We start from the raw sequence: 72,089 nt of genomic DNA on the forward strand, positions 1-72,089 counted from the left end.
ACAGGCAACACAAAACAATTTCCAGTCACTGTTGGTTATAACAGTGATTTTTGTAATCATATGAGACGTGTTTGTAACCTTGGTGCAAAAGTTTGGTACATGATTTAGAAGAGTTGAACAAAATCCTATTGTAATTTCTCTTGGTGGTTTTGAAAAAAAAAACAAAAACAGAAAAGAAAAAATATTCAGTTTTGTTTTTGTTTGCACTCTCTCAACTTCCTTCATTTAATCATTGATCTCGAATCTCTGTTGCATTCACAGTATCAAGAAGATATAGTTTATTATCCAAAGTTTTGATTAAATGCGAACCAGTCAATTGCACTAGCTTACGTATGAAGCGAAAGGTCGGTTTTGATTTTTTAGGTTACTCTGTACTTTTGGCCGCTCTGACAATCAGATAAAAGTACCCTTAATAAATAAACGGAACCGCAACTTAAGAACCAAAAACAGCCGAGCTAATTAATATCTAGTATTATCCTAGCAACATAAATCTATACAAACATGTGCAGTTTTAAATGACAGCATCAAATATCTCTAAATATGTGCCTACTGCATTTTACTGCATGGTTCATTTACGGAACTTAAAAGAGAACTACTTTAAGTTATTTACCTTTAATCGGTATACACATGGAAAAATAAATGTGCAGATATATGTTACTGTGTTTCGCTGAACATTTTAATGTTGCCACATGCGATATGACATATACGTGATACTGATATAATCTAACTGACCAGTGCCGTACACGCTTCTTTATACACAATTTCATAATTCATAAAGGTAAGATTTGAAACTATTCTGTTGATGTTTTTTGAATGTAGGGAGTTGATATGGTACAGTAGATACAGTAATTCTCACTACTTTTCACCTGTTTAAACACAGGTAAATATTACATGATACAGTACAGATAATAATAAGTTATTTAATTTTATTTACAAACAACCATGCTATCGTGAAACCAGTCTTCCATTTAAATGATAAATTGACTGTTAATTACATCATCCATCGGTTAATGGTACCATATTAACGCTCTCAATTCATTGTTCTTATTTCTATTCTTAAACATTTGAAACGATTTCTTTAAACAATAGACTAGTCTGTATTGTTCATTCTGTAAAAATAAAAAAAACACATTATTCTCATAAGGGATAATTATTTTACGATTAAATTAAATTTGCTTGGCAAACATTTTTGTCTCATTTACGATTTCTTACTCAAGTGTTTTTTTTTTCTATCGCATTGTTTCATTATTTACAATAGGAGCGAGTGTCCGGCTATGAAATCCGTACATGACAAAGACGGAATTGATAATAGTCCCAATAGCAGTATTTGTAGCGGTTATCCTTTGTCTATTATCTGTCTTATTTTTCTACTGGATCCAATCAAAATGGGGAGCATGGAGTACCAATGACCCAGACAACAATCAAGGTATCTTTACAGATAATTGATAACAATATAATATCATATATGTCAATTTTTCTTAAAAGAGAATAACTATTTATTGATGTTGCGAACGTATCGTACAAAATTTACACGTAATATCTGTTCATCGGTATATACACAATGATTTTCTCTCTTTTGCCACATAAATAACTATTTAGGTTAAGTTTGTAAGTTATGCCAATAAACGAAAGTTCTGGTAAATCTCTAGGAGGGGATGGCGTCTTAGAGTTTGAAAGTCAAATACTTTGTAGCAGGTGACATAGATTTGTACAATTTTTTTTACATCAAGACAAAACATTTTAAACAAATATGTGAGATCTTAGTACTTTGAATATATGCTGCATGTCATGTCGTGTTTAAACTGAAAAGTATACTGAAATATCATACAATCTACCAACCGCGCATAATAATTCTACAAAAAGATAAAAAAAATCAACCAAAAAATAACTCAGCACAAGGTTAAATTACAACTTCCTTATACAAAAGATTTCATATAATAAAAGAAGAAATTGGAATAAATACATTGCGTGTAAAACAGTGTGTAAAGTTGAATCAGAAACGAATGGTGCTAAGGCGATTTGTGTACCCGAATTTGTATTAAAAATGTAATTCCGTCAAAAATGTAAAGCAAAGCTGTCGAAAGCAAAAGCTAGACAACAAGAAAAAGAAAAATGAACAAAGAAAACCAAACAAAAGACAAAAACGACCACAAAATGTACGGTGTCATACAATGAAATGAACTGGTAAATGTTTTTTATTATAGTGACCGCCTTATGTTATTTGTTTTTATAGTTTGTATTGCTTAACAGGGCATTTGCAACACGTGTTTACGACAGGCGACGACAACCTGCCACCTGAGTTGCCACCAGCATACTCAGATCTATCCATTCGATTGCCACCATCGTACAGTCAAGCTTGTCGTATAATTGGATACCACCGGTCACAGAATCATATAGATGATACCCAGTCGACTAGAGCACAGGAAAGGCAGTCAGCCATGTCCATTGATAATCAGTCTCGCCAATCTATGGAGTCAATAGCAGAAACAAGCCTAAGATCCATAGATAATTATATAAATCTTGATGTAAACAGATAGGCATTTCCTCTAAATCTAGAACTATGGATATTATTTGACTTTCAATCAGTTGTTTACTTCGATGAAACAGGCAAAATGAATACGATATATTAAAAAAACACTAAGAAGATGAAACATCCTTTTGTCAATAGAATCCAGAGTACAGGATATCACCGTAGGAAAAAAGCTTGCAGTGAAGAAAGTATGGAAGAGCAATCAAGGGAACCAAAGTTATAGGGTAGTCAAAAGAATGTAACACAGGGACAAAGACCAGATATGTAAAACAGACATACACAACAAAGAACATAAAATAACTAAAATCATACATACAAAGTAACAAAAGCAAATGAGCAACTCGGACTCCACTAAGAATTGGGAGCATGGACCAGGTGCACCGGTAGGCTAAGCGTCCTCTGCTTTTCTAAAAATACCCGCCGAGTTGCTCATAAAAAGTCAAGTCCGGGGTCGACGAAAGAGGAAAGGAAAAATATGACACGTTGAACAAATCAGTTTTCCTGGCGCAGATGGATACACGGTAACGATCCACGAGTTCTTGATGACGATCATAATACTTCTGTAATGATGACTTCAATCTTGTAGCAACATACCCCTGTTCCATAAAAAGCTTATTTGTTAGAATTCTAGAGCGATACAAAAATTCTGTGTAGTTTCGGCAAGCTCTGGCATAACGTTTGAGTTTTCTTGGAAAGTTTGAAATAAATCTTGAATAGTTTTGATACGTGAATTAGTATCAAGATATTGTATCAAATCTATAATAAACAGCTACAACGCTTAAATTGAAATAAGATAATAAAAATAAAAGTGAGAACAACATTAAAAAGAAATGAAATTATCAAACTGATCAAACGTGAAATCTAGAGAGATCTTGTCTTAACCATGAGACAGAAACTTCATATCAATCATTCCAAATCGATGACAACCATAATTATTTATAGTGCTGATACTAATATAAGTAGAATATGCTAGTACCTCTGTCATTTAAATTTTTTTGCGAAAAAAATACTAACATCTACCGGATCTACATAACTCCACCTAACGTATTTATTAAATTACATCACAACAATGTATTAGTTTGAATTAGGCATATAAACCGAGGCTCATGTGGTAGGCATTTATTATCAACTGAGTACGTTTTGACATTTTCACATTTAGCAGATACTTGTTGAATTATTATTCAAACAGTAATTATGAACTATTTGCTTTGTGTGTCTCGGTGTTTGCACTTTGATACCCTGAAAGTTCATCTTTGAACTTAGTGTCATATAGCCCGCATATGATCGGGTTAGCGATATGGTTAAAAAAAAAACAAAACGAGCAAGAAATGTCCATGTCGCCGCGTCCAACTTTGACACATTAATGAATGAAAAGTCTTCTATCGTATATGAAAGAATTAAGATCGCCAAAGATGGAATATATGACAGCACATATACCAATACAATCACGAACAACATGACTGTGATCCGTTTCTTTATAAATCTATGCCCAGATGTTTGATTTTTGTTTTTCATCTTCACATATATTATGTTAGACATTTCTTCTTTCTCAACCTTATTATCATCGGTGTTTAATTTTTCAGACTTTCTTACTTCGTCGTTTCTCTTTTGTTCTGAGAAAACATTTTCTTCAAGTTTGTTCATTTTGTCGGCATCGTTAGTTTTATTATCGTCTGTTCTGCTGTTATTTGGTTCAATATCTTTTGACGTTGTTTCAAAATTGTTTTGTGAGTGATCGTTCTTCCTTTTGGTCATCTTAATTTCAAATCCAGACAATACAGTATTTAAACGTCTCATTATATGTACAAATAATGCTGTTGTAACAATAACATTACCAAGAGTAATTAGAGTCAATAATCCACAATATATATTAACCATAGAAGAATTAGAAATGGAAAACCTACAAATAAGGGTCCGCACGATGTGATTCATAAATAATTGTTCGGTGTATTGCACTCCTGAAATCAGAAAGATTGGGCAAGAATATATAAAGGTAAATATTATAACGACAAAGAATAAAACAAGCCGTCCAATCAACAATTGCTAACAATAGCAAAAAGTATCTTTCTCCTCTGTCTTAAATACAAAACCAGTATACAAAAATGACGACGGAATTGCCTAGCATACCTACTATGGCACCAATCAAACTTAAGATTGTGCTGCTCATAAGTTTATCGTTAAATCTGCTATTTAGTAACTCTTCGTAATATGACATATTCTCCATCTTGCTATTTATGCAATAAATAATCTTGACCTTCTTAGGTATTCAGTCCTAATGCTGCTGATGAAAAGTTATTCTTTTGATACACGTGTATAGCATAGCACAATTCTCAACATTTGTATGATTGATATTTTTGAATTTAAGCGATATGTATTTCGGTTGTTCAATGTATGTAACTCTTTGTACTATACTGCAGAAATAAAGACTTATATTTATAAAGGTCCATCAATCGTTCTGTAAAACAACAGGAAGCAAAACCAACATAAAAAAACGGTTTTTATAAAGGGCATAATAACAAGTAGTCATACTTCGTATAATAATATCATATAATAAAAATTAAACAATACAAAGATGGAACAAATACCAGTGGTATGACAAAAAACTTCCTTGATTGGGCTCACCTATTAGATATCAGAGGCATAACAATAATTGGTCCTTCAATCCATAGAATTGTAAATTATATTTGAAGAAAATATATGCGCATATATGACCTACTTGGCTAATTATCATATACAATAACCTGACCTCGAAGTATGTCCATATAATAATGTTTAATATGAATGTTCAGTATAAGTGAAATTCGAAATTTTCATCTACATGTAGATATCTGCCTATCTTTGATGAATGAAGAAATTCATACAAGCTTTCTATCATTTCATGCATCTAAATTAAAGGTCATCGTAGATGATATGCTTCATAAATTGACAAATAGACAGTCTAGTTGAAACTTGTATTTTTTATACTAGTATTTTGATATTACTTAGTCAAATCGATTCTTTCGTTGCAAATGAAAGAGCGATTGGTGTTCAGTTAAAGTACAGGTACAAGAGAAACGTTTTATATCCAATACACATGGGTTTTAATCATAAAAAAAGCGTCAAAAAGAAAAGTCCTCGGAATAATTACTTGATAACATTCAATTAAGGACCGACAAAAATTAACATATACAAAATTAAATTCCTAAATACCCTAAAATCCTAAATAATCCTAAATATTTATATATTGCGACAATATTCGTCTGCTAGGATTTTTTACAGCTTATTCGAGAAAGAACGGTTTTATAATATATGTGCAGCTTAGACATTACGAGTTGTATATGATCTGTCTCAACCCTCTGGAACGATTAAAAGACTTAATGTAAAAATAAAGTATGCAGTAGTTGAGGAAAATTAGTTGGTCATTTTTTAAGCTTTTATTTGGTCGAAGGAGTAATCAAAGAAACCAAGATTCTAGAGGAAATCAAAATATGTAATCCAGGGACAAAGACCAGACATGAAAACAGACACACACATACATACTAAGTAACAAAAGCAAATATGAGCAACTCGGACTCCACTAAAAACTGGGAGCATGGACCAGGAGCACCGGAAGGGTAAGCGTCCTCTGCTTTTCTAGTAACACCCGCCGAGTTGCTCATAAAAAGTCAAGTCCAGGGTAAACGAAAGAGGAAAGGAAAACTATGACACGTTAAACAAAGCCGTTCTGGTAGTTTAGATGGATACGCCGAAACAATCCACGAGTTCATGATGACGATCATAAAACTTCTGTAGTGATGTCTTCAATCTTTTAACAACATAACCATGTTTCAAAAGCCTATTTGTAAGACGTCTAGCTCGGTACAACAAGTCTGCGTAGTTACGGCGAGCTCTGTCATAACGAATGAGATGTGATATGAAATCTCAATACCATATTAAGGAAGATAACTCTGTAACGCTGAAATACAAAAGAGGCTATTAGATTTTCGATGTAAATTTTCTCCTAAGTACAGACAGATCGGAATGAACTACTATACTTTTTATTATGCAGACCCATAAAATAACATAATATCAAAAATAAAAAATGAAGCCTTTTTGGGGTGTATCACATATTACAGAATTTGAATTATTCCTACAAAGACTGCTTCATAATTCGTGTTTTGGTTCACCTTTAGGGAAGTATAATGCGTCTAGTGTAGCGGAGATTAAAGCCTCTAAACTGCCAAGACTCCTCCGATGCCTCCTGATGGCAATACATATCAATTTGGATCCAGCATGTTGGGCAGAATTGCAGGGAATATCGGAGAAACAAGGGTGCTAGAGCTACTGTTAAGACCCAATACCGTGTGGACATGACTAGCACTCATAGGTTGTGGCCATGCCTAGCACTCATAGGTTGTGGACATGCCTAGCACTCATAGGTTGTGGACATGCCTAGCACTCATAGGTTGTGGATTGAAAAGCCGGCCAGATGATGGTTGTTACCTTTGGCAGGTAACTGACCTAGGAGAAAGAAAAAAACTGAAGAGAGGGGTTTCATAAACTGTGAATTGCAACCATTCTATAGGAAGTAAACTTTGAAGACAAATCCTTGGTCCACCTGGTTGAAGATTAAGCCAGGGGTAATCTCTCCTCATAAAACTGTATTGATTACGTAAACAAGGACAAGTAATAATTCATCTATTCTCGAGACATCAGGATACTAACAGAATCATACATGTGTTAATGTTGTTAGCGAAATCCAACAGCTCGCTAGCAGCACGAAGAGTATACTGAATACGAGAACTAAACTAATAAGCTTCGCGAATGTCCGTATCATATATGAGACAGAAAAGCAGGCTCAAATTTTAAAAGAGATAATGAAGGTCAATCTACGCATGTTAGTAATTAGTGAGTGCAGGAGAAAATATATCGAAAAAAATACAAATACAGGCAAGACAATTATATTCTCTGAGAGAATAGATGGACAACATCATGAATATGAAGCAATCATTTCATGTGAATCAGCTGCTAAGTCACTGGTAGACCGAAAATCCAGTGAATGAAATGATAATTAGAGCAAGCCTCAACTCCAAACCAGTGAACACTTCAATCTCCAACAAATGACATAGAATATGATGTTAAAGATTATTTCAATGAGGCAGCTTGACTAGGAAAGATTTCTAAGTTTAATATGACCATCATTATAGGCGAATTAAATACAAAAGTGGGAAACAACAGCTTAAGTTATGAATGAGTAATCATAGATGTGACAGAATGAAAACATCAACTGTATGGTCCGAAGGGAACATCATGAAATGCCAAAGACAGGTATCTAACCAACTATTATAACTAGAGAGGTTGCACATCATTATCAATACCAAGTTAGATCTACAGTAAGATAATTGTTTATAGGATTAAATCAGCAGTTGACAGCAAATTAAAAGAAGGAGTACTTCAGAAAAGGAAAGAGCAGCAGTTGCCAGGTCTTTATACTCAGAAACATAGAGTAGGAGAGGCAATTAACTATTAATGTCATAGATTTTGAGAAGTTTTGACAGAGAGAAAGCGTATGGAAGATCTTAAGACACTATGGAAACCATTTAATATAGTCGAACTTCACTCGCTCGAACTCGGATGGCTCGAACACCCGGGATTTCTCGAACACAATTCAAAGTACCAAATTTTCTCCTATATAATCAATATAAACTTGGACTTCTCGAACTTGGATTTCTCGAACTTGGATTTCTCGAACACTCGAACTGACTAGTCGGTCCGTTCGGTAATAAATCTTAGAGAATAACCCTCACTAACTCGAACTCGTCAGCAATTTCGTCAGCTTAGCTTTAGGTAATAAAAGGTGTGAAAAACTAAAACCCTAACATTAATCAGTGTCATTTTAATTAATTACAGGTAACATTTAAGCCATCACTAATTAGGTAGTTTTGATCTTTAACATAACTGATTGAAGTTCGAGAATGTTCCGAAGTCGATATGATAAAAGCATGAAAGAAAATCGGATGAAAACAAATTATTGACCAAGGAACTCGAACTATGAACGTTTTTAAAAGCGAACACAGCATTTTTAATGTCCACAAATCAACATAATCTCCCGAAAGCGAATGAAAAAGATCCACGAACTAACACAAATTCGTATGAAGTAGTTAATTTCTAACGATAAAGTCAAACTCGGACCAGCACCGAAAAAAATCCGGAATTATACGAACTTCAATTTCTCGAACTCCCGATAACTCAAACGCATTTCAATGGTCCCTTGGAGTTCGAGCTACCGAGGTTTGACTGTATCAGAGGTTAACTTTCTACGATGATTTTTAAATGCACAGTAGGCAAAGCATCAGAAATAAACCTTCTTTGTGAAATCTAGAGACACCCAAGGTTGTCTAATTTAGCCCTTTTTTTTACTACAAATGTAAACTTGTGGGAACCTTTCAAGCCAATATAACAATAGCATAAATGTGATGAATTTATTTGACAAAAATCCAAGACGGGAAAGGAGTCATGGTCATCGTCACTATACGTCATCTAACTTGCATGATGTCTCCATAGATGGTATCCTTCCTTTCATACAAAAACCTCTTGGACTTCATCACATTAGAACCAAACTTTATTCTATACCTCTCACTCTACTACACCCCCTCTACAAAACAAGTCTTGACACTCCTGTTTCTGACCCCACCTCATCATTATACAGACTTGTTGCCATCATTTTGGATATTGGTTTCCACAGACTCTTTAAACCAGTGAAAAGTCAAGATGAAGAAAAACGATCATTTCTTCCACTACCGTTTGTCAACAAAGGTATAGATGCAATTAATTTGGCTAACATCCTCCATCACAAAAACGTTACCAACAAAATTCCCCCATATTTCAAAGATAAATCCATACCAATTATTTCATATTCCTATACTTCACCCATTGCATCCAAAATTTTCAATTATAAAAGGCTATTGCAGACCTCCAGATCGAGGATTTCAAGGCTAAACCACCTGACTGTTCTCTCCATTCAAATATGGTCCTTCTTGTCACGTCATTACGGAAGATTTAACCATTATCAAAAACGAATCTCTGCGTAATATCCTTTCTAAAGGTCCCAAGTATCGTGAACCACGCTCCATGAATTGGAATTATAACTTTAATGTTCTTATGGATGTCGTCGAGGACTATGCAAGAAAATGGATAAAACGAGAACAAGATGACATTGATTCTCTGTCATAGTGTTTAAAGGCCGTGAGGTCTTTACTTTGAAACGAATGAAAGTATTAAGTAGATCAATGAGTGCCAAGGCTAAACCCCGATGTAGCAAAAACATTGTCTACTATACATGACAAATATGTTGTCGTACCAGCAGACAAAGTCCAAAACAACATTGCTTTTATCTGCAAAACGTTCTACATCCAATGTTTATAATCAGAGGTAAACGTAGAACATAATAGCAGTGATAAGACCTATACTGCTACCACACTCTCCAAAGAAGAGATTGTGGAAAACCATAAATCTGTGCTATCCACTTTTGGTCTCTTTACCAAGGACGATGATTGTGATTTACCGTATATGTACTGGATTCCTAAATTCCTAAGAATCCATACAAACAAGGTTTCATAGCTGGATCTGCAAAATGTACCACCAAACCTCTTTCAAAACTTTTAACTTCTATACTCACAACTGTCAAAGAGGGTCTGCAGTCTTACCACAACACTTGTTACTCCCGTAGTGGTATTAATTCAATGTGGATCCTGAAAAATTCGAAAGATCTTTTGGAGACAATCAGTTCAAGACTATTATCTGAATATAATAGCATTAAAACCTATGATTTTTCAACACTGAATACTTCTATTACCCATACGCAGTTAAAATCCCGACTTAAAAACATTATACATCGTTGTTTTTTTTTCAAAAAAGATGGTACACCTAGATACAAATATATAGTTCTTGGTAGCGATTCCTCATACTTTGTAAGAAATAATTCCAAATCATCTTCCAAGTATACAGAGGAAGATGTTTACAAAATGCTGGAATTTTTAATCGACAACATATTTGTCCAGTGTGGTGGACGTGTTTTTCAACAAGCGGTCGGCATTCCAATGGGAACAAATTGTGTTCCTTTACTTGCTGACTTATTCCTTCATTCTTATAAGGCTGACTTTATAGCTGATCTGATCAGAAAGAAAAAATATCGTTTGGCTAGATCCTGTAATCTCAGTTTCCGCTATATAGATGACGTATTATCTTTAAACAATCCTAAATTCGGGGATTTGATACATCGCATACCCAAAAGAACTTGAGATAAAGGATAGTACAGACACTGTGAAGTCAGCCTCATATTTTGACCTACACTTAGAAATCGATGGTAAAAGAAAACTATTGACCAAACTTTACGACAAACGTGATGACTTTTCATTCAGAATTGTCAACTTTCCTTTCATCTGTGGCAACATCCCTTCAACACCTGCGTATGGAGTGTTCATATCACAACTCATACGTTATGCCAGAGCTTGCCGAAACTACGCAGACTTTTTGTATGGCGCTAGAACTCTAACAAATAGGCTTCTGGAACAGGGTTATGTTGCTACAAGATTAAAGTTTTATGGTCGTCATCATGAACTCGTGGATCGTTATGGTGTATCCATCTGCACCATGAAAACTGATTTATTCAACGGGTCATGGTTTTCCTTTCCTCGTTTGTCTACCCGGACTTGACTTTTTATGAGAAACTCGGCGGGTGTTTCTAGAAAAGCAGAGAACGCTTACCCTACCGGTGCACCTGGTCCATGCTCCCAGTTTTTAGTGGAGTCCGAGTTGCTTATTTGCTTTTGTTACTTTGTATGTATGATTTTAGTTACTTTATGTTCTTTGTTGTGTATGTCTGTTTTCCATGTCTGGTCTTTGTCCCTGGATTACATTCTTTTGATTACCGCTATAACCTTGGTTCCCTTGATTACTCTTTGATAATGCGATCAACCCTTCAACACAGGCAGCATGTGGACATTTTTTCTTTAAATCTGAAAGATCGTTCCTACACAGATGTTCTTGCATTACTATCCATCTTGAAACAAAATGCAGGACAAGACATGTAGCACAATGAAAGCAAGATCAGGATGAACATCAACATGTAGAAAACTGTTAAATCACTGAATATGAAATATAGAAAAGGAATACAGTTAGGTAGTTAAAGCCTGAAAAATACAAGATCTTTCGCATATCTTGAAAGCATTGTATCAAAAGTTGTGGTGCAGAAGAAGACATCAGGGCAGGATTGGGGAAAGTGAGAGCTCCAGAGCGTCTGGGATTCCCACAGCATAGATAGGGAAACCAAGATCAAAATATACAACAGATGCGTCCTATCAGTAATGTTGAATGGAGCCGACTTTTGAAGGATGATCGAGAGACATTAGCAAACTATCAAGTTGTCATAACTGAAGCCTTAGAAAGATCTTGAGGATATTCTGGCCTGCAAAATAACAATTAACCATTTGTACGAAAGCATTAATTCCTCAGACATGCGCACCATACATAAGAAATATCGCTGGCGATTGATTGGACATGTTCTGAGGAAACCAACAACCACAGTGTCTCTCAGGTTGACATCAGAAGGTAAACGAAATCAATATCGCCCCAAGACCAAATGGAGCCGAACCGCTGATGCGGAAGTAAAAGATATGGGAAAGGCATGGAGTGAGCTATTTAAGAAATCAAAGGACAGAGAAAAGTGCCCTCGGGTGCAACAATATCTAATGTCTAAGTAGGTAGGTAAATCTTAATTCATCTCAAAGTTTTCAAATGTTTTTTTTTAACTCTTAACTTTAATTTTAAATGGTTTTTATTGCCAATTGTCATAAATATAAGACAATCATGATATCGTTTCCATTGTGTATATGATTGCTTTATAATGTTTGTTTGTATACTTTGTCCACTCACCAGATGCGAGGACTGAATGCACAATACTAGGGCATTTTATTGTGTGGCAATAGCGATGGCCAAAGAAAAGTGCGCATGATATTTTTTTTATAGCCTATTAAGAAAAATGTGTTTTCTTTGGATTGTACACCGTGCATACTATGTCTAAACTCCATTGTGAAAGGCAATGGTATCTATCACAGAGAATACAGTTCTTAATAATTCTCTGTTAATTGAATAGATCAAATACATACATGCTATATTGTCATTTCCTGCGATTATTTCTTGCATAAATTACTAATTGTGATAAACATTTTGTGTATATTTTTTCTTAACATGTACATTGTGCATCTACAAACTGTTGTCTTAATATAGGATATAAACGACAATGACTTTTCCTGAAATATTCTCTTTTTATTCAATAATGTATTAATATCAATAGAAACATTCCCCATATCAGTGAAAAAGGGGGAAAAAAGAAAAAAATTACGTCAAAGAAGTGAACTCATTTACATGTATGGAAGATGTAGAGAGTACTCGCGTGATGCAAACTGGGGATTGAAAAGATACAAAAATAGGTATAGATTGAAACACTTTCTATATTTCATGTTTTTACAATATCTGGAGCTCACATTTAAATATGAATGTACGGTTTAGCTTAAAATTGCATTATTCAGCATATCAAATTAATTTTTAACAGTTACATCCTCGTGCTTTGGCTACACATATACAAAAAGATAAAATTAAAATATAAGAATAAAAAGAGATACAAGTCGTTCGATAGATGCGTACATCCTGCTTAAATTTCAAGAGACAATCACTTGATAGTTATTTCCTTTAAGATATTTTTGGATTCAGATATTGTAGGAAAATAAAAGTCGAAGAAGATAAAACTTCTTTTTTTCATATTTTATAGTCTGTAGATAACCCACTCATGGGCTACTAGCAGATAGAACTTCTGAAAGTTAATATATTTTGATACTTATTCGAATTCAAATGGGTATGTTCTATCTCACGTAAAAATGTCTATGGGGAAATAACTGTATTTTACAACTTTTTACTGAAAACCTTACGGTGAAATTTTGTATTATTTTAATTTTATACTAGTTATACAGATAAAAAAGAAAACAATTATCATGGTTAAAATAAAATACACTTCCATAAGCCTTTTGTCATTCATTTCTTCTTATTCAATGAAACATGATTGTATTATTTTTTCTTTGAGCTACAGACGTTATATAAAATGTGTGAGAAAGAAATGCAAATATCTGATGACGTGAAATAGAGAACATGTACCCACCATATTCATTCTGATAAAAATGATTCCGGATGAGATCCCTCATATTTACATTTAGAAACTAAAAGCAATTTTAATTAAAACTCATAAAAACTGTCCATAACCAAGTATGTAAGTTAAAAAATTCCCAAATAGACATGTACAATATTCTCATCACAGTACTAGCACCACGATTATACTAAAAAATGCAAGTGGAAATCCGTTGCAAGTTATGAAATTATTCCAAATGGATTGTCAATATAGTTTATTACAGATAAAACACTATGTACAACCCATTTTGACATTTAGTGGTAAATAAAAGAACGGAATATGATAATTAACGATATATTCATTCTGCAAAAATAAAAATCACTAAAACTAAAATTTACTGAAAATATTACCTCTGAATATGCCGTAGTATGACAAACTAAAAATAATTATTATTCTATGGCATCATATCTTTTTTCTACATTATATAATCTGGTTAATTACGACAAAGATATTTTAAGCAATCAAACCGGTATATTGATATGGCAAAATGGGTATTATCATTTTTTGTCAAACTCAGGCACTAATTTTAACATGGAATGTATAGACAAAACGAACAGTTGAAATATAAAAGTAATAACAACTAAATATATGACCATTAACAAATAATAAATCTTATCAGTAAAACGTGCTTATATCTGCACAATCACAATTACTTCAAAAGTAAGATTTTCGTCTTAGTCATGATAAAATCAAATACAACTTTAAGAAGCCGACTCTATATTGCTCTAGTTGTCGCTAAAGTTAAGTTGGCTTGCATGAAAGTATGCTTGATTGGTTTTTAACAGACCGGAAAAAAGATAAAAATAGTTGGTCCCACTTAACTAAAGTTATCCATTCTTAGATTTAGTATTCACTACAAAAACATTAGTAATTATAAAGAAGAATATTCAAAATATTCAAAATGACAAGAAATTTAAACATTCCAAGCAAATTAAACTGAAATTGTGATCTCTGACTGCTACTTCAAAGTAATGAAAATTTATTTATTTAAACGATTCAATTAACTTTTTAATTGAAAAAAAAACGATAATATAAACAAAGAGTCAAAGTTTTTTTTCCACATAAACAAAATATGAAAATTAAAGGATTTTAGTTTGTCATCAGTGATCTTTCACGACATGTTTTATTGGAAAAAAAAGTTCCATGCTTTCCTAAGTATTGCTGTCATACTTAAGGTGCCATTATGTCAAAGCCAGGTCATAAATATATTAAATATTTATTAACAGCAACATTTCTCGTGTTAGTATCACATATTAAACAATGTATAATTTTAACGAAAAAATGAGTGTTTTTTTTTATGAGAAACCTTATTTATAAAAGCACATTCTAGTATCCACATATGTCAGCAAAGAACACGACATATACAACACAAACGTATTCTAGTATGATATAACGAACAGCACAAAACATAAATTATAACAAATTTTATCTAATAAATATCCCGGATGACGTGAAACCTACGTTACCAGGTCTACCATTTAACATGGAAAAGATTTTAAGTACTGCTCCACTTAGGAATCAGGCAATTTGATAAAAGTAAAACTATAACTTGCTCAATTAAACCTTGACATGTAGAATCTAATAATACGACGTAATATATGTTCTGATTACCATTTCTGAAGCGCCGGGTTTTATCATTTCCTTAAGACTTAGCTTCAATAATTAGGAAAGCCGAAATCCGATTTGCTGATAAGAAGTCGTTTGAACAGAGAGTAAAATTGAGGAGAGTTTGTATACATGCAGTGACTGAATGGAACAATCAGTAGTTCTAACTTCATCACAGTAGTATCGTGTTATCAAATTTGCACGTAGTTGCAGTCAGTGTGGCTAATTTACACGGATTTTATGCAACAGTATCATTTACATTTTGAACTCAGAACTGAAAATAGTGGTAAGGAAAATGCTTTGTCAATTTATCTCATTTAAAGCGGAATAGTACTTAAGAAATGAAAGGCGTTCATGTCAATAAACCTTGAGTATCCTATAGCCTTATTTAAACTAATGTTGGTGTTGTGTTGCTTTTATCAGTTTTTTTAAAGAATGTAATTGAATGCAATCGAATTTAAAAGCAGTTCACTCGACAGCTGATAAAGGGTCTCACTTTAAGACAGGAATGTCCGTCATGTTACATTTTTCTTTTTACTGTATTTTTCAAAGGGAATCTCGAATTGACATACCCCAATTCAATCAGGGAAACCTTGCATTGACATACCTAAATTCAATGAAGGACACCTCAGTCAGTAACTCTCTTCACTGACCTGTACGGTGGGTTTGAGTAAGTGCTCGTTTAGTCAGGGTTAAATTACATTGCGCTTTCAACAGCTATATCTACGTTTAAGCATACAATAAATTGGTTCAGAAGGCATTCCTGGTTTATAAATAAAACAGTTCTTTATAATTATATACAAAACTAGCTTATTTCGATTTCAGACTGTATTTAATGGGGACAAATCTATAATTATTCAGCGTTCAGTTCAACATAACAATTGTTTGATAGTATATGTGAGAAAAATTCTTATAAACTCTACTCAGGCATCTTCATTGTTACCTGTTACTATTAATTAAATCATAGTGTTTCCTTCAAATTAAAGGGCATGCTACTTATATTGTATTCAGAACATCATCTAATCTACATTTGTGTTGAGCAGTGTAGCGAATAGACTCGTCACATTTTGAGACGTTGTGTGTGTGTGGATGTATGTATATATATATATATATACAACGTCTCAGAATGTGACGACTCTATTCGCTACACTGCTCCACCGGATCAAATTGTTACAGGGAAGATAACGTAAACTTATAGAATTCCCAACGATGTTAGAACTGTCAAATTTGCGATGCAAATTTTTGGTCGTTCCCTCCGCGGGACTCGAACTCGTACCGCTGTGACATCTATGGCAACACCGCCTGCACTAAGTCCAGCGCCCTAGACCACTCGGCCAGCTAGGCTATATAAAAATATAGCTTTCGCTGGCCGGGTCATTCCTCCTCGTAGGATTAATCTAGGGCTGTAACTTAGTACACGATGTATGGTAGTACGGGACAGTTCATCTAGGTGTTATTATGTAGGATAGAGGATCAAATTAATGATGCATGTCACAACAAATCAATATTATACAACGTCTCAGAATGTGACGACTCTATTCGCTACACTGCTCCATATATATATATATATTCTGCGTAAAACATCTAAGTGTGAAAACAAACTCATTAATTTTAGACATATAAAAACAATTATCCTATCTGGAGTATAAAAATTATCACAATCATCATACAAATGGTATCACAGTGCAATTAGAAAATGAATTTATGAATTCTAAGGATGTTCGCTAGTCATATTTTTGTATGATCTTTCGGACTCCTCTGGTTTTATCTATTTAATAGCATAAATATTTTCCCAGTGACCCCCACTTTTCTTTTCATAACTTTATTACATAAAACATTAAATATTATTTGGAATTTTTTATGAAATCCTTGTTATTTCTTCACTATCAAATGGATAAAACCTGTTAAGTCAAAGCCTGTGGAAAATCTAGAGAAATCCTGTTAAAATCCTTGTTATTCTTAAATCGAACAGCGAACAGCCTTAAAGGAGTAACATTTTAAAACAGAAATTTTCAATCAATTAAAATATTTAACAAGTGCTACACATAGGAAATATTTCAAAATTTTAATCACAACACAGCGATTAATAATAAGGAAGTGTACTAACACAATAATGATACGATAACTCGTAATTCGTAATTCATGGTTTTGAAAATTATCACAACAGTATATATGTAAGCGGCATTCACTGATCATATTACATCTAGGTTTGTCAATGTCAAATGTGACAATAAGTTCTACAATATAAAAACCTCTGTCACTTTGCATAAAGAAGTTTTAGGAGTTTTCAATATCAATATGCAACATGTACCTCATGTGTACAACAACAAAAAACTTTTGTCATATAATTTACCATTGTGAAAAAAAATTGTAGATATATTGACGCAGAATAAAAATTTAAAGGTGTACAACACAAATCCTGCAACTTTCATCGGTGCTGCACACAAATTTGGACAAAAATGACATGCAAATAATGGGACAAAACAATACTGAACAGTTTCTCTGAGGCTGGTTACAACATCTTTCATTACGTTGATATGTGTAATCGGCTGTGGTCAGTCTGGAAGTTTACACTGTGAGCACGCCAATCCATGCGCATGTTTTTCTATCTGTAAAGTAGTCTGGTGAAAGTCATATTTTTTTCTTAGCATCCGATTTGCTTTTTCTAAAACATCTTGGTGTTCATCGTTGGAACCTAAAATCATATGGTAAACATGGAGACAGATGCACAGCAATATACCTTAATTTCATCATGTAAATTAAATCAAACCATATGTTTGACGTTCTGCATAGTCATATTTAGTGATGCATGTATTAAATACATACATTTTTTTCATTTTGCTAAAGCAATGATAAAAAAACAGCCAATAATAACAATTACGTGTACATCCACATCATGTCTGCAAGGCTTGTTTCCTTTACCTGTCTAAAATATGTTTCATGTTTTACAAACAAAGAAAAACTTAACATGACATGAGTGTGTCAAGTAAAAATCCAGGATGCGATTGAACTAAAATGTAGAGAAACAAAGATGTGCGCATATTATTGAATATGAATAAAAGTAAGATTTATAGGTTTTACTGACACAAGATTAAACCGTATTTTTTCAATAGTTTATGACGTCATAAAATCCCAAGGACGCTGATTGGAGATACAATGGAAGTTATGAGGATCTTCATTAAGAACTGTTTTAAGTCACTTGACCAAAGAGCCTAGACGGCAGACCTTCATAATGTGACTCGACCTATACTATATCTTCGATAACATTGTTTCGGTTGAAAAGAATTGGTCGAGCGACAGTCTATTATCCGTAAACTAAAAATGTAAATGACCAACAGACAGACAGACGGACATAAGAATAACTATGTACCCGGTGTTGTCGTGTGTGGTATGAAACAATAGTGTGTTTTTAATTGCATTAGCAATTGTTATGTCACATTTGTCACTAATTTAACTCAGAACAATCAAACACAAAAAATGGAGTGGATATACATGTACAGCATTTCGAAGTCTGCAATATAAATAGGATTGAAATTTTTGACAAACCAAAGTAGCCCTATCAATTGTTCCATTCGGGCACTATATTTAGGATCTAACAACACTCTATTTTACTTACCGTTCTGATGACCCTTTCTGAACAGACAATCGAATTACATCTTTTATGATTTTGAAAGCATTATTCAAAAGAAAAAACCCGATAATTCTGATAAGGTCATCTGAACAGAAAGTAGAATGGAGTGTTATAACCTTCTACATGCACAGCAATTGAGAGGCATAATTTTAATTAAATTGATACAAAAGATGCTAACAGGGATCCTTCTACAAAACAATGGTTGGTTTATAAAAATGATAACAGACAAGAAATATCGTCAAATGCAAGCAAAAGTACATATAGAAAACTATACTAAAAACCGGGTGAACCCAAGAAGAATGGTAAAGGATATTCATCCTCATATGACTAAAAGTCAATAAAACCTTTTATGTATATTGCATCAATATCATAAAGTATTCATGTTGCCTTTCGTCCCGTTCATAATGTCACGGAAACTTACAATATGTGTTGTTTAAAAATATCTTGTGAACAAAAATTAATATCCGTTGTTATACATATAATGTATATTTTCATAACGAGTAATATTTTTCACATTATTGACAGTCCAGCTTAGCTTTAGCAAATTAAGATGTTTCGTGAAAAATAATAAACATGTAACATCTGGTCAGTAATAACGTGAATAATAATAATAATAATAAACTTAATAAGCAAACATATTTATTTAGTTTTATATTTTCTTATTAATTCTACTACTTTAGCTTCTAAGTATTAATGATTGTTTATGTGTCTAGACTTAGGTAATTGACCATTGCCTTAAATGATTGACCGATATATCTAGACCTACACAGAAAAAAAGACATACACAGTTCTATTTGATTAAACAACTCTTTCACATTTAATTTTTGTTTTTATATTTGGAAAAAAATGATTACCGAACTAAACAAATCAAATACATAGTAAAAACTTGAATCTGATACGAATAACAGATTTCAGTGTTAAAATACGTTTTGAAGGATCGATTTAACAATTGTCGGCATTTGTATATATGACGTCATGCATTACATGTAATCAAGTGTCAAGTGTTCTTAGATAACAATATGCTCCTTTTTAAAGGCATGGCCGTTAAGAGATTTCTTCCAAAGTAATATTGCTTTAAGTTAGTAATTCCGTTTATATATATATATATATATATAACGTCTCAGAATGTGACGACTCTATTCTCTACACTGCTCCATCGGATCAAATTGGTGCAGGGAAGATATATAAACGTATAGAAAGGTCTGAAAAATTCCCAACGATGCTAAAACTCTCAAATTTGCGATGCAAATTTTTTGTCGTTCCCTCCGCGGGACTCGAACTCGTACTGCTGTGACATCTATGGCAACACCGCCTGCACGAAGTCCAGCGCCCTAGACCACTCGGCCAGCAAAGCTATATTAAAATATAGCTTTCGCTGGCCGCGTGATTTCACCTCGTAGGATTAATCTAGGGCTGTAACTTAGTATACGATGTATGGTAGTACGGGACAGTTCATCTAGGTGTTATTATGTAGGATAGAGGATCAAATTAATGATGCATGTCAAAACAAATCAATATTATACAACGTCTCAGAATAATATAATATATATAATATGTATAATATTGATTTGTTGTGACATGCATCATTAATTTGATCCTCTATCCTACATAATAACACCTAGATGAACTGTCCCGTACTACCATACATCGTGTACTAAGTTACAGCCCTATATTAATCCTACGAGGAGGAATGACCCGGCCAGCCAAAGCTATATTTTAATATAGCTTAGCTGGCCGAGTGGTCTAGGGCGCTGGACTTCGTGCAGGCGGTGTTGCCATAGATGTCACAGCAGTACGAGTTCGAGTCCCGCGGAGGGAACGACAAAAAATTTGCATCGCAAATTTGAGAGTTCTACCATCGTTGGGAATTTTTCAGACCTTTCTATATATATATATATTCCGTCCTTTTTAACCTATTTTCCTATTCTTTAGCCTATCATTCCCATCGCAATACACGAGGATTACAGTGATCACGCTATTCATTCGCTCGTTCGTCTGTCCGTCACCAGTTACTTGAACAAGTAAGCAACTTTTGTTTCTATTTTTATTACTTTGAAAAATTACGCTGAATTATGATTTCACTAAAAAGTACTTAATTTTACGCAGTGATATTCTACCTGTATCATATGCATGAAATATGGATGAACAAATGTCAACTTTTTTTTTTATTTTGCAAGTACATTTTTTCAAGAAAAAAATCCTGTCAGTTTCTACTTTTTCAAACGTGTTTGCCTTAGTTATGGCTTCAGTATTATACAACTAATGTCAAGTGTTACTCTGGTTATATCCTTGAACTTGGTCCTACATAAATACTGCATAATCAAGCTGCCTTTTAAAGATGTGACATATGAATCTAAAATAACTTCACAACTCACTCAAAACGATAGTCGGCGTACTATCTATTGTCTATTGATTATAAGCATCGTTTCTGTACTTTTGTCTCTGTATAGTAAGGAAGAGGGGAACTTTTTAAGTGCTTCGTAATCGATCGCCCTATCCTTACAACGACAGACTTGATAAACGAAAGATATATAGATGACTTTCAGGTAAAGTTCATCAGTAAACATTCGTTTACTCTAATCACTGCAAAAATTAGGTACTTTTACCATCACATTACCTTGACCATTGGGAAGATATAAAAGTCTATCGGTATGTTTGCGATGTCAAAAATATTTTAATTAACAATTCATATAAAATTCAGACAGAGATAGAGATAGAGGTATTACCAGGTGCAGAAAAATCCCCCCCAGAAAAAAAAACCGGAAAAAAACAATGTCTTTTTCACATAGATACTACAGTCCTTTCTATTTGTTGCTGACAAAGTGATCATTGTAAGTTTCAGGCATATACGTATCACCTCCTTCTGATATTTAGTTTATAAAGACCGCCTGCAAAAAATGTATGAGCATGCCACACACTGTACCCCTATTACAAAATGGTAAAATATGTGTTCTACTTACCAACAGTTCAGTGGACTGATGTAACGTTTTAGTCTATTGTTTACGACCATGTTCTACTTAGCAACAGTTCAGTGGACTGATGTAACGTTTTAGTCTATTGTTTACGACCATGTTCTACTTACCAACAGTTCAGTGGACTGATGTAACGTTTTATTCTATTGTTTACGACCATGTTCTACTTACCAACAGTTCAGTGGACTGATGTAACGTTTTAGTCTATTGTTTACGACCATGTTCTACTTAGCAACAGTTCAGTGGACTGACATAACGTTTTATTCTATTGTTTACGACCATGTTCTACTTAGCAACAGTTCAGTGGACTGATGTAACGTTTTAGTCTATTGTTTACGACCATGTTCTACTTACCCACAGTTAAGTGGACTAATATAATGTTTTTGTCTGTTGACCATATTCTACTCACCAAAAGTTCAGTAGAGTGATATAACGTTTTGTCTATTGTTAACGACCATATGTTCTACTCACCAACAGTTAAATGGACTGATATAACATTTTTGTCTATTGTTAACGACCATATCATTAAGTTGTGGGCAGATTTAACCCCTTCTATATTGCAAAGATCCCTTAATACAGTCTTGTAACATACGTCTCTGGGAACACCTATAAGAACAAAATAACCATACAATTTCAATCTCCAATTCAAACAGATTTGGTTAATAAAATATAGTATTGAGTTGTTGCAGTTAATTTGGTATGACAAATTTTGTTGAAATGCACAAGCCATTGAAAGTCATTCAATACTGAATAGCAGATTGTACAATTAATAAAAATGATTTTCATTGCGTTATTTGACATTTCGTTGATCAATGTCTTTAGAGAATTTTTGTGAATTTTGCGTTTGATTTTCGATTGCAAGCGGCTGTCAACAACCTGCAAAAAAATTTCACATATGTACTGTATGTACTTTGTTACTTTGATTCTCTGTCCCTTTTCACCTATCTAAGGACCTTAATAATCATCTTTTAAAACAAGCCAAAGAGGGGGCGGCAACAGTGGAGGAAGTTCCAACTATACACCTCGGTTAGGTAAGAAATTTTTACGAACCTCGGTTCTAGATAAGTGTTTGGATAACTCCTAGTTGTGACCTCTAGTGTTCAATTCGTTCATTTCAAACAAATCATTAAAATCGGTTTTGTAAAACTAGTGGACATATTTGTATGTTTCAAGGATTTCTTGTTCCCATCTTCTTTGTTTAAAGAGACGAGTTCTACATGCATAATTAATATGGCGACCATGTTACTGGTCCGTATTCTAAAACTGGACACACAGTTGAATTATAGAGTATAAATATTTTCTCGATCCCTACGTTGGTAAAACACGGTCGTATAAGACCTAAACGTACTAAATATGAAGTGTGACGGAACGAGTGCAAGTCCTTTGAAACAATAACACCTAAATCTCGTTGAGTCTTCCTCGGTTAATGGTATATCGTTCAAACTGTATACAAAAATGTTTTTGCGAATTTTTAAAACAACAACTGCTTCGTCGAATTTCAATAACCAAGTATGAATACACCTTTATTTTATTATAATGAATTAAATCTTATATTTCATGTAAAACAATAAATGTTAACAATGTCATAAATATTTGCATAACACATATCGTATAAATACAAGAGTATTGTGTTGACAAATTGAAATATGCTTGTATAGTAAAGCAATCATGTAAAAAAGTGATAGAAAACTGAGCCAAAGTGGTTCAGTGAAAATAGGAGAGTTCAGTTCACTTTTTCCTAGTCAAAATCTATTCACTTTAATGGATTGCCAATCAAAGTTTGAATCTAACGCTTTCATACACAGAAATGACAGTTTTGAAGTAGGGGCGAAAAATGTCACATTGTACCTGGTAGGGCGAGACATGAAGTGGTTTTATTGTATTATCAGTGACCTCGCAACAGTCGATTTTATATAACATGGTTGTTATAGTGTTTAGTCTCTCTAAAGGCTAAAATATCAGGCAGTACAAACAATGGAAAAATGATAAAGTTGCTAATCACTAAGCTCCTTTAATTAACCAGTTGAAATAATAAAACATTGTACGTGCTCACCTTCCATCATGACACGTAAAGTATCTCTCAATACTGTCACTGTTGTAAATATCACCAACACAGAAAATATAAAGGTACATATTGGATCAGCCAACTTATACTTAGGGTCATCCTACAAAAATAATACATTAAGATGGTTTATAGAGGTAGAAACATACCAGCAATCAATGACTTTAACTTTTGGACTTGACTTGATTATAAATCGGATTAGTGTTCAGTAATTTTGTTGTTACCCTTTTTCACAAAGGGTGGGCATAAACTTTCAATATAACATTTTTGTGACTATCGCAGCTTCTCATTTCCATTCGGATCTAGTATGCACTCCAATAAATGTTATAACAATAGTACCATACTCATATTAAAAAATCGGTAAGGCAAAATAAATGATAAACCCAAAAAATGATGTAAGCTGATGTAATCTCCTGATTGGTGCAGGAATCTCAAAGTGGTTGGTTAAACCGGGTTCTATTACCATGGTAACATCAGAGACATGAAATGGAAGTTGCTGCCTGACTATGGTAAACATGAAGAAAGGTGTAAAGAATGTTTGTCTTGGAGTCAGAACTACAAATGTATGTTCCCAAGTAGGCTTTTCCAATTAATATTAAAGTATGTTGAATTAGGCCTATATGTTGGTTATACATGATACAATGTTAAATCAATCTTTTCTTAAGTATAAAAAGTATGAAGTAAACTGCTATTAATTTACGTGAGGTTCCACAGGCCAGGGCCATAATCTAATCACTCAAAACTTTACACAAAAGTGCATGTAAGATAGGTTGAAATAGTGTCAAGTGTTATCATTTATAGTTAATTAAAATATAATATGCTACTATGCATTAACATTTAACATACTATTATCAGATTGATTATATAAGTGTCAAATACTTGAACTCAAACTTTATTCCACTTCTATGTTGAAATGTTGAAGGGATATAGAAGGAAAGTTAAAATAGTGGGACTATCTCGTTAAATTCATTCTTAAAACCATCTATCAAGTGCTTAAATACATGTATCAACCTTTAAATAAACTACCATATGGTTGTGATAACATCCTTAAATTTTACAACTAAGTGTTTAAAATATAAACCTTGAAATAAACTATTGTGTGGTTAAAATATCAAACTTGATATAAACTATTGTGTGGTTAAAATATTGACCTTGATATAAAATAGCATGTGGTTAAAATATCAACCTTGATATAAACTATCATGTGGTGAAAATATCAAACTTGATATAAACTATCATGTGGTTAAAATATTGACCTTGATATAAAATATCTTGTGGTCAAAATATCAACCTTGATATAAACTATTGTGTGATTAAATGTCAACCATGATATTAACTATCATGGGTTTAAAATGTTGACCTTGATATTAACTACCATGGGGTTAAAATACCAACCTTGATATTAACTACTATGGAGTTAAAATATCAACTTGAAATGAACTACCGTGTAGTTAAATCTTAGATTAAATATCAACCTTTAAATAATTAAAGGTGTGGTAAAAACATCAAACTTAAAAATTAACTACAATGTGGATACATAATTACAGCACAATAAAAAATATCAACCTTGAAATGAACTATTGTGTGGTTAAATCTCGAACTAAATATCAACCTTTAAATAATTACCATGTGGTAAAAACATCAACCTAAAAAATTAACTACAAAGTGGATACATAAAAAATATCGACTTAAAATGAACTACAATATGCAAAAATGTTAACTATGAAATTACCTATAAAAATATACAAATATCAACTTTAAATCAACTACGTGTGGCTAAAATATTGACCTTTAAAAATAACTATCAACTGGTTATAATATTAACCTTGAAATTCTCTACCATTGGGTTAAAATATCAACCATAAAATTAACTTTAATATTGTCAAATTATTTACTACAAACAAACTGCCCCAGAATGCAATGAAATACATGTATGTAACTCTACCAAAAGCTCTTTTGCTGTACTAATATAAAAACATACATAAAAGTTTAACGTTTGTTATGCCAAAACTCATATGTACATGTAATAATAGTTTCATAGTGATGAAAGGAATTAAAGGTACAAACATCTTTTACCAGGCCTATCTGTAGAATGGTCATAAAAGATACTATCAGAAGTATCATACATTAAATGTCCTTTAAATTTGTAAACCTATACAAAGGTCAAGGTCATTATATTAAATCTATTTAACTCAAATAAAAAATTCAACTAGTTTTATGATAAGGAAAAAAAGTTTTTTGATTTTCTAGTGAACATGTGTGTTTAAGGAAAAATTTAGTTTTTATCAACCATGAAACTTCCTCCTAATTTGTTTGGTGTTTTTCCTGATACAATGTACTTTGCACTGCTAAATTTTAACAAAACAGAACAAAAAACCCATACAAAATATTGTTTTACATGACAAATATTCAACATTCAGTGTTTCCACTATTTCTTTATTCTTCACTTTTACAATGTATTTTCACTTTTATTGTCAAAGACAGTTTCTATGAAGACCTACTGAAGGAATTCCAATACAAAATATTTAGGATTCAAAAATGCATGAATCACTAATCAAAAGCTTCTGCCCGGTTTTAAGGCAGAGCCGTACTTAACAAGACTGCAGTAGATCCAGGGGGTTTAACCCTCCAACTTAGAAAAATGGTGTTAACTTTATCCACATTTTAAGCAAAAAATAGCCAATAAAAGCCTGAAAACCCCTTTTTCTGGATCCCAACTTTTTAAAAATCTTGTCATCCACTGCATTAGAGTGCATGTATATTAAAACTTTTCCAATTTCCACATCCCAAAGTGGAAGCAGACATATTTCCAAATGTCTCTACTCTCACAGTACATTACATGTATGTGGATACATTGGAAATCATGATCATATCATTAAAGTGAAAAATGTAGGTTATTACAACAAAACGTTTTAAGATATACATATAAGTGTTTAATAGTTAATGTTCTGAAAATGGAAAAATCTACTGAACTGCTGTGTACAAGCATGTACATAAATTTCTGGTTCTCTGATTTAGTCCTCACTTCAGTAAGCACATTAACAGAACATATATACCATGTCTTATCCTTAATTCTTGCAAAAAGATGGTCTACATGAACATCATATTTTATTACAAAATGTACTTACAATACAATCTGTTACATTACATTAAAGGCAATCAAATATCTATTGAAAATCTTTGTGAAATATTCATCCCATATTACAGCAATATGCTGGCCATTTGAAGTGATCTAATTAAACAGCCTGCATTCGAACTTCAAGTACAGAAATTTGAGTGCTTGTATCAGGTACAGCCAGTATAAGGGATATATTAGATTACATGTACCAGGACTTGGTAAAACTTAAAAATAGTGGTAGACAAATACATGTAATGAAGGTCAATTGAGTTTAATTCAACAACATCCCAGTGTGTGCATGATACAAAACGAAGGTTTTTTTTTTGTTTTTCAATTAGCCTTGTTCATGAAACATATGGCTACATATATATATTTATTTATACTTTTGTTACATCATTTTGTCTATATTCCTGATAGGTTTACTGAAATGCATATTAAAGATGTATTTTATTGACTTAATTAATAAAGAGTTTCATGAAGCACAGCATGATACTGCAGCAGCATATGGGGAAAGTGTAGACACAATATTAGATTTTGACACATTTAAGCAAAAGAACTCGCAGTTTAGTATGGTTACAACAACTGGTTTGCACACAATGTAGCACAAAATTTGAAATTGAATTAAAAACTGTTTGAAATTGAATAAAAAAAGTCAATTTTTCTGGTGTGGCCCCTTTGGTGCCTTTTAACGAATACCATATCTGAAATTTGATTGAAAGACAGCAGGCACTTTGACTGTTTATATGGTCTGTATCTAAATAATAACTAAAAGTAAATTCCATGGATTTTTGACATCAATAAATGGCCTCCTTTCTGATATTTATAAACATTGCTACTTAATTACAGTAAATTCATAATAATGATACGCATTGAATGCCAGTATTGTGATTTTGTCTTTGAGTAAAAAAAAACAAACTTAAATTTTGCAAATAATAATTGTGACTTCAGTCATTCATACTTTTTGCTATAATAAAAACATTATATTCATTCCTGAATTTACAACTACATGTACATATAATTTGGGAGAACTTAAAAAAAAAAAAAAATTCAATATCACTTACCATGAATTTTATGATAAAGGATGCAATGAGAACTCCTACACTCTGTATGATATCCCCAATCACATGAATAAACGCTGCACGAACGTTAATGTTTTTATGGTGAACATGTTTTGGATGGTCCTCCTGAGATTCTAATTCAATCTCATGTTCAGATCTCTCATCAATCAATGGTGAATATGAATGATCATGTCTGTTTCTATGATTGCTGTTGCCATGGCTGTGTCCATGGTGACCAAATGACTTTTTACCTTTACAACACACTTCTGAATGAAGAACAAATCCCATCCTATAAGACAATTTAGATACATATTTAATAGAGCCTGACTAAGAGAAGAAAATTAAATTATAGTGCAAAATCATATCATACATGTACTTACATGTCTTCAAAATTGTCATCTTTTGCATGAGAATAATTGTTTACATGTCAACCCAGTGTTTAGCATTGGCTATAATTACACAAAGAATGCAGAAATAATAAGGAAAGAATGTTTGTAAGCAACATTTAATCTATAATAATTATACATGTACAAGTATGTTTTTATTACATCAAACAGCATGATTTTTTCCCAAAAAAATATCAGAAGTAATGTATGAATATGATTTACATCGAATGTGATACATGTACATGTCTTTAAAAAAGTACACATGTAGATACATGAAATGTTGGATTGGTAAGTCTTTATTATCTACTTTATAAATAATGGTTGCATGAAGTGTCATAATTTATTGTATCTAAAAAATATTTGAAGAAAGAAACCAGATTTTGAATCACGACTCAGTATTTAAAAGTCATTTGAGAAAGAAAAAGTCAAAGTAAAATATCTGTATTGATTTACATCTATTTTAACACAAATGAAACACTATTAGCCTTTTTGAAAAAAAAGGTTCAGCTCATCCAGTTTAACCAGAGAGATTAAAATTATTCTATCCAGAAACTGATAAAAGGGGAGAAGGTTCTTAATCCAAAATGTATGAAAGGGTGGTTCAAGCAATCTGTTGCTAATTTTTCATCAAATTTCACACAAAACCTTCCAAAACAGGGAGACAATTCCCTGGATTTGTCATTGCCCTGATTTCATATAAAATTGGATGCATTTATCAACAACATGTAAATTAAAATGGACTTTATTATCAGGACTTAAGTTCTATTGATCCTTATCTATCTTGACCTTCAATCTAAGTCATAACAATGGTCTATTATTATAAATCCTTGGGTTCTCTTCAAAAATAATGATCAGTTAATTCACATACAATGTATACATGTACATGTCCATGTTAATTTACATAACTTATGCTTTTGCTAATTTAAAATATCTTTTATAATATACATTTGTATAATGTGCATGTATCTACAGCAATAAATATTTGGCTGCAGGATTGTTAGCTTTTAAGATTTTAGGAATTAAACTTTCTCTTTGATAAAGATAAAGTTTAATTCCTAAAATCTTAATTTAAGAGGAAAATAATTACTAGCTACATTTTAAATACTGTAGGTATATCAGTGACAAAAATAAAAAATGGAGAAAAATTAAAGTCCATACAAGAACCACTTAAGTGCAAAATGTATAAACCTATATACATGTACATGTAAAGTTCAGACCCTGCCAATGGTAAAGGTGAAATCAGGCATATAAATAAAAACACAAAAAATGTAGTTTTTCCTAGATACAGATCTGTACACTTAAAATAAAACATACATTGGGTCAATCAAATCAAGAATGATCACTGTTGCAAAGTGCCAATTTCAAATTCATGAACAGACTCCACTATTCAATCATAAAAGTGTGACAACCAAATGGCAAACTACGAGTGGTTATGGGACTTGTAGGTCCTGATAATATTTATGACATATACATGTATATAGTCAATTGTAATGAGCCCCTGTGTTTGAATCTGGAACTGGGTAATTCAATGCTAACCAATCATTTCCTCTTTTAATGTAAACTTCCCATTCTCATACAAGCAAAAAAACACATAGAGTATTAGACGTGTGTATGATATTTATCTAAAAGGTACGTCGTAGCAATCTAGGTCATCTATGATATTGACCAGAGAACCGAAATAGGAACGAAATTAAACAACTGGCAATGAATATTCATAGATATCAGGGCCGTGCTAAGGTATATAACCTATATAATCTTGTAACAAGCCCATGTGCCTGAATCGAAAACTGGGTAAAGTTCAATGCTAACCGATCAATTAATGTAAACTTCCTGTTCTCATACAAGCAAGAAACACATGTAGAACACATGTGTATGATATTTAAGAGGTACATTTTTATCTTGTATGAAGATAGAACTATGATGCTATGGCAGTAAACATGAAACAGATCTGCAGCATTACGATGAGTATATATATATATTATGCAAATCATATGCGAATATAAAGTACTGAAATTACGAATGCAAGAAGTCACTAACAATATGAGCGACTTAAAAAGAGCAACATCTTGTCTTCAAAATTAACTCACTTTATCTCACAGTAAATGGCCACTTCAAAAATAGTATTGATGGGGTAAAGGGTGCTATTTTTATTCCACTCTGAATATATTCCATTATTTTTAAGAAGACATCAATTGTATATAGGACATTCACTGATACTTAGTACTTACACAATATTAAATGCAACTCCAACACTAGCTGTGACCAGCATTTCATTTGGGTTAACATCTTTGTAATGGTTTCTCTGGATTCTCTCTACAGCCATATAACATAGAACTCCAGTCACTAACCATATAAGAAATACACTAAACAGAGCACCAATTACCTCTGTAAGAAATAAGATTTAAACTGTTTTATCATGTACATGTATTATGTTTATCAAATAAACAGTTGTCAGATAAAGATTTAAATTGGTTTTATCATTGTAGTCCAAATGGAGTGGGGGTCCAAATTAATTGGGTTTTTTTTTTATTATAATTATTCTCTGTTCTAACTTATTGTTGACCAAAGATCTTAGAAACATCTGAATAAAATTACATGTACAATGTAAAAATGTGTTTTCATGGTGGTACATGTATGTACTAAATTGTAAGTCACATAATTACGTAGTTTGACTCATGTTAATTTGCTGAAATGGTTGTTAAAAAATTACCCTAAATTAACAAGCAAAATTATGAAACAAGAAATTACCAAAGAAACAAACGTGCAATGTACATGTTCATTTCTACATGTTAATTTAAATTGTTTAATCGTACTTACATATAAGAATTTTTTTTTTTAAAAGTTCAATATTTCAACAAACTTACCTGCTCTATAGTAACCAAATGACATTGTTTTGGAAGGTGGTTTTTTTGCTAGATACATGGCTAAAAGACTTATGAGGAAGCTAATGAGATCACTGGCTAAATGAAGAACATCAGTAAACAAAGCTAAACTGTTGGACAATACTCCACCTGTGAAAGTAAGAATAAAAGGTTACTTAACCACAGCGAGCAAATGCATAAATAATGCTATGAGTAAATTTTAATCTACATGAAAATGTTTATTTGAAAAATCTAGCTTCCAAGTAAAAATATACTTGCTTCAACTTTTGCTTTTCTGTACATTTTTTTTAAAGCTTTCATACAATTGTATATACATGTAGTTTATAGTACCTTCTTTCCAAAAGTCTTTGTTTTGATTGTTTCCTGGGTTCTCTAAGTTTTTAACTTATAAATACATGTATGTACAAGTAGCTGCCACAACATACATGTACACATTTTGGACTTTTCTAATGGTATGGTATATTGTTATTCTGACCAATATACATGTAAAACATACAATGTATCAATAACATAATACATGTACAACTAGGCATGCTTTGAAGTAGCACATTTCAAGTTATCAAAATTAAATTTCAAAAAGGGTTATATTATTTCCAGAGGGAAAACTGAGATACATGTACATGTCCATTGTACCATTCAACCAGGATGACTACGTAATTAGTGACAAAATTACAGTAAATTATATAAACATTAATGGAACATGAATTAAAACCTTGTCACGTCACAGTGAAAAAAGATGGGATGGCAAAATACCTGACTTGAAAACTGCTTTATGGATTTGGCTGAAAATTGAACTTAAGTCAAGTCACTTGACCTATATTTAATGGTACTAAACAACTGTGCAGTTTCAAAAAACCCACTGAACATCTGGAAACTGTCGGGGGATAGACAGACGGATGGACATGCAACAACATGCACTTACAAAAAATGTAATAGATTGCCGTTATGTATGGCAGGGTGTAAATTTTTTTGAGAAAAATCTGACTGACTAAATATCACAATTAAAGAAACTTGCAGTACTAAGGAAATATGTAGCTGGTGCAGGATTTTTTCTTTAAATCACAAGAATTAAAAGACAAATACCCAATAAGTTCTGAATTTACAGTAACATTTTAGTTCTTTTTTTCACCTTTATACATAATTGTACCATGTACATGTATATTATTTTGCATTCAACAGCTACATGTATCATATATGCTAGCTTTATATTCCTTCCAAAAGGTTATTATACAATTTCTATTTTGATTTGTTGAATAACGAATGAGTTTAAACTACATGTAATACGTAAAACTATATGTACAAAATGTACCAGAAACCCTAAATCTATAATTCAAATAAAAAAATGTACAATGTATGAACATGTGTACAAATAGCATTTCCGTACAGTACATTTGTATGTTTTAAGGGTGAAAACTTACCAACTGCTTCACCAATCATAAAGAGAACACATAACGTACAAACAGCAATCAGCTGATTCCTAGCAGTAATGTCACCAGCATTCTCAACTGTACTATGACAGTGCCACTGATCAAGTAGTGGGCTATCACTGTCTGATCTTCCAAATTTATTTTGGCTTTCGTCACTAGAGTCTTTATCATTATCTCTAAAATGGACAGGGTGTTCTTGAAGTCCTTCTTCACGTGCCGAGTGTCTATCATTTAAAATACAATTGTTTTTATTGGTATTCATCGAGGGTAAAGTAATTCCAAGATTAACATCTTCTCCATCACCAAAATCTACTAAAAATCCGCTGGCAGAATTACCTACCCCATTTTGACTACTTAAGTCGCTTTGAAGATAATGAGAGTTAACATTTCGTTCATCAAATGTTAAATCTAAACTTTGATCAGACATTTCTCCTACTTCTAGAATCCTACATGTCTATTATCTGTGTCACGGTACACATGTCAACACTGTCACTCACTTTCAGTTCTCAGCTGTCAATGAACCGGAAGCTTAATGTTTACTTAATCATGTGACTTACAACAATGGTTCAGCTTATGCCCTTATTGAAATTTTTATTAAAGATCGGTCCATATATCTTTCGACCCAAAAGAACATTAGTCCGAAATTTAGAATTCGCATTTTCGGTGTGACGTCACACTTTGATTTGATTTGTTTATTGAAATAATTTAAAACGTAATTGTCGAATACACAAATTTCAATTTCTAAATATTCTAAATATCAGTTTATTACGCAACTTTTGACGACCGTAGTTAAAACAAATATTCAGTTAATTAGTTTATTCTATACATAATCTATGGGGATTTAGTCCCCGGAGCTATTTTATTATTTGGCCGCCCACTACAATATAATTAAATTATATCTCAATTTATCAAGAAATGATATTTATTTGCGTACAAATAGCTTTGAACAAGACACTGAAACAAGATGTACTTGGGCTAACTTTCATTTGAAAACGGGGTTTCAAGAGCGATCTGTTATTTTGGTACCAGATATCATCATCAGTAACTTTCGCATGAAAACTAGTGATTGAAAGATACTAACGTTAACATAGTATCTAAAAATACTTCATGTATCACAAACTTTCAGAATAGCTTTACCAACTTTCCATCCTGACCTCCAGTCTGCTTTCAACTTAATTAAGGATATCCATTCCCAACATAGAAATAAACAATCAACGGGAAAAATAAAAAATAAACTATAACCAAAATAAACACGACGAATTTGTTTTGATGCCACCAGATAGAAAAAGGTTGTTTTTTTTTATAAATATTCTATATGATCCCCTGAGTGATCAAAAGAAATTCTAGCTTTCCTACATGAATGACTGAGCTTTCATCTCTTGATTTCAACTACTTCTAGTTCTACTATTTTGATACGAACTGATTAAGGTTATTCGGATTTACCTGGAAAAGCAACAATAAGAAAAAATATTGTTACTTTACTCATACAACGTAAGAGGTTGGAATTCCGTTCCTCCATACCCAACCTCTTATTTCTGAGAGCCATATTGCATAACGCTCGCTCCGCCGTTCTTTAAAATCGGCGGAATTATAGTAAACTATTTACCATTTAAAACGTTTTATACATTTTCTTCACCATAATACGGTATACTGTGACTAAACTGGTGAAAAAAATGACCTACCTGATGAGAAAACCCAGCAATCCTGTAAATCCTTTATAAATGCAATTAAAATGAACTTGATACTTGGTTTTTAGCTTTTTGAAAGCGTAATTCCGGTTGATAAATTTACGGATTATTAAATTTGCAAAACGAACATATCAAATTAACCACCGAATTTCCTTTACCAACTTTAAGTTCGTTTTGACAAAAATATATTTTGTTCCGTAAAATTAGTGACCTAATTCAAAATTGCTGGTCATTTTGACCACACACACTAGGGACCATGATTTTTTTTTTTTATTTATTTTTTTTTAATACAAAAATATCATTAAATCATTTGGTTTCCAGATTGAGTTACTATGCGTCTTCTCTGACATGTCCGCTTGGTATTTAATGCTGTCTATACTATGCCTAGTTTTCATCTATATACTTCTAGATGAAAGCTGGGCATAGTATAAACAGCATTAAATACCAAGCGGACATGTCAGAGAACACATATAATAACTCAAATCTGGAAATGAAATGATTTAATGATATTTTTTAGATAAAAAAAATGATAAAAAAAACCCTGGTCCGAAGTGCCTGTGATTTGACAACTATTTTCATTACAAATGTTTTCTAGGTATTTATCAAATATTTAGGATTTGTATTGCTCGATTTCCGGTAGGTTAAACTTCTTTTATGTAAATAAAAGACTTAAAATATTTAAAAACACATGTTTAGCTAATCACATTTGCGGTGGCTTTCAACGTGTCAGGTGCTGGAGGTTAGGATGGCACCAAGTCAGAAAAAAAGCTTGCCAGACAACCTCTAGTATTGCTGGAGTATTGTTACTTGAGAGGCTAATAATTATTGTTCTGATTTTTACTTGGCCGAGTGACTCTGCCTAGTGCCATTTTTGATAGATTGAAACAAATTAACAGCAAATACAACTGATATAATGTCACACTTACTGACGATCTGCTTGTTTTCACTTGTCGCATACCGTTAGTTTTCATCAGCTCGTATATATATAGAAAAAGAATAAACGAACAATAAAATTAAGAAAATTTAAAATAAGAAATGTACAAAAAATAAACTTTTGAATATATTTACTATACAAAATTGTTAAAGAACAAAATGGTTCTATTTTTCTTCAGTATAAAAAAAATTGGCATTTTATGTCGAATTAAAATTAATAGATACTTTACCCGAAATCTAAAATAAAAAATAATGCTTAAATATTAGAGTGTTAGTAAACAAGTTAATTCAAACCCATCCAAAGTGTTATGTGTCGACTATCGCTAAGACCGTAATAACATATAGTTCTTTCTGGGTATGCCCATATGTGATTCAGATATTAATCGTGAATTAAGATTTCCTGCAGTTGTGAAGATAAACAATTTTACTTTGTTCCTCTAATTTAGATGAATCATGGAATGTGAATACGCTAAGGATAAGTTGAGTGAGGCTCTTGTTCTCGCGAGGACCAGATCTTCGGATTTAGACAGTGTGAAGAAGCTAAACTTTTGGTAAATGTTCCTTTTTTTCACTAAAATCATGTTAGCCATTGTTCGTTTTGCTGCAAATTGTACATTGTGTGCACGAAACATAGATTGCAATAGGAAAATTATGTTTTTTGTAACCATATATTGCAAGATTTACCCATATATAAACATACAACAACCGCCGAAATTCAAACTCGTAATTTTGCTCTCTAAATTCATATACAACGCACATCACATGAAAATGTTCGGAAATACTTGTGCAATGTAGTACATGTACCTTTCTCTTAATTCTATTGACCAATTTCTGACCATTTGACCATTATCTCTACCCACCACTGGAAGCTCAGAAAAACTTTGAATTCATCGAAAAAACCCATAGTGTATGTGAGTGCCTAAAACTCAGTGAATAGAAATATTTTGAGGAAAAATAATACATGTAAATATCCAGTCAGATGTAGAAGTTGCTTGGTGTGAAATGGTCAGAAAATGGCCAGTAACTATGTACATCTGAACTTTTCTGTTATCATATTAGGAATAGTTTACATCTTGTTCTGCTTGGCATTCTATCACCTTAAATCTTACAAGGTAGTTTTATATACACTGCAATATTTTCAATAATTAATATTCAAGTTGAATGAACATTTACAAAATAAAAAAAATAATGCAGGATAACAAACAATATAAGGAAATAACCTGATCACCCCTACTTTCGCCCTGCAAAAAAATGGATTTTTGGCATTTCTGTCATCAATTTTTTATTAGAATCACCTTGCTCTCTGATGTGGAGGTTCAAAATTCATTAAAAAATTCAAACATCATGGCCTTGGTTAGGACAAGTTCAGTATTCAGCGGTGTCATGATAGAGGCAGTAAAACTGGTAGATTTCGATGTTCTGCAAATATATAAAAAAAAAAATTAAAATAAATAAAACCTACCTACCGACCCCAATTTTGAAGATCTTACCAGAAACACAGAATTTTTTTTATGCCTAATATGTATTATAATTCTTAAAACAACTGATAGATCACCATTAGAGGAAAGTAATGTTAACATTAAGGTACTTTAAAGAAAAATATAGTACAGTGTAATTTAAATGTTTTTAAAACTATTTCTATTAATTTATGTTTCATATTTTTGGTCATTTTTGCAGATATATGTATTCCAAAATAACTTATCATTTTCAGGGGGAGTGGAATTCGAGATGTCAGTGTTGTAAAGGATCTACCAAATCTGGAAGTCTGCAGTTTGAGGTAATGTAGTCTCAAATCATAACAAGTAATATATGACATGCTTTATCTTAGATGACCTCCATAATGTCATGTGACTACTTTTTCTGATCTCTATCCAATTAATGCTCCAGCTTGAAAATTGGTTAGATTTTATTATTTTTTTCTTAAGAGATCAAGATATATTTATATTCTATAATTTATGTGAAACTGCTACATGTATTTTGCATCACAAATTTGGTTAATACAGAGTTGTCAACCATTCAAGACACAAATGCATGAGATTTGGCAAAAGTTTTAAAGATCAAAACCAAAAAACAAAAGATCATAGGAAAATGTATCCAAATCAGCTTCCAAATGCATGAGTCTCACACAGATTGTTTGAGAGTTGGCACTATTGTTGATCTCTCTAACATGATTTGAACATCCACTGTAAAATATACATTTAATAATATTAAGCAACCTTTTTTCTCATGAGTACCCTGATGTGGAGATAATATGATGTACATTTTTATTTTTGTGTTCATACATGTATGTTTTAAACTTACTTATCAATTTTCAGTGTGAATTGCATTTCAACACTGAAAGATTTTGGAGAATGTGAAAACTTGAAAGAACTGTTCATCAGAAAAAATAAAATTGAAGATTTGACAGAAATCTGCCATTTGAAAACGCTTCCAAACTTGAGAAACTTGTGGCTGGCAGATAACCCATGTGACCAGACAGAAAATTACAGATATACAGTGCTCAAAACTCTTCCAAACTTACAAAAGTTAGATAATGTTGGTAAGGTAAAGATGTGAGAACTATTTAAGTTCTGATAATTTAAAAATGTATTTAAGTCAAACTTGAACAAAATCTTGTGTACCATGTTAGTGTTGTTGTTTTTTTTTTTTTAGGATACCTCTTTAACCTTTGGACTTAAGGAATATATTGTGTTGTTTTTACACTATAAACCTGGAAATTTTTTAGCCATTTTTCTTTTCATGGTTTCTGTGATCAATGTATTTCCACATAGTTTTAAATTCAAGTTCACTTCTGTAATCATATTATAATGTTTACTTTTTAGGAATACAATGTCTTAACAGTTTAAGTTTTGCTGCAGAAATGCCCCTGAAATTTCACTGTTTACAGGAAGAAAAAAACTGTCTAAATAGATTCTGAATGTGTACAAAATGTACGTTACGCTACAATAGCAGATTAAGTTTATTATGGATATTTTAAACCTCATGGAAATTCTCTTTTGTTATCTTTTGTTTTTGTGTATTAAAATTTTATTATTTTTCCACTAATGTGCCTATTTAATGTTTTCTGTTTTTTTATAGCTGTGACTGATGATGAAATGAAACAAGCTGAAGATTTAGGTGAAGAACTGTTTTTAGATGAAGATGATTGTAAACAAGAAGAGAAAGAAAACAATGAAAGTGGTGAAGACGCAAAACAAGAAGAGAGCAAAGAAAATGACAAACCATTAGAAAGCAAGAATGATTCAGATAAAGAAAATGAAAGTGCAAAGCAAAGTGAAAATGACACTACTAAACAAACACCTGCAAACCCTAGTGGTGCTATAAATAGTAAGAAAGAGAAAGGAGAAGGAAAAGGAAAAGGAAAGGAGAAATCATTAGGGGATTCCATGTTAGATCCAGTCACCATGTCATGGGAAGAGACCAAGTATGTTTACATATTTAGTGACATGGTTATTGTCAGATCATCATTTTAACTTAAAAGGGGTTTACTCATTTATCAAAATTTCATGACAGTTCATAAAAAAATCAATAGTAGAAAACACTCAGGTGGGGATTCATCAGGGGTAGATCAGGCACAAACCCCTTAACATTGTTTTAAAAAAAAAATTTGCATGAAATCTTCAAACACCCCCCCCCCCTCCCCCCACACACACAAAAACTCTTCCCTCCATTCCTTTGGCCTTTTATTCTATTTATGCCCAGTCCTGGATCCACTGGTACTTATACTAGATCAGTAAACAGTCTATGTAGTCTTTTGTGGCCCATATAATTTCTATGTAGTGTTTTGTGGCCCATATAATTTCTATGTAGTCTTTTGTGGCCCATATAATTTCTATGTAGTGTTTTGTGGCCCATATAATTTCTATGTAGTCTTTTGTGGCCCATATAATTTCTATGTAGTCTTTTGTGGCCCATATAATTTCTATGTAGTCTTTTGTGACCCATATAATTTCTATGTAGTCTTTTGTGACCCATATTATTATATAATATATACTGTTAGATTAATTACAACAAATTAATTCATTTAAACAAACTATATATGAAATGAATTGTTATCCATAAAGTATATATACCAGTACTTATTCTATTAATATTTATAATCTTTCAGGTATGTTTGTTGAGTACTTTTAAGTCACTTTTTTTAATTTCATGATTTGTATGAGAATTTATTATTCTTTTATCATTTCACAGTAAAATAAGAGAAGAGTTAGGGCTGAAACCATTGCCAATAGAAAAGATAACATCTCCAAAGCCTGTTCCGAGTTCCAAGGAAAAATCTCGAGTATGTATTTTAATTAAATGTCATTCGCTATTGAAGAGTAATATTGCACAATTTATGATGATACAGAAACAGCACCCCTTTCTTGGTCTTCCCCTTGTTTCAGAGAAAAAAAGTTGTTACAAGTAGATTTCATATTGAAGAAGAAATGCCATGGATTATCTATTAATGCTTCCTTCCCTGTTGGAGGTTTAAATTGCCTCCTACCCTTTGATTTTTAAGGTGAGGTTGAAGATATGATTTTAAGTCAGCCAGAAATAGATGTCTACTTTGTTAATTTTTTTTTTATTTTATTGAAAAGATAGTGAAGACAGTCCATGACACGATCCGCGCAACGATTGTTGACTGTTGACTGATTGATCGCTGACGGATCGATAACTGATGACTGGGGACTGACCTGATTGCAGTTTTGTTATCTTAAATGACAGATGATCTGTTAAGAATAAAACAAATGTAAAATAAAAGTATTAATTGATGTATAAATCTATTGCATTATGTAAATATGTGTTAAATTGACAAATGAAATTGCGGAATCTGTAAATTATATCGACCGCTCTGTGGTCACATGATGCATTCACCAGTCTAATAAATCGGTTTGATGGATCAATAACTGATCAGTGATTGATGACCAATTGCAATTTTTGTTGCACGGGTCGGTTTAGGTACTGTATCACATAGTATGAAAGAATGGTGGAAAAAATCTCATAAAGTGGACACTGTATGCTTATTTGATGTGTAGCAAGGCAATAGACCAGAGTATGATCCCAATACTGACCCTATTCTGAAAGACATATATGCTTGTCTATTTCCTTGTGCAACACTAAAGAATTATTAGCGCATCATTTTTGGATGCTATTTATATATCAGTGAGTTGATAAGGTTTGCTCTGTGTTTTCATTGTGACATTGTAGAATGAAGAACAATTATAAATATAGTGTTCATTTGCTTAATTTTAATTTTGTGTAACAACAATTATTGCTATATTCTTTCTTATACACTTTTTAAAATTTAGGAATAGATAAGCAAGTGATTAAATTGTATTTTCAAAGAAAGCTATATACATGTGTAACTAACAATAACAAATGTATAGATGCAGATTGACTATAAATATTCACAAGGCCTGATTGACCAATCAAGCTGGCATAGGCAATAGAAAGTGAAATATGGTTAAAATAATAAAATTCTAAATAGAATAGTGATTCATATTCTATTAGATAAATAATATACATGTAGATAGAAACAACAGAAATATATGTATGATAATAGGCAAAGAGTTAATACACTTGAACTGTTAGTCATAAGGGAGACAACTTCAGTTCAATTGAACAAGAATTTTCATATTTGAACATCCAGTTATATTCACCTTTACACACTGATAGCTTTATGTAGTCATGTAACTATGGAAAAACATATTTGAAAAGAGAATTACAATAATTTGATATTAATGCTTTTCATGAATTTTATTTTATGTGTTTTTACTTATACTTACACTTTTTCACCGGTACTTTCCTCTATAAAGAAATTTTATGCTGCGTGAAAGATATTAGTTAGGTTATATATACATGTATATTGCATGTAGTAAACAACCAGATTACCTTTTGGTCTTCCATTTTATATTCAATTCATTTCAGAATGCCCATGTTTTACAAGCAGTGTTGATTCTGTTAAGAGAACTTGACAAAGACTGTTTGGAAATTGTACAAAGCACGATACAAAAGAAATTGAACTCAGGAAGTTAGTACATATTTGTTGTCATAAAACTGGTAGTGAATAAATATGCAATAGGGTTCATACTGCAGATTTCAAAGTCTAAGTACATTAGCAATGGAATAACAGTGAGCTTTTCTTGTGTGTGGGGGGGTGTGGAGGGATTATTATGTTAAACAGCAAATTTGTAATGAGGAATGTTTGCAGTAAATTATTTTTCTTTTATGCATTATGTAAAGGGTAGTTCTGCAATTTCAACGTTCATTGAGCATATTTGATGAGATAAAATGAGAATTAGAAACAGATATATAAATGGGAATTAATTATCCTTCTTGCCATGACAGCATAATATTACAATAAACACATTTAATATGTATACTTTCTGCAAACAAATTTTAGGGGAATATGTATATTGATTTGTCTCTTCAATTTGTTTTCATGAAACTTCATTTGAAAGTTAGACATGTACATGCCAAAGAAGTATTACAAATATTACCAGATTCTTGCAAAATAGAAGTCTCTTGTTATACATTAGAAGAAAAGGATACCTTTTATGACCCTGGTAACTGTACTTTTAGTTTAGGGTTGTGTCTTCTTTTAAAATATTTATCTACATTTTTTATGCATTATGAAAGCTTGTTTCTAGTATTATATATTCATTTTTTTTTAATGTTGTGCCATTGGTTTATACATATGTACATACTTGTACATTATTTAGAAACGATTTTGATATGGGTTTCAGTCAGTTTCTAACCACACAACTTAACTTCACACAAAGAAATATTATATTTGCTCATGCTTTTTTTTCAAATGTTATATACTTTGCATATTTATATTTTAATAAATATGTATATAATTTAGTGGTATTTAAATTGTGGCTTCAACAATTCTTTTGTTGTTGGTATTAGTTTGGGCCTATACAGTTAGGCTGACTACATTCTAAAAGTATTGTGTGACAAAAATGAACTTTGATAATTAAACCAAAAATATTTCCTGATAACTTAAAGGATGAATGCAGGAAATTGCTAAGAAATTGTACGAACAGTACTTCTTTATTCAGTAATAATAACTACATTGTATATACTGGTATTATTAATGATATAAAATCAAGGAAATATTTTGAAATACAACAGGGTTGTCTCTCTTTTCCCACAAAAAAATATCTATTGGGATAATTAATCCACGGTAGATATTATAACGTTTGGAAAATATCTATCTTTATTTTAATTTTTAAAGATTTTTAATTATTTATTTATTCATATCATTGTTATTCAGTGTAAAATCGTGGAATAAATGATCGTGGGAAAGGGTGTCAATTGCCAATGGGAATATTGCGTGTATTTAATTGTCAATCTCCTGATGATTTGATGTTTAGGAGTATCACACAAAGATGTATGGAACTTGAATAATACAAAATATCCTAAGCACACTATAATTGTTACAGAGGTATTGTGTTCGGTCCGTATTGGTATGCATTAAAAGTTATGTACATGTTAAATGTTAATTTCTTGTTAATGTGTGACGTGTGTAAAACTTCATGAAGTTCAGAAATTAAGGAAAAGATCCATTAAAAAGTAGTTGCCTCCCCTTCCGCGATTTGAGAAATTTGCTACTAGACAAAAATAGGAACACCCATAATATCATTGCAAATATATTAAATCTGGCCAGTGCAGAAATGGTTTATTCACGTTTCTCCAACGGTTGATTATTAGGCTAAAACAACATCAATTAAGGTTAGGGATTATGGGGTCCTCAAATGTGTTCGATTAAATTTACCTGTGTTATACCTTTTCTCAACTAAGTAAAATACTTTCTCGAATTTTCAGGGTGTGTGTATAATTTATTATTAATTCTTTTTTTCCTGGTGAAATTCGGTTGTATTTCTGAAAAACAAACATACCCAAGGAAATATATCATTTTGATGCAAAAGTGCATGCACAGGGATAAGATCGCACTAACCGTATATGAGCTTTGACAAAAAATGCAAAAAAAAACTCAATATCATGCACGTGGACAAAGGGTCTAGTCTACCGGTGTCTAAATATCGTATCATGTCTATGAAGGTGATGATGCACTGTATGCATACAACTTTCATAAGGAATTGATAAAAGTCCTCAATAGGATGTTACAATAGAATACGTATGAATCACCAATGCACTGATTTCGCTTCAGTCCATGAAGAAAAAAAACAGTACCGTGAGAAAGTATTATTTTGCTACTAGCATTTTACGTTTATCAACATAAAGGGAAATTTCAACTTTAATATAGGTATAAACTCATAAGTTGTCATATTTCTGTTCATGGTAAAACATACCATTTTGATTCGAACTTCGATTTATCGCTGTTTTCATCCTAATTTGTCGAAAAATGTCTTAAAGGTGAAAGTAATCTCACTGTTATATATACAGGACACGAAATGATGTTCAATATCAGACATTTTGTGCTTCGAGACAAATGTCTAAATTATGACCGATCGGCTGCAAATTGTCAAGGTGTGATGCCAGATTCAGGGTAACTTTTTTTCCGAAACAGTGATCGTACTTAAACGAGTAATAAATATATTTTGTTTGTCTCTGGTATTTTATCGGTTTGCAACACAAGAAAAAATCAAAGTATTCTTATTTCGGACCTGTGGAAACCAATTATTCAATCAAAAAGCCGTTTCGAAAAATTTGTAAGTGGGTGAATGAATGTTTCCCTCCTACGTTGTGTTGAAGTCTGGACCGTTTTCTTTTGAAAAACAAAATAATGATTTTCGATGTTAAAATTCAAGCATTGTTTAAAAAATGTGTATTTTGTTTTGTTTTCTTTTTTTTGGGAAGACAACTTCTTATGACAAAAAGAAAATTTTAATTGTTCAAATACTTTTTTTATGAAACTATTCTCCGGATGTAGAGAGTGGACTCCATTGATAGATTCTGCAGTATCCAACAAACGGTTCAGTGATTTCTGAAGTCTCAAAATTTGCTCCTTTATGTGACGTAATCGAAAATAAGGCGAACATATGACCATGTATGCCAGCCTTCTCCACATTGAGACCTAACTGTAAAGCACTTGCTGCGGATATGTCCATGTACCACATTGAGACCAAACTATAAAGCACTAGCTGCCAGATAGAGCATAGAACATAGAACATATGTCCATGTACCACATTGAGACAAACTGTAAAGCACTAGTTGCCGATATGTCCATGTACCACACTGAGACCAAACTGTTAAGCACTAGTTGCGGATATGTCCATGTACCACACTGAGACCAAACTGTTAAGCACTAGCTGCGGATATGTCCATGTACCACATTGAGACCAAACTATAAAGCACTAGCAGCGGATATGTCCATGTACCACATTGAGACCTAACTATAAAGCACTAGCTGCAGATATGTCCATGTACCACATTGAGACCAAACTGTTAAGCACTAGTTGCGGATATGTCCATGTACCACACTGAAACCAAACTGTTAAGCACTAGCTGCGGATATGTCCATGTACCACATTGAGACCAAACTGTTAAGCACTAGTTGCGGATATGTCCATGTACCACACTGAAACCAAACTGTTAAGCACTAGCTGCGGATATGTCCATGTACCACACTGAGACCAAACTATTAAGCACTAGTTGCGGATATGTCCATGTACCACACTGAGACCAAACTGTTAAGCACTAGCTGCGGATATGTCCATGTACCACACTGAGACCAAACTATTAAGAACTAGCTGCGGATATGTCCATGTATCACACTGAGACCAAACTGTTAAGCACTAGCGGATATGTCCATGTACCACATTGAGACCAAACTATATTTATAGCGGAATTCTTGGAATACAAAAATGAAAAACAAGGTTGAAACATTTATCTAAATCTCGACAGAAGAAAAGCAAGACAAAGTTAAGGAAAATAGGTACAGTAACGACAACAGTATATACAATTAAACAATTAAATCAACGTTGAATCTTGAGTTGATACCTTGATAAATGTTATGTTACGCAATACAAATTTTTGGGATGAAATAGAATTTCTCAGCTGATGTACTTTTAACACAATTTCGAAAATTGAACCAGGAGCACTGTTGGAAGATTTGGACTCCAGACAGGTAAATGATATTTCAGAGGGTATTAACTTGGTCGCGACCATCAATCAGTGTAATTATGTAGGAAGCTAAGTTGTCTATCACCAATTAACAAGATGATCAATTAGCAGTTACACCAAAACACGTGTTCTACTCGTATTACTCCGGGGTACGATACTGTCTCGTTACCAACGGTAAATTAATTGAAAACCAAAAAAATTCATGTTCATGTTAGATCAGTGAACGGGATATGTTAAAATATACATACTTATGAGAGGCAGTGAAGTGATGCGATATTAAAAAGCAAATGCTTTGATATGAACTTAAAGTATTATTGGAAAAGGGAATGTTGAAAGTCGCAAGTTAAATAACACGTTTGCCTAATCCTTATTTTAGGATTTCAAATCACTCGAAACTGGTGGGTACAGGAGTTTTCACCTTCCTTTTCATTTAATTTTTTTTCTTTTCAAAAAAGGTATATAATGTTCTAGCACACCACCACCCCACCCCCACCCACCCTTTTCTGAGGTACCGCGTCTGGCAACTCTCCTTTTCAACGTGTCTGTAACAGATTACCACACATCATTTTTCAAGAGTGAAAAGGAGCTATATCTCCTGGACGATACGAAAATTATAAAGTATTTGAACTTGACCTGTATATTATGGTCCATTAAGTGAGGTGTATCCATGAATTTCGAAAAAGAGGCTCAATGACTGACCTAAAAAGTGAACTCTTTCAGACTTTTAATCAACTTACCGCTTAAGCCATGATTACATTTTCCAATAACCACAATATCACCCCAGTGTAAATATCTGTTAAATTAAACATAAATTATTTGTTTTATCATATATTTGTATCTAATTTCTCTATATAGGTATTTCAGTTAATGTGTTAGTAGTTTACTTATTTACAGATGATGGTGTAACTTATCACAGCTTATCTGTACACTTTAATAAATGTAGGGTTATCTCTGTCATTTCAAGAATTCTTTGTATTGCTTGAAGAAAATTATGATTTTCCCACGAAAATTACTTCATTATTTATTAAAATAATACTTTTCGTGATCATTTTTGTGGGAAACGTTATTGAAGCTTGTAACTTTTTTTTATCTTTTGTTTCTGGATTAATTAATAGATTTTTTTCCTCATTTTTCGGACGTGATGATGAGATTACGTATGTGTATGCATGTATGAATGATTGTGATCCTAACACGAATCATTTCGGTGCTTCACATCTCTTTTGTGCCTTATTAAATGTCTTACAGATTTTTTTCCTTTGAATTAAATTTCATATGTCAAATATTTACCGCTCCAAATGATGTAATGTGACTGCATTTCTTATGGTTACCCTTAATGACTTCAATTAGAATTTGAAAATTTCACAAGAAACTTAAAGTATGCAAACTGGTTCATGCACCCACCTTTTTTTTGGCGTCAAGGCTGCCCATTTGCATTTTTTTCTTCGTACGTTTTATTTTGGTTATTTCATGTTCTCTAAGTGTGTCCTTTTTTCCCTGTCTACCCTGTCTATCTGTTAGTCTTAGATTAATTATTTTGAATTCCGTTAGAATCATGGTTCCCAAAAGAAACAGATGGGGAAAATGTTATATATAATATCATATGGTGACCAGTTCAGTCTTCATTGTTGTACATCGTAAATAAATACCAAATTGAATTTCATTCAAGTTTTTCAAAAATTATGAAACAAAACCCTAATTATATACGGATATGTCATTTATAAATCGGCCTTATTGTGTTACGGTTATGCGTTCGTTAGGAAGCACATCGTTGGTAGCGCATGGCTTTACCGTCACTCTCACCAGGCCGGCGACATACCACTGCGTACCTCTCGTCACTAACCTCCTAGCCAGATGGCGCGATCATCATCTGAACGCATGAAAACGTATGTCGCAAAACAAATTGTTTGTTTAAGAAAGTAACCGTAGCTTTCGGAATTAGATATGGATTATAATGAATACATTCTTGATAATATTGAGGAATTTTGATTGCTTAAGCATTGTTTGGATAAATGAAGACATAGCGACAGGTTCTTGTCGTCGCCTCACGCTGTTTGTACTCTGTATGGTGTTTTCATTCATTTCTAATTTGTTTGAAGAAGGAAACAAAAATATCACACAACGTTTATATATTTACAATTAAGATTTATTAAGTTCTGGTTTGTTTCTTCTCAACTTTGTCAAAGGTTTTTGCTTTAAGATTAATCAAGGGAACCAATATTCTAGCGGAAATGTAACCCAGGGACAAAGGCCAAACAAGGTAAACAGACATACACAACAAAGAACATAAATTAACCAAACTAGTACATACAAAGTAACAAGAGTAAATGAGCGACTCGGACTCCACTAAAAACTGAGAGTATAGACCACCGGTAGGGTAAGCGTTCTCTGCTCTTCTAGAAACTCCCGCCGTGTTGCTCATAAAAAGTCCTGTCCTAGGGTAGACGAAAAAGAAAAGGAAAACTATGACACGTTGAACAAATGATAGATTTCATGGTGCAGATGGGTACACCGTAACGATCCACGAGTTCATTGTGACGACCATAAACTTCTGTAGTGATGACTTCAATCTTGGAACAACATAAGACTGTTCCGAAAGCCTAATTGTAAGAAGTCAAGTGCGATACAAAATGTCTGCGTAGTTACGACAAGCTCTGGTATAACGTATGAGTTGTGATATGAAAACTCCATACACGGGTGCTGAAAGGATGTTGTCACAGATGCAAGGAAAGTTGACAATACGGAATAAAAAGTCACTGCGTTTGTCGTATAGTTTGGTCAATAGGTTTCCTTTGCTATCGATCTCTAAGTGTAGGTCAAGATATGAGACTGACTTCACAGTGTCTGTAGTATCCTTTAGCTTAAGTTCTTTGGGATAGATGCGATGTATAGAATCCCCGAAACTAGGATTTTTTAGCGATAATACGACATATAAATATATAGCGGAAATTGAGATTAAAGGATCTAGCTAAACGATGTTCATTCTTTTGGATCAGATCAGCTATAAAGTCAGCCTCATAAGAGTGAAGAAATGGGTCAGCAAGTAGAAGAGTACCATTTGTTCCCATTGGAATGCCGACCGTTTGTTGAAAAACGCGTCCGCCACACTGGACATATACTTTGTCGATAAAACATTCCAGCATTTTGATAACATCTTTGATATATTTGGAAGATAATTTGGAACTGTTTTTTTTACAAAGTATGAGGAACCTCTACCCAGAACTACATCTAGGTGTACCGTCTTTTCTTTAATAACAACGATGTATGTTTTTTATTCGGGATTTTAACTGAGTATAGGAAAAGAAGTATAAAGAGTTGAAAAAATCATAGGTTTTAATGCTTTTGTATTCAGATAATGATCTTGAATTGAAGATTTCCAGAAGATCTTTCGAATTTTTCAGGATCCACATTGAATTGATACCACTACGGGAGTAGCAAATGCCTTGGTAGAACTGGAGACCTTTGACAGCTGTAAGTATAGAAGTTAAATGTTTTGAAAGAACATATGACTTTATGTACGATTGTTCTTTAAATTTCAATTTTAAATGACCGTTGATACAAGAGTTTTGATGATGTTGTTCAGTGTGTTGCATCTCTGTTGTTGACTACAACATTATAGAAGAACTGTTGGCCGTATAAGATGCATGATCTCGTAAAATGACCCGTTATAAACTTCTGTTTTTATCATAATTTGTTGAACACTTTTAATAACTTAATAAATATTTATGCTTTATATTTTTGTCCATTTGAATTAAGTGTAAGTATTTGTAAGAATCAGGCAAAATGGGGAAAAATCAGAAACACGCTTGTCAAAAACCAGCCGATCTGACGATATAATTTCACTCGAAGATGCTTCCGATAATTGCAAAGACCATTTTTTGATCTCTGTATCACTGGCTTTGCCCAGAAATTTTTCAATAAAATGTTTGAAAAAATGAAGTTTTTGACAGAGTTATCTGCCCTTGAAATGCATTGTCAGTGCATTTCAATGAAATTATAACTCAATGTACCAAAATGATATGGAAAATGTCAACTTTTATCCTTGATTCTAATAATGCAAATAGTCGAATTACGCTATAAAATGATGGGTTTTTCATACCATGTTTCACCCACTGCCTGATTCTTACAGAGACTGACAATTAAACGATCATTCGTTAGGACAATAAGAAAAAGAATGTATATTTACGACATTAATTTTATTAATAATCTATTTTGTAATAATACAGAAGTCATGAATTCCAATGATATCTTGTCGTCTAAGCCTAAGATATTAAATTTTAAAACTGTATGGTTCTTTCCTATGGCGGATCAATGGTGGGGTTCCGAAAAAGAGAGTTTAGGGCTATCATTAGTCAATTTTTACCCCAAAATTGCACGATTTAAACTTTTTTCAATAAATGGGGGACTCCAAATTCCGAGACACCGGACGAGACCCACATCTTGGATCAGCAAGTTATCTCAGCGCATCAAGCCATTTCTTAGCATTCTCTGGGGCGTAGCTGCCTATACGCAAATACGCAGTAACAAAAATAAAAACACACAACACACATTTTAAAGATGAAATAAAGGTTAAATGCAATGACTCACTGGAGGCCTTGAGCGACCCCCCCCTCCCAAGGACCCCTCGCCGTAATTTTGCGTACAAATAAAACAGGCCTAGCTACGCCCCTGATTCTGTTTAAATATCGAAGTATGTTATGCTTAAATCTATTATAATGATATTGATGATCAAACAGGGCCCACATTTTGGCCAATAAGACTAATTACTGCAGCCATCTATCATGAGAGTTAACTCTTTCTTATTAAATTCAATTATAGCCTACAAATATCCGACTTAATTACCTGACTATTTAGTATCAGTTTCTTCTGACACCTTTCACAAAAAGAGGGCGTGGTCGGAGATACGTTAGGAGCACATGACTGTCACGGGGTTAATGATGATAGCATATTAGATTGGGCAGTTCTATTAGTACCAGCGTTATAATGATCAGTTATCTTCCAGAATCAAAGAGAGGGGCTACGGTTATTGATATCAATAATTAAACTTCACCCATTTATCAAAGGCAAGTAGACTCGCTGGCATGGTCCGTCTGAAGACCAATGGTCATTTGCTGTAACGATTTAATAAATTGTTTGCTTTGTAAATTGGCTCGGAAAACCTCCGGAGTCAGTACTGAACAATTATTTATTTTTCTCAGCAGACAGTAAATATTTTGATTTCACTCTAAGTCTATTTTTCATTGTATGTGCATCCGTTTTGTGAATGATGGTTAATTAGAAAAAAGGTAAGTGATATCCCTCTTAAAGGATTTGTAACAATTGTTATATACAGATTGTCTAGATTATCTTGTAGAGGTGACAATACCGATACCAGATACCTTTTAATGTTTATGACAATGTCAAACGATGAGTGGACTTTGTGGTTTCTGAAAAAATTTAAAACACGATGACATATGTATCTATTTGATTACCATTACTGGGTATATACTGCTACGGAATCTGAAAATTTTCTTTTTAAAAAAACTTTAAAAGACCGCAGCTCAAATTGAGAGCGATTTAAGCATCGATAAAGAAAACATATTGCCTACAATTTGAATGCTAGTGAACCTTAGACCCGGAAAAAGGCTATATATAGGTTACAGACCACCAATTCAAGCAATGAGCATTTGGAACGTACGCAAAAATAGTCCTACGCAGAAATTACCCCTGTTCCTCATAGTGCTGTGAAAAAAAGTTCTCATCTCATTTAAAAAATTTAAACAGTTTCTGAAAGGAAAAACATTTCTGCACATTTTATAGGTGCATTTTGCTTCTTGTGATGTGAAGCCTAATCTCCATAATGATTTCTAAATATACCCCTATTTTGTGAAAACACTGGGATTTCCCATGCTATTTATAGACACTTCACTTCCGGTGACCAGTACTGCACTGCAAGTCTGCTAACCCCACATGCCATTCTGAGGATTGTGAGCTGACATATGTAGAATCATGCTGATATATAGTCCTCTGCAGGTTAAAGTTAAGGTAAAGTCCAGAGAAGCCATTGAATATTGTGAAATTAGCATAGAAGCCTATGGGAAGTGGAATTTGTGGTTTTTAGCCTATATCTATAATCTATACAAAAACAAATTAGCGACTGGGCTGCTTAGTGACGCTCTGGCCCACTCCCAAACCCATGTGGGTCCGAGAGCGTTTCCCCACTCTTTGGGAGTACGTCATCATGTAGAGTGAAAACAAATTATGACTTTTATGACTGCTTTATACAGTGACTCACCGTTCTTAAACTAAATATAATTTATCTTCTCATTGACAACTATCACCAAAGAGTTTGCGTACATTCCATTTCTGCTGTCGACAGTTGTTCATTTTTACTTATCGCAACCAATGCATTTTGCAAAAGGTAGTCAATAGAAATATATTTTTTTCATTTTGGCAAATCTTTGACAACTCTATAACTATTTGTCTTTAACTAAATGGACCAAGTTGTGCTGAGATTGGTAATGAATGTCGTAAAAATAAAATGGTAATAATTGTCGGTATGGAGAGCAGTAATTGACCATTACTAATGTCAGTTTACGTGGCAAAACCATGTGTCATTCTCTATTTTTATCGGTAAACGAGAGATAGAAATTTTATCAGTTTTAATTTTGAAACAATACTTAACTGTTGTAAATGTAAAAAATGAACTACAGTCGACAGTTAAAATGGGAATAAAGATATTTTTAGTGACTGTGTTACTTGTGTAAATCTCTTGCATTTAGAATTTTTAGTTTTATAAACTTTGAATCAAAGTCTCTGAATAGATCGTCCTGTAATCCATTAAGATTTTATACATATACTAATGGAAAAAAGAAACTGTGCATTCCCGTTTAAATATGATATTTGCGTATAAAATCCTTAAAATTTCAAATATTCGCTTGAATTTTTCACACAATGACAAGATAAAAATGTAGATCATTTTACGGCAAATAAAAAAAAGTAAAAAAATGTGGATTTCAATTTCTCAGATTGAAAAATAAAACACTCTTAACCTAAACACTGAAAAAAGTCCATTTTATTGGAAATTTCAAACTCTCCACAGAGTTATGATCAATCATTGTCGTCCGATAGTTAAAAATGTACGCTATTACTTCAAGATCAGACAGAAAGATTTGTGAATTCATCTTTTTCACCACATATCTTTTTTATTAAGAAAGTTTTATTTTTCGTTTCCCAATCATGAAAATTTGAATTGGGATGCTTTGAAAAGAGGAATAAGACATTAATATGATAAATTTTGAAAAAAAACTCGAAAGGTATGCACAGTCTTTTCTTTTGTTTTTGTTTTGTTTTTGTTTTGTTTTTATTAGTATGAATAAATCAATGGGTTACCATGTATACGTCTACTGTGATATCAAAACTCGAAAACAAAAGTGTTAAAGAACTAAGAACAAAGAAACACCAAACATGACAGTAGTTACAATAAAGTCAGATTTATATTAGTAGAAACAAAGTTGTGTCCTCGTTACGATCAGTGTAAATATTCATTATGTTTTCTCGACACAGTTCAATGTCTTCGCTAATGGTCTTGTAATGGCTCCTTAAACTTTGATGCTAATTCACTGTTATTTTTTAAACAAACGATACAGGGGTATTTACTTCAATTTTAACAAAAAATATGTTACATATTATCTAGAACTCGAAACTGGTAGTAAGGCGAATAAGGTGATGAATATCGCCGTTAATGTTTGTAAAACATTTTAAGCTAACTTGAAAAAAATTACTTTTTCAATTCTAAAAATTCTCTAGTTTCACCAATTATGATAGAGGATTGTCAGGTCTACTTAATACTCTTAGATGTTTGGTCAACTGGATGTTTTCATTTTGTACAATTTTGTGCTGGAGATTTTTTGTAATAAACTGTTCTAAGTCTTGAGTCGGAAACCCTCGTCATCATGAAGTCAATGACAGAATTGAAGAATTTAACCGAATGGAAAATTCATCAACAGACTTTACCTGTATAATACACATACGATTTGCCTTTAAAAAAAGTCTGCTTTGAAAACCTTGCAAATTTCTACAAATCATAAATGATGGAGTTGGTTCTCATATTCAACAGTAATTGCTGTCATAGCTTGAAACAACATATCACATAGTAGTCGTTTGTTTTCCTGTTTTTCAGTCTACCCCTCCCCCTGTTTTATATTATTGCCTATACCATTATTCTATGTTATTATATTTTGAATGTATCCAATTGCTATAACATTACTTACTATTTATTGGCCTATGACTATAATGGAGATGTACAGAACAGAAAGACTTGTATAATAAAAGTTATGGGACAAGTACATCATTTTACATGTAGCAACTGAGGTAAAATCTGCTCGACAAAGAAATTTAAATAAGTTAACAAACCCAGATTCGTTAAAACAATTTCCAGTACTTATTCCAGAGTTTATCACTTCTTCCTGTTTCTCTGCATGATTACGGAAACAATCTTCTACCAGATAATCCAATTTACTCCTGTATTACATATGATATCAAACGAATTACTTGGTAGAAAAAGAAGACAAAGTAAGAAAAGCAATGTAGCGAGAAAGATTCACAAAAGACGATAATTTTCTCTTGGTTCTATGTGTCTCGGCACCAACGCCGACAGCTACACAACCAAGCTTCTAACAGCATATTTCAGCTTACAACTAAGGTGTCTGCTCCAAGTTTTAGTATTCAGTAAAATGATAGAAAAATGAACGGATATGGTGAAGTAAGTTTTAGTCTGCCACACATGAAGTCACCGTCCTATAAAAAGCAAAGCTGTAAGCAATGATAATAATTTTAATTTACCCATAGTATTCATCATTTTTTTTTCTAAATAACATGACTTTTAAATTTAGTTTGTATGACATTGCTTCGTATATATTATACATACATTTATATATATAATATGATGAAGGTGAAACCTTTTAACGCTGCCGAAAAAAAACATTGATTAAAAACAATGATAATTTTTGTCAGCTCTGATTTGATATTTTATACTTATAACCTTCAATATGGCAAATTTCGTGATGATATATATTTCTCCTAAAGCATTATACTGATTGTCGTGGTCTGATATGTCTATTGGGCGAAATGTCCGGCATTCATAAGGAATTATTGGTTGTCATGGTCCGAAATATCTTTGGGTCGAATTGTCCGGCACTGGTTAACATTATGGTTCTTATATTTGCGAAATGTCTTCAAAGATTTCTTTTGTTGCATTTAGTTTCGCTTCATTCTGTTCCATTTGGTATAGTTAAATTATGTTTTCATAACGATTTGATTCATTTTATCGAATTGATTCGTTTCGATTCTTTCTATTGTCGATTATTTTCGTTTCGTTTTGCAATTTTTATGACCCGAGAATTATGGGTAATATTGATTACGTAATCTTCGTAAACATCTAGACGCCACACTGCAGACTATAATGCCAACCCTATTATGGAAAATCTATGATTCGATTTGTATTTCAGGCGCGTAGCTGAGGCCAAATTGAAGTGTAGGCAAAATTACGGCAGGAGGTCTGGGGGCCGCTTAAGGCCCCCACAAGATCCAGGGCGGAGCCCTGGTAGGAGGTCCAGGGGGGCGAAGCTCCCCCGAAGCTCCGCGGAGATAGCGTTTTAGAGCATCATTTATGCCTCTCCTGGATGTATTTTAGCTCCAAAAAAATTGTCAAAATTAAGTGCAGGCAAAAGCTTTTTTGCCTAACAGCAGCTACGCGCCTGTATTTAGTTATCGAAACTAGCAAATATTTTCCGAGACTGGTTTGGCTCTCACACATTTACAAGTACACGCAAATGAAGCTGCCATTATGTTGTTTTTCAGCTCCTGAAAATGCAGGTACAAACCGGATATTGATGCTTTTATATTGAGCGTATACATACATACATACATACATACATACATACATACTTACATACATAAATGCATACATATATACATACATACATACATACATACATACATACATACATACGTGTGTATGTTTGTTTGCTCCTGTTGCGTACTTCGTGTGCACCTGAGTTCAATAAATGAAGTGCTCTAAAGTTCTTAGGAAATGATATTAATGAAAGAATACAAGAACTCTTTGAAGTCAGTAGAGTTGATTGAACCTTAAATATCAGTACAATATCACCTGATGTTCAGTAAAAAAAAAACATTTTTTCATCACCTTTCTTGTCACAGCTAAACATGAGTTTTCCGGTAGATTTGCTGTGGACAATTATTGCAGAATTTTTATTTTTACCTTTCAGGCAAAATAAAATAATTTGTCTGTTTTCTGACACCCTACCTACTCTAAAGATTTATGTGCATGCCCTAAAAAATTAATAGCCATTTTGACTCAATGAAAAAGTTTTTGAAAAAAAAGTCAATTTTTCTACCTACCTACCCTTTTTTCTATGCACTATAGCACAAAACAAGACTATTTTTTTTGCCTCATCATAAAGATTCTTTCTTGATGTAAAATTTATTTAGAAAAAAATGTTTTTATTTTACGAATATCACTTTTAACGTCCTGTTTATCTTATTTAGTTTCTTATCTGATTACTTTAAATTGGTGTTGATAATTATGTTTTTTATTATTATTTTTTTGTGCTATATAAAAACAATTAATAAAAAAGTCCGTCTTTTTCACAAAGTTTTAATATTCAATTACCGATGGAAAGTAAAAGAATGGAATCGGAGTTTTTACTATACACCTTAAAGCGTTGTAGAAAATGATAAATTATGTCCACATTCATTGGACCATGGAATGAAATGCCGGATGGTAGTCAACACATCATTAGCTCCGCCTACCCGTTCAAAAAGGAAGGAGATGAAATGGACAGAATTTTATGAAGGGACAAATTGTTGACTTTTCTGGGACTAATTGTATGCAAACAAGGGATATTGTTTCACTGTAATTATGTATTACCACGAGCGCGAAATAGGTGAAATAGTGAATAGTGATGAACGCCTTAATAAACACAGAGAACACCCGAATGAAGCTATTTTTGACCACAATCAATTCCTGAAGACAACGAACTTTTCAATTAATGAAATTTTACGACCTGAGTTTGGACAAAGAAAAGCCGAGAATAATCAAGACTATCAACAATCACAAAACAATGCCGCTTCAGCATTTAGCATTTTTGATAGTGCAGGATCATACTCTCGTCCATTCCTTTCTTTCGAAGATATATTTCACAGATACAAGACTTATATGTGTTCAGTGCCACCGTCAGAAACTTTCAGTATTGCACCCCCAAACGTCTCAGTAGCACCTACAATAAATGGAACGCAGGTTACTGACTCGTCAAAGCCAATTTCTAGTCCAGTAACACCGACTTCGTCGGACACAGGATCATTGGATACTCCATGGCCTGCTTGGGTTTATTGTACCAGATATTCAGACAGACCATCAGCGGGTAAGAAAGACATTACAATGATAATTTAACTAGTAAGTGCTTTTTCAAATGAAAGTTCAGATATTATTTTAAAAAGTTTCATAATTTACAGAGAAATTGACATACTATGCATATATTGGAGATAATTAATATTTAACAAAATGTGACAGATAAAACATTTATGGTTTGTTTGCAAAACCTCCAGAAGGATAGTCGAATCTTGACAGTCTGTTTGATGTTACAGTTTGAGTAGCTTAAAAACAAAAGTGCTTATTTCTGATTGAAAGTATTCCTTTTTAAAAAAAAAAAATCTACCGTCAACATTCAATATTTTGAAGAGTTTTAAAATAGGATTGTTGATTCCAATCAGTCCACACACTAGAACCAATGAAGCATAACAAATACATGTTCATTTTTGATAGATTACCAAAAACTGACAATCTTATCACTTAGTTACTTAATGTGGGGGCTAATTGGAAAATTAGAGTAGTACAAATTGACTGCCGGTTATATCTTAGGTATTTTATTAGGAAATTTATCATGTGAACCATTACGGAAGTTTAATTTCTGTAATAAGTAACCACTTTGTTGAGATAACGTGTTGACTTGTTAATTACGACAAAGTTTATTGGATAGATATGGGCAGATAAATCTTATAAGATAAATTATATAACGGATACTGGCAAGCTGCTGATCATTCTTCATAGTGTGTTTCGTTGAACAAAAGACGAAGATGGTTACGTACAGAAAGTCATTACGTTCCCAATTATTGAAACAATTAAAGCAGCTTCATCGATCTAAATTAATGCATTGATTGATTGAAATTGTCCATTTTATGTGTTCCGATGAAAAAGCCTAAAAAATCAAAATAGCAGTTTTGGCCTGAATCTACAGTTTATATGTTGATTTCCAAAACATTGATGTTCTTTCTTTTAAAGTTTGTTGTCATTTCCTTTATTAATTATATATTCTAATGATTTAATAAAATACAATACTTTGACGGTTTATAGTGCGAAATTTAAGACACTGTTGTTTTGATCAACAAATCAAATATATTTGATAAATGAACTATGTATTAACAACCATTTGTTCATTAACTTGTTTTCAGGTCCTAGGGCAAAAAAAGTGAAGGCTCGAATGAAAACGCAATCAGAAGAGAAACGGCCAAGGACGGCTTTCTCCAACGACCAGTTGCAAAAACTTAAACAAGAGTTCAATGAGTGTCGATATCTGACAGAAAAACGAAGGGTAACTCTTGCTAAAGAACTTAACCTAACGGAAGCTCAAATAAAAATATGGTTTCAAAATAAAAGAGCAAAGCTAAAGAGGACATCAGACACTAAGAACACGTTGGCTTTGAATCTAATTGCAGAAGGACTGTATAATCACACCGTACATGCTGCAACGAAACGCAAATAATCTCAGATTTTTTAAAATTTTGTTATATTTTTATTTAATACAATAAAACGCAGTAACATATTCTTGATAGTTTCCCTAATTAAATAATCATACATATTGTCTTGTAGTACTGCATAGGCTCATAACCTCACACAAACACTCACTGTTGTATAAAGTACTTCTATTTTACTTGCTTTGTATGACCAAATATAGTGGTACTTCAACTGGATCATCGGAAGAAAATGAGAAAACAAACGCATTGTATATTTAGATTAATTAATACTGAAAATAAAACAAATAGTAGAAATTTTAATGATATCTCTAGGGTATATTAAGATGGCCACTTCGCTGAATCGGTGTTTTGTCGTAGATCAGTCAAAGGCAGACTGTGAGTGTTGGTTTGGAATCATTCTATAGACAAGGCCTGGGTTTCATATAAAATATTCTGACTGGTCGAAATTTGAGTTGAGGAAGAATTTGAGGAAAATCTCAATTTGAAATGCTTTATGAAAGCGGACTCACTTCTTCTATTTTAATCTGCTCAGCATCTTCTTGATAATTCAAAGGCTTGTAAATGTGTTGTGAAAATGTATTTGAGTGTTTTTCGTATTTTTCATCTCAACTGATAGATGCTATTTTTCACTGAAATATTAGTAACAAAAATATATCCTGCATGAATTTGTCAGAAATTGCGTTTACTTTTATTGTCAATTAGAAAATGATATTGTGAATTGTAATTGGTATTCTATTTGATTTGCATTTCTCAGTACTGATGACTTGTTTTCAATTTTGTTTTTCGTATTCAGGAAACAACCGTTTGATTAACTGGTTATTTGAACGGATTAGAAGGCAGGTCTACCGTCTTGTGACAAACAACCAAATAAAAAATGCACTTCGACCCAGCCATCATCTAGCCACTATAAAATCAGAACATTGCTCCTTTAGCTGTATACCACAAATTGACAAGTGTCATAAAGTCACTTGTGAGTAATCTCAACGAAGGAAATATTTTGATACAACGCTTCGGTGCAATTTCAAAGTAATTAAATGATGTTGCAATTACTACTAGTTATAAAAATAGTCTGTGATCGTTTTTAAGGTGTCACATTCCCTCACTATCAGATGTTATCAAAGAACTATAAATCTACATAAAGAAACGTACAAAGCAGGAACTCTGCGAGGGTGAGATCGCTTTATATTTATATTGTTATGTTATTATTGAAAATCATTAGAAAGTGCGAAGTCATACAAACTATAAACTGTTTTATGATATTTAAATAATGCCAGATTTACCAACACATTAACCCTTAAAAAGAAAAATGGTTTGTGAAAATAATTTTAATAAATAGTTCATTATTAATCAATTTCCAGCCCATTTTATTTTTATAAAAAGCATTTAATATAGTTTATCTCCATAAAGGTAAAAGATACAACTATTTTGTCGAACGTTACAGTAATCTATCATTTTTGTGGTTATTGTCGAGACCCATTTGATATCTTTCAATGATGGCGTACAATAGATTTTTGTGTTTTGATATTATTGATGATAATAAAGATACCACGAAAAAAAAATATATCAAAACCAATAAAACTAAAAGCGCAATTTAAGTAGTCTTTCAATTTTTTCTCGAATGTATGAGACATTTCGATTCCCCCTGTCGAGTCCTTCGGAACGCCTCGGAAATCCTGATTGCTCTATTAAAAACAAAATTACAGGTTAATTGAAAAATGTTGCTTTTGACACTTTTTCATCTTTTCTTTTGATATTGGATCAAGTTACCAGTATTATTTATGAATATATTTTGTAACTGTTGTAAGGGAGATTTACCATCGATTTCTATCCGGAGATAAAGTACCAAAATTTAGATAAATATGAAAATTACAAAGTATATGTTTACGTTACATTTTTATGAATAGTTGGACTAAGATTTTTTTCACGATAACCAACATCGTCGTGGTCTTGTCTCTATTATTGAGGCATTAATAGGCTTTTACACCTATTTAAATTTTCAATTCCTCATTCGTAACCTTACTTGGCAGTTGATACAATCTTTATATGAAATTAAATTAAGAAATAAAAATGAATTGTATAAGTACACGAGTTTTTATTTGATATTTATAGCGTTGTTAAACCAATTTTTGTGGTATTTTTCTTTCAGTATTGAGACAATGATATGAAGTTGTAAATGTCTTTTCTTACAGGGGAACCTTTTAAGCTTAAAACGTGAATCATACATAACACGAAAAGCTTTTGTTTTCGGAAAACATTTGCCTTTGAAAACAGCAAATATAATCTTTTGTCTTATTTGAGTTGTTCAAAAACGTAGACGCCACCTACTCCAGACAATAATGACTTTAGATTCACACTGACAAAGCAACGTTTCAAGCAAAACACACCAAACAATAATCATGGTAAGAACAGGTCCATCTATTGAAACATTCATCATATCAGAACATTTGTGTAACAGAATTGAAAATGTACATTTGGGTTTGGCTTTCTATAGTCAAGAGCGATAGTGTCGAATATTTTGACAGATTTTTTTTCGAAAAGTCTAATATTTAGAAATACGATAATTGCTCACAAAGAAGACTATATATATATATATATATATATATATATATATATATATATATATATATATATATTTAAACTCGTCAAGATTTTACACCAGAAATGACAACTTATTATTCATTTCCCAATGTTTTTTATCCTTTGATTTAATTTAATATTTGCAATCATTGCCTTCTACCTCTTCTTTTTATGGCTTCTGTCTTTTAATAAATTCTGTTTTCAAGATAACTTTATGCTCTTGATAGTAACATCGTTGTTGACACGTTTTATTTTTCATTTGGTAAAAAGATATATCAAGGTTAAAGGCCACACTAAATAGTTGTATTAAGATATCCGCTTCATTGTATATGGTTACAATGTTTTATTGTATAGACAGTTTATTTACATTTATGCAGGCCTACAAAAATTAGAAAATAAAACTTTGCTCGCATATGAGTTAGAAGAAGGATATCAGAATATTTCAAGTTATTTTCGTTTTATACTTTCTGTATATTGTTCAAATGTAGCACACCCCTGCTTAAAAGTGTCTCTGTAACAATAATTTATTACCAGAATGACACTGGTATTTAGAAAATTCAAGGACTTTTGTTTCAGTTATACAGTGTTGGAATAGAATCTGCATATTGCAGCCTACCCGGAGACGCTTCGTGTGTCCACTGATAATCTATTGAATAAGACGTCATTGCGGAACTATCATTTTAACTGCGTACCTGTCATGTTAATAGTCGAATTCAAAATGACGTGTAGAGTTCGATATAGAGTTGTGAAAAGACTACCTGTTGTTCATTAATTGAATCAATTTAATCCGTCGACTTGACTAGTTCTCCCGGAGAGAGGTATTTGGAGAACATTATATTCAATAATGGTTTAATGTAACAACATATTAGTTTACAACCGTCAACGTACCACCCCTGATTTCTCCTTTGAACGGAATCGTGACTAATACAGAACCTAGGTTGCAGCCGGTTTTAGAAAGCGCTATATGCTGTGAAATACTATCCATGCTGCATGTAGTGATAGCCTGTGTTATACCACACATACTCATATATTTTTATTTACATCTTCTGAAAGGCATAAAAATTTATGCTTTTTCAGCTGCATGAATATGATTTGGAAATGAATTCGTGATCTGACACGTTGATGGAAAGAATTTGTGATTGGTTTACAGATTGATTGGACATTTGTATTATGACCTCCGCAACTTTTATCACATTGAAAATTTAATATCGGTTTAGCAGGTAAAAATTAAAGACAATGATATTTGAAATAAGCTTTAAAGGTTGCTCCTATTTAAGCCAATGGTAATAATTTAGGATTGAACTAAGAAAATCTGTTTTTTTCCTGTATAAAGTATTTTCCAGGTTTGTACTAATACTATTGACCGTCAACATCGATGTTGATAAAACAAAAACAAAACATTGTGTTTTTTGTTTGTGTTTTGTTTTGTATGTTTGTTTTCCTTTTTTGCTTTGTTTTCGTTTTCTTTTGGAGGCTATCGTTATATCAAATTAATTATATGTAATAAAAGAATATACGCAATACGCATTATCTCGACTGCAATACAATATCTGTTATTTTTAATTACATTTGTCTGTAAAGTGCTGTATTTTTGTTGTTTTTTTTTGTTACATGTAACTTATATTTTCATATGCATATTGAGAAAATGAAGGGTCGTAGGCATAAATAAAATTTTAGCAAATTTAATATTTACTTTCCAGTCTTCCAAATTATAAAAAAATAAACATTTAATTTCTTAATATGCGATTGCCTCGTTTTCAAAGCATAATTACAAATTTACAAACCTCTTTAAAAATAAATTATATTTGAGAAGATTTTTATCAAGTATTAAATTTAATATCATGTTAAAAAAATTCATTTTAGTTCACAGATATAATCAATGTATCTAATTACATTGTCAAGTAGTTATTAAATTTAACATATGGTAAAAATTTGTACTTAAATTTAATTTTTGGCATAAATAAGTATTAGAAATATGACCATATCATCTCTCTTAGCCAAAACAAATCATGACTTCGTTTTGGTTGTGAGTGCCGCAGCCTATTTTTGGATATTGAAATGATAATTTTGATACTACTGGTTAGAAGTTACTCATCCAACATATCGACATTTGCAATATTGCTATGATTGGTGTTTCCATTATAAACTCGTGGATCATTACGGAATATCCATCTGCACCGTGAGAACCGATTTGTTCACCGTGTCATAGTTTCCTTTGATATTTTACGAGAAACTTGGCGGATTTTTTGTAGAAAAGCAGAGGATGCTTACCCTACCGGTGCACCTGGTCCATGTTTTAGTTTTTAGTTGACTCCGAGTTTCTTTGTATGTGTTATTTTGATAATTTCCTGTCGTCTGTTTTTCCTGTCTAGTCTTTATCCTTAGATGATAGTCTTTTGATTTTTGCTCGAATCTTGGTACCCTTCAATACTCTTTGTACATAGCAATATAGTACGTTATAGAGCTTTGTTCAACATCTGTTTATGCAAATGAAACGTACCCATTTTCATAACCCTGATTACTTTCAGGATTACAGCAATGTCTGTTATGGCTATTCAACGCGTTGCATTTCCAGTGATAGCAAATGCTAAAGATATCTGCATATGTTAACCCATGTTGCTACCATAGGGCAGCATTATCAAATGCTTTTATGTAAATGACATTTACATATTCGTTTTAGGAGATGTACAGATAGAATTCGAACCGTCGTGTTTGAACTCGGGTAGGGATGTTAGTGAAACTGAAACCAACATTGGATCACTATTGAAAAGATTTGTTGGATATTAAAACTTCAACACATGGAGAAGGTCATAAATATTGTGATATGACTTAAAGATATCCTCAAAATTACTTTCCTTACAAAGAGTAATACGATGAATTAAATAATGCGTTATGCCTCCACTATTGTTTTCATAAGATTTTTTTAACTTTAATAGGACGATGAATTTATTATAGTACTTCATTTTTAAATTATAGCTAATAAAGTTATACATGAAAATGCTATCAGAATAAAGATGCAAATTTTATTGAAAAGTTTATTCAATTTTTCATAACATAATTTGCCCATAAACATTATTAAATATGATGATATCACTAATTCCTGTCAATTTACTCTAATGTTTATTATAATGTTCGCGATATGATCTTCGGGCACCTGTTTAAAAAGGGCAAAAAAATTTTGGCTTTTCATTATTATTTCAATTTGCATATCCATGATGAATTTTCTCATCAATTTATTAGCTGGCATATATAGATTTGTTGTATTGCACTCTCATTAAAACATCCGATGAACATACTTTATTTTTTACTTCTCATATTAAACTTGATCTTATGGTTTTTTTGACAAAGAAGAACCTTATTTGCTCTGTAATTCGGCAGTTATTTATGAGGAACTCGGTAAGAGAAAACATTGAATGGGCCCGTGGATGCACCAAACAAACTTTAAAGGATAACAGAAGACGTCACTAAAAACCTTCATTTTTCATATCTGTTTATCATATTTACACAATTTAAGCTAAATGTATCGCACCTTCCGATGATCTGGTTGAACTAAATAATATTTACTGCTCAGTCAATTTTCAATTCATGATAAGAACAGTTCTTTCAATATAGCAAATTCTAGTGTGATTATAACTGAAGAGTTTCGCGTTTAACTTGAGGTCCACCGTTCAGACTTAAATGACTCTCAACTCTCCTTTAAAGATTGAAAATATTCTAAAGATGACCTTTAATATACCAGAAAAGACCCAATCTGCAATACTGGTATTAACTTGAAGATAAAAATGCATTCATAGGATTCCTTGAGGGCATCAAACCGACTGTCAAAGAAGTAGTTCCTTTTTCATCGTACTTTACCTTCAACGGGCATCACAGTGGGTGTCTTTCAACAAGCAGGAATTGATATTTCCTGAGCACCTAAGTTGACGCCGGTCTGAATGGCATTCGTGATATTACTTTTGTGTATACTTTGTGTTTACAATTATTTTACTTTCAGTTCTATTGCCTTGTTTAGATTCTTCGTTGTGTGTGTGTGTGTCCTCCTTGTCTCGTCCATAGAATTTAGTTTGCACCTTTGGTTTTGCTCATTCTTCAAAAAGCTGACAATATAAAGATGATGAAAGCAAATTTGTAGATTAGAGCAATTTTGCAGATAATTTTGGTGTATTTACTTTTATTACTACATGCCATATTTACATACTGACGCCAAATTCTGCACCTTTAAAAATTAGCAGAGGTCTCAGACAAAGATATAGAACCTATAGTATTATTACTTAGATAAATCACAGTGATATAATTATATGCAAACATATAAATATATGTTTATATGGAATAAAATAGCATTAAAGCCTATGATTTTTCAACACTGTATACTTCTATTCCCCATACTCAGTTAAAATCCTGACTTAAAAACATTATACCTCGTTGTTTTCCTAAACAAGATGGTACACCTGGATACAAATTTATAGTTCTTGGTAGAGATTCCTCATACTTCTTAAGAAATAATTCCAAATTATACAGAGGAAGATGTTTACAAAATGCTGGAATTTCAAATCGACAACATATTTGTCCAGTGTGGTGGACGTGTTTTTCAACAAACGGCCGGCATTCCAATGGAAACAGATTGTGCTCCTTTACTTGCTGACCTATTCCTTCACTCTTATGAGGCTGACTTTATAGCTGATCTGATCCGAAAGAAAGACTATCGTTTGGCTAGATCCTTTAATCTCAGTTTCCGCTATATAGATGACTTATTATCTTTAAACAATCCTAATTTCGGGGATTTGATATATCGTATCTATCCCAAAGAACTTGACATAAAGGATACTACAGACACTGTGAAGTCAGTCTCATATCTTGGCCTACACTTAGAAATCGATGGTAAAGGAAAAGATTGACCAAACTTTACGACAAACGTGATGACTTTTCATTCAGAATTGTCAACTTTCCTTTCATCTGTCCCTTCAGCTCCTGCATATGGAGTTTTCAAATCACAACTCATACGTTATGCCAGAGCTTGCCGAAACTACGCAGACGTTTTGTATCGCGCTAGAACTCTAACAAATAGGCTTCTGGAACAGGGTTATGTTGCTACAAGATTGAAGTCATCACTACAAAAGTTTTATGGTCGTCATCATGAACTAGTGGATCGTTATGGTGTATCCTTCTGCACCATGAAAACTGATTTATTCAACGGGTCATAGTTTTCCTTTCCTCGTTTGTCTACCCCGGACTTGACTTTTTATGTGCAACTCGGTGGGTGTTTCTAGAAAAGTAGAGGACGCTTATCCTACCGGTGCACCTGGTCCATGCTCCCAGTTTTTAGTGGAGTCCGAGTTGCTCATTTGCTTTTGTTACTTTGTATGTATAATTTTAGTTACTTTATGTCCTGTTCTTTGTTTTGTATGTCTGTTTTCCATGTCTGGTCTTTGTCCCTGGATTACATTCTTTTGATTTCCACTATAACCTTGGTTCCCTTGATTACTCCTTCGAATTGTTTGAGTTAAATGAAAAATTTGTGGCGGTGTAATAATCTTACCTGATCCTTGCATATATTTTCAATTTATTCATTAAATTTTCTGTGACATTTTTTTTATTGTTACGAGCATTTTAATGGCCGTTAAACAACCTATTTACAAAATTTACGACTCACCTTTTAAGCCTCAAAATGGTAAAATTTTCCCGAAATATTGATATTGGTGCAAAAAATCATCTCAATATTTCCTTGATCCCTTTAGAGGTCAATGTGTTTGATACTGAAATAGAAGTAGAGGGAACTACTCCAGACAAGCCTTTGTACAGTTCAATAGAATTTCAACAATTAAACATCGTTGAATGCAAAATAGATGCAGAAATGTATAGTTACGATGCAAAATGCCTATGCATTTTTGCACCATTTGCAGTCGATTTGGAATAATTTTGTGACAACGGAACAATGATGATCACTATAGTATGAAGTTCATTCTTTCAATATAATGCTCTTTTTTCTCTTCATAATACAATCTGTTTGTCGATATAAGATGCAAATAACGCCAATCATTGACTGCACAGTGAATAAGAATTAAGCTGCTTGAAATTAGGTCACTTGTTAAATTATTCCTTTCAATGACAAGTTAAATTCCTTGTAAGCTTATGTTGTATTGTTAGTCTTACGATGAGATCACTTGCTTCTGTTAAAATACGACTTTTTGTTTTTGTTTTTGGTGTTTTTTTTTGTTTTTTTTTTGTTTTTTGTTTTGGTTTTTTTTTGGTGGGGGGATGGGGTATCGAAGGTACCGACGCTTTTACAAAACAAAACAAACTTAAACAAGACAGCCGAGCTGAACAATCGCATTAGAGTACCTTGTATTCAATGTCATAGAATGGGAGTAAATCGCATGTAGCAATTATGAATGTGTCTATGTGTCGATTTGAAGTGTCATTGTTCTGTTACCGTGGATTTCATTACTTTTGTTGTTGGGGCCTTTCAGAGATTACTTAAAGGTGTGTTTATGCTTATTGAAGAGACATTTTGGTGATCTCTTTAAGTGTTTACTGTTTTTATAAAGGTTATATGATGGTGCTTTTGTTGCGTTTCATCACATATGTTCCTTTTTCTATTACAAACGTTATCGACAAAGCACACATCTTAATTTAAAATTAACTACAAATGTTAACAACACCCACGTCACATCCCAAGACGGCTTTTCATTACCTGTTTGATCATGTGAGGTTACAGTTTTCTAACAGTAGTAACGAAAGACGTTTGATTGAACAGACTCTGCTTCAGTAATCAAACTTTATTCATTGACAAATTCCATCGAAATCATTTTAACAACATACAATGTAATGTGGGTTTGAAAATATTTCCCACAAAGCATTTTCATCATGTTTTGCACATTTTGTTGAAATTGGTTGTCTCTTACTATAGCCTTTGTGTTTATGTTAGGCGTTTTCGAATATTAATTGCTTAATTAAATTTATATTTAAACATGCAGTGCGTATAAAGTATACAAGACATCTTTTGTTAAATTCAATTGAAATTTCACAGTTAAAATAAACAGTATCTTACACATTTAATACATAATAAACATGAGACGTTCATATTAATTGAGATATTTCTTGTAAAAGACGTATCCTTTTTCTAACAAGATTTTGTTAATGGTAATTTAATATATATTTCATATTTAAATTCGCAGTAGGAAGCTCTAAGTTGGTCTTGTTGCACGCGGACTATTTTTTTGTGCATGAATATTTATGGTGATTGGTCTGTCAAACTGTCACCCAATAAATAAGTCATCTCACTGGCAAACCAATTTTAGGCCAATTTCAAAAGTAGGTGTATGAAAACCCTCCATGGTATCTACGTGTTTGTTGTCTTCACTGTTGTCGGTGTCTATGTTTTTTATTTGAAATTGTCTATAAGTTGAAAGATATTGATTCTATCGAATTGATCTATCCGTCTTTTAGATTTCCATGGAACTCGCACTTCACTTTAAGTCAGTGCTAAATAATAAGGTCGACTCCAAGAAGGGTCCCACCAATGACTTAGAAATATTAATCGATTAGCGGGAACTAACAAATTTTGATAGTCGTCTTAAATTGAAATCGGCATAAATTGTTCTATTAAGGGGTTGTTATATTCTTTTCTCGGGTCTCCTGCTTGTGTAAACTGGCTGATATACAGATACTGTTCACTGTGGCTAAACGATACAGAATCATCACTAAATGTTTTGAAATAGACAAATGCTATCGCTAATTATTTGATATGATTTGTAATAAGCTGCTCTGTTTAAGAAAAAAAACTTCTACAATAACATTATGAGGTGTGCTTAATGAAAATTTGAAAAAAGCGGGTGTCACTGGGCAAATATTATTAATGCTATGAAGTGGATAAAACCAAAAGAGTCCGAAAATCGGACAATTACGCCTGGCCTGGAACATCCTTTAGGATCATATCATAAATTGAGCTCGAATTGATCTGAAAACAAGTTTTATGGATTTCATTTTTGTACAACCACAAAAACTCCTTGATGCACATGACTACATTGCAATGAAGAATGAATGAAATGCGATTTTAGCTAAATAAAAATTAAATATTCAGAGTCACTCAATAACCAAAATAAAATGTGTTCAGGAGAACAAAAAATACGATAAGATAGGATCGTATCCAGGAAATGAAATAATAAAGTTATTAATAAAATGGTGCCTTAACTAAATGAACAAATTTTATAGATGGTATCTATTCAATTAAATGATCGTGCTGTTTATCGTTTATGTATCATCTAAACTGCGGTGAATCAAGAATATAAATTTACTGACAACAAGTGATGGAAAACCATGTTGCAAGCGTTATGTTTACATTAAACAATTACCGATGTCACTTCAATAAACGGATGGATAAATTCATGAATGAATATATTTGTGGCTTTCTTTTAAAGTGATGCGACATAGTATATTCAGATACTTCTAAGATTTGGTTTTGTAAAAGGAAGACAGTTTGTACTTATGAATAAGTTAAAACGTGTACTGCTTTCTGCATAACTAGTATTTTCACTATTCATGATTTCTTGTTTGTTTATATTTGTATCACATATACCTAAAATGTCTCCCCACCTACCGCACAAATTGTATTTTTTCGTACCTGTAGACAGCTTCCATCGCGTCATTTTAAAAAAAAATACATCGACTTTGACGATAGTAGGCATCTCAATATTAAATATGTGACAAACGAGACGATTATAGGTTGCGCTGTTCATTTTTAATAATGTACCATAATAACTTTGTCAGCAGATGGTGTTTTATTTAATTTTTTTGTTTGTTTGTTTGTTTGTTTTTGTTTTTGTTTTTTTTTTGGTCAGATTTCTACAGTGTCACCCATATAACTTTTCCGGTGACAACTTCTTGCCGCATTTTTGATTGGCAATATACCAGAAATGGTCATACGTGATAGAAATGGCAGGATAGAAGCGCTATAACGCATGCTTTATACCCTATTTCCATCGAAAATGTCATTGCCGAGTCAGGACGACTGCGATAGTGCCCAATTTTTTGTTCTTGTCTTGATATTGTCATTTGCTGTAAGGACTTTTATTTTTACTTTTGCTATTAACTATTAGCTTATGTTTAATCAGTTTGGTAATTTTTTCTCCTTAACCATCGTATGAAGTTCATGAATGACGATCATGCTTTGAGGCTTGTTGATGTATCGAATTATTTTCATTCAAAATAAACAACACCGAAGAACATACTTCATATTTGAAAAAAAGAAAAGGCACAAGTGGTCTTTCACATGATTTTTTTTCTCTTTGAGATAAATTTGAATAACTAAGTACTCAATTTTACAAGAACCCAAATATTTCAATTTTCACAGTGCATTTTCTATCCACCTGGTAGTTGTGGTTCAATTTTTATTTTTATCTGTGTTCTATTCGTCAAAGTTCAACTTTCTAATCACAGTTTCCATTTTAAGATAATATAGTCGTTCGAAAAAAACAATTACAGGTCTTTTTCTAATATTGTCAATATATGAAGTGATAAAATCTTTAAAAAAAAATAAATTATTCTCGCCAATCTTATATGTATCATCTTGAAAGATGATATGATAAATAAATTTCCAATTAATCAAAAGAAAATGATGGCGTTTGCCCATATTACTAGTGTAATTTTCGTTAATTTATGATAAAAATCTATTTTTTTTACCATGCATTCCCTCTTTTGAATATGTAGGCGATATTTGTACCGCAACATCTGTAAAGTGTCTATACGATCGTTTGAATAGCCAGTATATTGCCCCTGAACAATGTAGAGAACACTAGTATATAGACCCATGCCAATGCTATTAAACAGGTCAATTATGAGTGTGATCGTAAGATAAATGTTTTAACTCTAATATTTCAGTGTCAGAGTTTAATATGCCCACTATATTCTAATGCGGGCAAATGCACTTATGATAATGCATTGCCAACAGTGCGATTTTAAAGCCTGGTACAACAGCTGGTTAGTACTATTGTGTGTCTAAAGGTGGTGTTTTAACTTCGTATTCTCCTGCGATGTTTAGAAAATATTTGACGTAATTTTAATACGACAACAATATCATGTCCTTTGCAAAATAAATAAAACTTTTTTTTTAAGAGCGAACTCTTAAGTAATTAAATAGTAATTAAACCAAAGTGAAGAATTCTAAAGTCAAATACGCTAATGAATATGATTATAGTAAAGTGTTTGATCTGACTTGGTCTTTGGCCTCAACCCTTAGCTTGTAGCGGAACAAAAGTATATATATATAGTTTTGTGATCGTTTGGATGATAAGTTATTTTAGAATGTATATTTTATATGGATACATAAAGTATTTATTGAACGAAGTGGGTATCAAATTGTTTAATCAATGGTTCCGGTAAAAAATGTCAATGTTTTCATGGTAAATAATATTAACCGAAGTTATTTCTAAATCTAATTTCATAGAGAACTTCTAAATTCGCCGTTCTGAATAAACTGATGCATTTAAAGTTTTAATTGTTATTTGGTGTAATTCTACACATTTATTTTAATCAGTTTTATGTTGATAATTTATGGTAATAAATTGAACTCAATCATTGAAACGCCCCGTGCAGGTCCGGGTGTTAAAAGAATATGCCTGCAGCAGCGCTAGGCTTGTCGTAAAAGGCGACTAAATAATGCTCAGAACCCTACCCGGGGGCTAGGGCGCTCTGCCCACAGAGCAACTGGGATGTATGCCCCAAGTGGTGGAATGGGGTACCCCTGGCGTGTTACATGCTGGGGTTGTCAGGCTATAATACGGAAAACCTGACCGCAAACCATAGTGGTGCACCGTGTTGGGAAAGATGCCACGTTCCTCGCACGTTAAAGAACCCTACTGTGGTATTCTCCCGGAGTAGGAACCATAGTGCTCCGCCACAGGAGGCTAAATAGCCCGACCCTACCCACCTCTCCCTATTTCCAGTGGCAATCAAAATTTGTCGACCCCATTATCCTTGTGTCCCATCCCTTTTTTTCATTTCATCATCATTTCATGTTCATTTTATCATCAATTTCATGTTCATCGTCTGAATATGGCTGAAATGTTGCTGCTCGGACGTTAAACCCCAACAAACAAACAAAACAAACAATCATTGAAACAAAAAATACTATTGCTAATGTAG

At 32.6% G+C, this 72,089-nt stretch overlaps 4 protein-coding genes and 1 pseudogene across 7 annotated transcripts; 3 read left to right on the forward strand and 2 right to left on the reverse strand.

The window, feature by feature from the left end:
* Positions 1–600: 600 nt before the first annotated feature.
* LOC148613029 (uncharacterized) lies at positions 601–2,582 on the forward strand. The gene is made up of 3 exons (XM_088595006.1): positions 601–778; positions 1,259–1,426; positions 2,251–2,582. Exons 2-3 carry the CDS (start codon positions 1,288–1,290, stop codon positions 2,535–2,537), a joined length of 426 nt encoding a protein of 141 aa, XP_088451132.1. The 5' UTR covers positions 601–778; positions 1,259–1,287; the 3' UTR covers positions 2,538–2,582.
* Positions 2,583–3,650: 1,068 nt separating this feature from the next.
* On the reverse strand, positions 3,651–4,754 carry LOC148613030 (uncharacterized; annotated as a pseudogene).
* An 8,039-nt stretch (positions 4,755–12,793) lies between these two features.
* Positions 12,794–35,856, reverse strand: LOC148613031 (proton-coupled zinc antiporter SLC30A2-like). 3 transcript variants are annotated; one of them, XM_088595014.1, is made up of 8 exons: positions 35,483–35,856; positions 32,860–33,092; positions 31,424–31,570; positions 30,788–30,944; positions 28,177–28,462; positions 23,989–24,100; positions 22,407–22,541; positions 12,794–18,027 (listed from the first exon to the last, which is right to left on the reverse strand). In XM_088595014.1, exons 2-8 carry the CDS (start codon positions 32,876–32,878, stop codon positions 17,888–17,890), a joined length of 996 nt encoding a protein of 331 aa, XP_088451140.1. In that variant the 5' UTR covers positions 32,879–33,092; positions 35,483–35,856; the 3' UTR covers positions 12,794–17,887. The 3 variants fall into 3 exon arrangements, with proteins under 3 accessions (XP_088451140.1, XP_088451139.1, XP_088451138.1); XM_088595013.1 differs by having other exon boundaries at positions 32,860–33,378; positions 35,483–35,501; XM_088595012.1 differs by lacking the exon at positions 35,483–35,856 and having other exon boundaries at positions 32,860–33,413.
* A 3-nt stretch (positions 35,857–35,859) lies between these two features.
* Positions 35,860–42,333, forward strand: LOC148613032 (cilia- and flagella-associated protein 410-like). 2 transcript variants are annotated; one of them, XM_088595016.1, is made up of 6 exons: positions 35,860–36,040; positions 37,201–37,266; positions 37,805–38,028; positions 38,568–38,913; positions 39,681–39,771; positions 40,070–41,368. In XM_088595016.1, exons 1-6 carry the CDS (start codon positions 35,943–35,945, stop codon positions 40,118–40,120), a joined length of 876 nt encoding a protein of 291 aa, XP_088451142.1. In that variant the 5' UTR covers positions 35,860–35,942; the 3' UTR covers positions 40,121–41,368. The 2 variants fall into 2 exon arrangements, with proteins under 2 accessions (XP_088451142.1, XP_088451141.1); XM_088595015.1 differs by lacking the exon at positions 40,070–41,368 and adding an exon at positions 41,400–42,333 and having other exon boundaries at positions 35,861–36,040.
* A 13,841-nt stretch (positions 42,334–56,174) lies between these two features.
* Positions 56,175–58,442, forward strand: LOC148613033 (homeobox protein engrailed-2-A-like). Its single transcript, XM_088595017.1, has 2 exons — positions 56,175–56,983; positions 58,071–58,442. The coding sequence occupies exons 1-2, from the start codon at positions 56,482–56,484 to the stop codon at positions 58,379–58,381; spliced, it is 813 nt and encodes a 270-aa protein (XP_088451143.1). The 5' UTR covers positions 56,175–56,481; the 3' UTR covers positions 58,382–58,442.
* Positions 58,443–72,089: the final 13,647 nt, after the last annotated feature.

Source organism: Perna viridis, chromosome 7 (genome assembly GCF_037379345.1).
Source record: "Perna viridis isolate PV_CMFRI_1.1 ecotype Kerala chromosome 7, ASM3737934v1, whole genome shotgun sequence".
Classification (NCBI taxonomy): Eukaryota; Metazoa; Mollusca; class Bivalvia; order Mytilida; family Mytilidae; genus Perna; species Perna viridis.

Coding starts and splice junctions, on each gene's coding strand:
- LOC148613029 (XM_088595006.1), top strand. CDS start 1,288: ATGACAAAGACGGAATTGATAATAGTCCCAATAGCAGTATTTGTAGCG. Junction 1,427..2,250: donor TGACCCAGACAACAATCAAG/GTATCTTTACAG, acceptor ATTGCTTAACAG/GGCATTTGCAACACGTGTTT.
- LOC148613031 (XM_088595013.1), bottom strand. CDS start 33,295: ATGTCTGATCAAAGTTTAGATTTAACATTTGATGAACGAAATGTTAAC. Junction 30,945..31,423: donor ATTTGGTTACTATAGAGCAG/GTAAGTTTGTTG, acceptor TATTTCTTACAG/AGGTAATTGGTGCTCTGTTT. Junction 18,028..22,406: donor ATCAGTCCATTTAACTGTTG/GTGAGTAGAACA, acceptor ATATGATTTTAG/GTTCCAACGATGAACACCAA.
- LOC148613032 (XM_088595015.1), top strand. CDS start 35,943: ATGGAATGTGAATACGCTAAGGATAAGTTGAGTGAGGCTCTTGTTCTC. Junction 37,267..37,804: donor CTGGAAGTCTGCAGTTTGAG/GTAATGTAGTCT, acceptor ATCAATTTTCAG/TGTGAATTGCATTTCAACAC. Junction 39,772..41,399: donor GTTCCAAGGAAAAATCTCGA/GTATGTATTTTA, acceptor AATTCATTTCAG/AATGCCCATGTTTTACAAGC.
- LOC148613033 (XM_088595017.1), top strand. CDS start 56,482: ATGTATTACCACGAGCGCGAAATAGGTGAAATAGTGAATAGTGATGAA. Junction 56,984..58,070: donor TTCAGACAGACCATCAGCGG/GTAAGAAAGACA, acceptor ACTTGTTTTCAG/GTCCTAGGGCAAAAAAAGTG.